The 57121-nt window shown below is 37.3% G+C and overlaps 2 protein-coding genes across 2 annotated transcripts; both read left to right on the plus strand.

Annotated features, from left to right (window-relative positions):
- The first annotated feature begins 2104 nt into the window (after window positions 1-2104).
- On the plus strand, window positions 2105-3217 carry LOC115422479 (olfactory receptor 6C4). Its single transcript, XM_030138830.1, has one exon. It carries the CDS (start codon window positions 2105-2107, stop codon window positions 3215-3217), a length of 1113 nt encoding a protein of 370 aa, XP_029994690.1.
- Window positions 3218-15934: 12717 nt separating this feature from the next.
- LOC115423244 (phosphatidylinositol 4,5-bisphosphate 3-kinase catalytic subunit gamma isoform) lies at window positions 15935-46265 on the plus strand. The gene is made up of 12 exons (XM_030140021.1): window positions 15935-16379; window positions 20818-22055; window positions 23167-23797; window positions 32023-32088; window positions 32313-32538; window positions 32899-32993; window positions 37431-37574; window positions 37657-37747; window positions 39866-39996; window positions 43674-43785; window positions 44905-45062; window positions 45147-46265. Exons 1-12 carry the CDS (start codon window positions 16134-16136, stop codon window positions 45402-45404), a joined length of 3396 nt encoding a protein of 1131 aa, XP_029995881.1. The 5' UTR covers window positions 15935-16133; the 3' UTR covers window positions 45405-46265.
- Window positions 46266-57121: the final 10856 nt, after the last annotated feature.

The following is a 57121-nucleotide window of genomic DNA, read 5'->3' on the forward strand; positions in this document are numbered from 1 at the left end:
ATTTATTTATTTATTTATTTTTGGGGTGGTGGTGGTGGTGGTGGTGTGTGTGTGTGTGTGTGGGGGGGGGGGGGGTCAGTCATAGCACTGGGCTGATCACGTAAACGGCAACCGCTGTTCCTGGGCCCCACCCCCTTTACCAGCAAACAGACGCAGACGCACCGTCATCAGTCCTTGCATACGGTTAGTAGCTCTATACTGTAGCTGTGGAGCATATACGATCTGTGCTCTGTAGGCTGTGGATGGTCAGCTGTGTTTGCTGTTTGAAACATGGATAATAGAAAGAGCAAGGGTGGTGTGGAGAAGCAAGAATTAAAAAGAGGAAAGCTCTTGAAGCAAACGCAGCCAAATGTACCAAAATCTGCAACTTTTTCACAAAAACGACCTCCCGGTTGGAAACAAATAATGAGGACGATGAACCACCTTTCAAGTTAGTTAATTATCGAGTCAATGAATTGTGTGGCATTGTGGCGTGGAACATAACATTATGCAATTTAAATAATAGTATGATGCGACGCCACATAACTGGGAAACTTTGTCTTGTAGCTCCTCAGAGTCAGAACATCCAGCAGCAGACACCAGCCATGAGCCCACAAGTCCAGAGTGTGCAGGTAGGACTGCTCATAGAGGGAAGAGGATTAGAATAAATAGGCTACAATGAAGAGTATGGTGTAGGCCTGTTCAGTATGAAAGGTGCTCTGAGATACTAGATGATTCAGCACTACATGAATGAAACTGACACGAAGGCTTTGCAAAATAGAAGATTTGTGCTGACAATTATGACCATTTTTAAACTGTGCTTTAGTGTCAGAAGCAGAGCCAGGAGCCAGTAGTGATGAGGGGATTGTTCCTGTCAGGATGGAAGGAAAAGGTGAGTTGTTGGAACAGACTGTGTGAACAAGCATTAGTTCCACTAAAACCACTTTCTATACCCAAACGATAGTACTGGCCTCTTTTATTTTTTATTATTAAAAGTGAGACAGTAAATATACAAAGCCCACAACTGAAAGGCAATAGCATAAAGTAATATTAAATAAGCCTGCATATTTTGCCAATGTAAATATCTTAATTGGTTAAGTAAGTCCAAATGTCTGTAGATATTATTTTTTTTATTGTGATACAGGTGCAGGCGAGTGTAGGGAAACTGGAGGAAGTGTGAAAGGGAGAGCAGAGTCTACTGATGACAGAGGAGCAGCTCAGCAGCACAACCCTGAACCATTAGGCACAAATGAGACAGATGAAGAGGAGTCTGTTGTCAGCTTTGATTGCTTTGCTCGCCCTCAGTCACAGGATATACAGACAGTTTTTTCTTATCATCCTCGTCAAACCCCTAATATCACTATACTAAAAGTTTTCAATAGCAAAGATGGAACAAACCGCAAGTAAGTTGTGATGGAAATCTTTTGTTGCAGAGGATACAAAAATAATAGAGTTATTAGAAACTGCAGCAAGCTTTATTATTTTTTTAAATTATTTTTTTATTTAATATTTTTTATATGTTCTTTTATTTCATTTCAAACATTTTAAAGGTTTGAAAAATGTTAACACTTATAAGAACAAAAATATAGATTCTGTTATTGTTGTGTTGTGAGGAATAATAATGTTGGAGATGTCGATGTGCACTCACTGTTGAAATAAAACCATATTGTAAAGCAACCTTTACTTGCGCTGAATTGGAAATATTTTAGAAAATACACTGAATTACAAGGCTTTGTAGAACAGTGTGTAGACCTAACATGTAAGGTTATAATTCCATGATTTTAATAAAAACTGGTCGTGCGCTAAAGTGGGCCGATCTGAGGTATGAAACTCCAGGGCTGAAAATGAGTCTTAGTCCGGCCCTGTTCTGGGTGACATCACAAGTGGATGGTATTAATAAGAACTCTGATCTCCGCTTCAGATGCCTTTCACAGTTATCCTACTCAGTGAAAAACTTCGCAGTGAACTTATAGCGTGAAGTGTGCGCGGGTCCAAGCAGAAGGTGGGATTGGAGTGGGACAGTGCCAGGTCACAAGTGGACGCACATGCTGATGGACACAACACACAGCATCTGTCTCTGAGAAAGAAGACAACCGCACGAACCTCATCCACAGATTCAGTGATGATGGACACGGAAAGACGCAACTTCACGGGTCAGTGTGACCGGTTTACTGACGAACACAAACGCATCACAGAGCAGTCGGAGTTTGCCGCTTGCCTCTTTCTGTCTATACTGCCATGTGAAAACACAGTCCAGGTGCTAATATTCGTCTTTGTGTTCCTTACTATTTTTTCTTTTCTGATCAATGGGCTTGTTTTATTTGGAGTGAGCCGGTCCGATGATTTATCCGAGGAGCCGCAAACGATGCTCCTTAAAAACCTGATTCTGAGCGACATGTTGCAGACCTTCAGCTTCGGTCCAGCGGTGATCCACTCCCTTCGCCGACGCCGGACCATGATATACGGTTTCTGGTGTAACACCCAGTACTTTGTCGGGACTCTCAGCGTTTTCTCCAGCCTCGTCATCATCACCTTTATGGCACTGGAGCGCTACCTGTTCGTGTGCCAAGGTATCCGCTACTTGGTCATCCTCACTCACCGGCGCCAGCGTCTCATCCAACGTCTGATCTGGGTTTGCACGTTCTCCATCGCCACCATCCACTTGTTTGCGCTGAAGATCGGCAGCGTGAATCGACAGGTCACCAGTGGGTTACTGTGTGAACCGGACATAATGGAGCAGATCTTTGGTTTCCCCCATGCCGCTGTTGGTTTTAGGAAAATCCTCAGCACCCTGAGTCTGTTTGTGTGCCTCCTGGTTTACGCGTTTTCCTATGTAAACATGTACATAGTCGCGCGTAATGCGGCGATTCCGTTCAACGCGGTGAACACCGCTGCGCGCAAAACCGTGCTGTTCTACTGCGGGATGCTGTTCCTGCAGCTGCTGCCGCTGCTGCTCAAAGTGGTTTCGGACGCACTGTGGGAAATAAAGGGGACCGTGGCTATGACGGTCCCGGATGCCTCTCAGAGCGGGAACCTGACCCCTTCAGTGACTGCCACCGTCCTCCACCTATCCCTGCTGGTGACGCTCATGGTGCCGCCGTGCGTAAACCCGATGGTGTACGGACTGAAGAGCGACAAGATCAGGCTGGCGCTCCGTAATTCAATCCGCCGGTTTTGGGATAGAATAGTCGCTGACAGAAACGAGAACTTAGAGCTTCAAACCCGACGCACAGGATAGACCAAAGTGACGTTTTCTTCTGTAAAAGACAGAAGTGTCACACTCATTTTAGTTCAGTGGCCACATTCTGCAAATTATCCTTAAACAAAAAAATATATATATATGAATAACCTGAACAGCCATAAATAACTAGAAACTTCTTAAGAAAAACAAGTGAATGTTTACAATGTATTTATTTATTTATTTTATGTATTTATTATGTATTTATGTATTTATATATTGTGTATTTATTTATTTTTTCATGTTATGCCTCCTCTTGCCATTTCCAGATGTACGTTACAACTTACAGATCACAGTAGATCTACAAAGGCACAACACATTTAGTGACAGGCATCTGGAAATGAAAGATATAACATTTAGATTTATCAGTAGTAGCGTTTCCATTGGACATCAAACTTTACTGATATTTACTAAATGTGGAAAAAAACAAAAGTGCATAATGTTGGTTTTTCCCATTAAATCACAAATGTGATTTGTTTATTTATTATCGCAAGATGACACGAGAAGTCATTCCATAAACATAAACATCACGCTAATTTACAGAAATATTCATTATTATTAAATATTACCCCTCTATCTCGTACTAAATTAAAAAATGATTGGGTTTCCTGGTGTGTCCACGCATACTGCGACATGTTTGTTTCAAAACTCTTCTTCTTTGCTTGTTGTAACTTCTGTCATGATATACCAGTTTCACTACAGCCGAAAAAATACCTCTTGCCAGCGCAAAAACTTGAATCAAAAAACAAGAGTTTTGGCAAAATTGTCGTTGTTCCACGAGGCAAATTTTATGCGCACGTTATATTCGCCCGATTTGAGGGTCAATGGAAAAGCGACTAATGAAACAACTCAATGACGAACTGCGTCTGGTCCAGGGTGCACCTCACCTTCATCCATAGGTATTTGGGATAGGCTCCAGCACCCCCCGCGACCCTAGTGAGGATAAAGTGGGTTCAGAAGATGAGTGACTGAATGAACTCAATGACACCACTGACTATTAATTTCCTCCTGGGCGCCAGATTGGACCCTGTGGAGGGCCGGCTTTGGCCCGTGGGCTGTATGTTTGACACCCCTGGAACAATCTGAAGAAAAGCAAACCAGTTTGTTTGTTTTTGGGCCACTGGAGCCCCGCTGTGTTTGTTGTTTTTCGTAGAGTATTGTTGCTTTGTAAAATTGTTGCATATTGCTCTGCTTTTAAACTATATCGGGACATTCTAAAAAACTTAAAAAAAACAAAACAAAACAAAACAAAACTTAATGTAACTTAAAAGTCCAAGAACAGCGATCAGTCATCACCAAAGTTCTTAAATGCCCACTTTCACTCCTCTAAAAATCTAAATGCAAACCTCAGTATTATGGATACTGTCCACATTAGGTATTTTCCATATAGGCGCCCACAATAGTGAAAAAGCTTAATCAATCCTGATGATTGGTTGCTGTTTTCGGACATTCAGCTACATTAAACTTTTTTACAACAAGCTTTTTAGAATGTCCGTTTATATCGCAAAACAAAGCTGAATGTAAAAAGCTGTACACGTCCTAAGTGCTGGCAGAGAATCAGGTGATTTTTGTGATTCCCACAGTTCGTGAAGTAACCACATGCGGATGGTGCTGCTGCACATTGAAGATGCGCTAGATAATTTTATGTAGCTCCAGCCTGTTGTTGACGTTGTTTTCAAAGTTGTCAGTTGTATTACAGACGTGCACTGGTGGCACTCAAAATGAAAAGTTTATTCACTGTTGATGCTTTAAGACACACACCGAGGAATGTACAGGACAGCTTTATCCAACAATCATATTACAACATTCACTATTGAACTTTCATCTTCAACATCTGCCTCAGATAAAAAAAATTAAACTCCCCTTCTCCTGAAAAGATGTCTGTCAACCTGTGCCCTTCACGTGACAATTCAGGACACATTTCAAACTCATTACTGTTCTATCAGACAGTTCAACAAACATCCTTGGAGTCAAGAAGAAAAATCCATTCTGTATTATTCATTTATAAAGTTACCTTAAATCTTTTCTCTCACTCCCAATCTCATAACATCTATTAACCCAGTCATTTTAACATTCCTTATGTTCAGTCATAACTCATAAGTAATTTCCCCATTGTGGGATCAATAAAGGAATATCTTATCTTATCTTATTTATGTGCAATACAGCCTCTGGACCAAACATTCCACTCAGATATCAAAGATTAATCTGTTAATCTACGATGTTTGTATGATTGTCACAACTGTTTTTATTTATTTATTTATGTAATGTTATGATTATTTTAAATTCCTAGTTTATGGTGTTTGTCTTGTATTGATTATGTTAATGTGAATTTCTTTCTTACTCAGGTCTTATTAATTGAATAACGATTTAATAATTGAATCATATTTTATTTCTGTACAGTTTTATTTTGGGTGCTGATGATCTTTCAGGTGACACCACATCAAAAACATTCATTCATCTATAGCTGACAGAAACACATGGACTCAGGATTACTGTGACAAAACTTTGCCTAGCTCCATATGGAGTTTTTGTTACCTCAATCTGGAAGCGTCAGTGACATATCTGAGCTCAGAGGCATCTGAGACAAACCATTATTCAGCGGAAATGTGCTCAGACTCAGCGTTCCAAGTCTGTATGGACAAAATGGATGCTGTGTGTTGTGCAGATCAAAGACAAAAAAGGATCATCCATGTCCTTTCATTCTCATCACAGATGTAATGTAACAAAGAAAAATTCAGGTACATTAAGCTTTATTACCTCGATTTAAATTTCAGTGATTTAATTGCCTCTTCTGCTAACAGTGAGAGGTCAATAACACTTCAGCAGTTTTTGCCCGCTGTCAGCCTTAAGAACAAATTAACAAATGAAAGTGAAATAATAAACAGTTGTGCTGCATTAGTTCACTTCTACTACAGAGGCCTTGGGGATATGACAGGGAAGTCATGACAAAAACACCAACTATGAAAGCAGAGGAGAGATGGATACTAGCTGAATGTTAAAACCCTGTGGTTGTAATGCCACTTATTATGCCATGATTCTATGTATTTATTTACCTAATGTGTGTCAAGTGTGGGTAGGAGTTGATAGAAATTAGGTTTCTGTTAGACCGGATCATTATGACATCTTCAGTACTTTATTGATGACACAATATTGATATGTAATTAATAACTAGATTTGAGCGACAAGTGTGACTAGACAATTTCCACACGCGGAAATCGTAAGAGGGGGTCGGGGGTCGGGGGTGGTGGGGCATGCCAGTTTGAATCCATGTTCAGGCTGAAGCAGCATGTAGCTGGACAATGACACTGAGAAATGTTTGAGAAACACAGCAGACATGACAGGAGACTGTGTTCATTAGTTTGAGTCATGTGTGACCTGATTAGTTGATGCTGATCACCTGACACCTGAGCTTCAACTGTCTGTGTTCTATACTCTGTCTGCAACTGAGAACTGAAGAGCTGTGTGTGTGTGTGTGTGTGTGTGTGTGTGTGTGTGTGTGTGTGTGTGTGTGTGTGTGTGTGTGTGTGAGAGAGAGAGAGAGAGAGAGAGAGAGAGAGAGAGAGAGAGAGAGAGAGAGAGAGAGAGAATCAGTTTGAATCAGTTTATTCTATCAGTAATAGGAGGAGAAGGAGAAGTAGTAATAGAAGTAGTAGTTGTATTTTTAGTAGTACTAGTAGTAGTAGTATTTTTAGTAGTAGTAGTAGTGGTAGTTTTAGTAGTAGTAGTAATAGTAGTATTTGTGGTAGTAGTAGTAGTAGCAGCATTTTTAGTAGTTGTAGAAGTATTTTTAGTAGTAGCAGTAGTAGTAATATTGGTAGTATTTTTAGTAGTGGTAGTAGTGGTAGTTTCTATCATTAATAATATGTTGTCAAAGAAAGTGTTTGCCTTGAATCCCCGCTCGCTTCAATATGCAGTCCTGTGCAAAAGTAGGAGTTATTTTTAGTAGTAGTGGTAGTAGTATTTGTAGTAGTAGTAGTATTTTTAGTAGTAGTAGTAATAGTAATAGAAGTAGTAGTAGTATTTTAGTAGTAGTAGTATTTTTAGTAGTTGTAGTATTTTTAGTAGTAGTAGTAATATTTTTAGTAGTAGTGGTAGTAGTATTTTTAGTAGTAGTAGTAGTATCTTTAGTAGTAGCAGTAGTAGTAATATTGGTAGTATTTTTAGTAGTGGTAGTAGTGGTAGTTTCTATCATTAATAATATGTTGTCAAAGAAAGTGTTTGCCTTGAATCCCCGCTCGCTTCAATATGCAGTCCTGTGCAAAAGTCTGTAGTCACCTGTTAGTTTAGAACTTCTGAGCAACCTGGACGCACCAATAACCTCCTTCCACAGCCTGAGTCTGAGCCTGTACCTGTAGCAGCTTGTAAATGGTATACAGCTGAGAAGCCTGGCTCTAAGTGGTGTACAGCACAAGCCATCAGCTTGGAGGAAGGTGCCAACATCGGTGCTGAATATACAGACTTCACTGAGCATTAAATGTGTATTAAATGTGCTTAATGAATCACTTTCTACAGCTAATATGTAGCCTTTGTATATCTAGTCATAAATATGTATGAAAATGTATCAATTTGTGACCAAGTGCTTGAATAAACTATTGAAACTGTGTACCTGTCTTTTCTTTCCCTAAATAACCGAAATTCCTAATTCCCCACATAACCATCCCATTCTTCAAAACTCTTGCCATAAGACATAGTTATATTTAAAAAATAAAAAAAATGCATCCATAGTTTATCAAAATAGACACCTTAAAGAACATCTCAGCAAATTTTAATAGTTAGGAGACACTTGCAACCGCATTTTTAAAACGTTTATTTATTTATTTATTTAATTTCGAACATGCAAATAAAATAAAAACAAAACAAAGCAAATTAAGACATAAACAAAATAACATTTAAATGGACAGAATCTATCTTCAAGCACATACAAGTCTGAATTTTGCATGGTCGAAAAGGAGTAGGAAGAAGTATAAACTTATTTAATCCTACCCCTCAGTGCTTTTACACCTTTATTGTTAACTTTATACAGCGTGTCCCATAAGTCTCCATACATAGGCGACATAATACATTCCATACATATATGGTTCTAACATGTATTTCTTTATATTTCTTCTTTATAGTTCTTCAGCAGTGGAGGACACGCATTGAAATGTGTTCCCGACAAAATGGCAGTCATATAGAGCACATTATATAAATAAAAATGGTTTATGTCAAGAAACGTTTATTTTTCCTATGTATGGAGACTTATGGGACACCCTGTACAGCCATCAGCCTATACTATTTCCCTAATTTTAGCATCGTACCACAACAATCCATAATACAGTAACTGAATTATCCACAACAGTATGTTCATGTCAGTATTTTCATACAAACAGACTCAACAAATCAAACATTTTCTTCAATAATTACAGCAGATTTATCGGTACAATATCATACATAAACAAAAACAAACAGGCCTCATTGTCATTATTAAATACTGTACCTCTCAAGAATCAATTCTTTATATCTTTTTTTAAACTGAATTATATTTGATATTTGTTTTATCTCCACACACAATTTGTTCCACAGTTTTACTCCACAAATGGAGATACAGAAACTTTTTAATGTAGTGAGTACTTTATGAATCTTTAAATTTAATTTTCCCTGTAAATCATAGCCTCCCTCTCTTTCACAAAACATTTCTTGAATATTGCCCAGTAGTAAATTGTTTTTTGCTTTATATACTATATGAATAGTTTTGAATTCCACAAGGTCAATGAGTTTTAAAATTTTAGATTGTAAAAATAGTAATTTGTATGCTCCCGAAAACCAACACTGTGAACAATTCTTATTGCAATATAAAAATCCTATGTAATGAACTTGTATATGTGTTTCCCCATACCTCCAAACAGTAACTTAAATTAAGTAAGATCAATGAATTATACAGAATCTGAAGTGATTTCTGATCTAATCTCCCCTTTGCTCTGGCCAGGACTGAGATGCTTCTGGACAGTTTGTTTTGTAGATATTTTATGTGAGGTTTCCAGTAAATTTTATCATCAATTATCACTCCAAGAAACTTGTTTTGATTCACCCTTTCTATATCTACACCATCTATTTGTACCTTTATCCCATTACTTGTTTTACATTTGCCAAAAATCATGAATTTTGTTTTACACAGGTTTATCAACAACCTATTTTTGTCAAACCATAATTTAGTTTTATTTAGCTCAGAAGTGATTATGTCCAAAAGTTGCTGTAAATCCTCACCGGTTCCTAGAATATTTGTGTCATCTGCATATAGTATAAATTTAATTTTTTTAGACACTTTACATATATCATTAATATACATTAGATACAATTTAGGTCCCAACACTGACCCCTGGGGGACACCACACACAATACCCAAACACTCAGAACGACAGTCTCCCATCATCACAAACTGTTTCCTGTTCTCCAAATAACTTCTATGCCCAATTCAGCACCACTCCTATGGAAGCAAATCTGTGTCATCAGATTTGTAGCTGAAGAAAAGTTTTGAACACATGTAAAAAAAAAAAAAGAGGTTGTAAAAATAATTTGTGCAAGTGTAGACCATATTTGTATCACTGGGAATGTTTTGTTCACATGTGTAACTAAATCTGATGAAGGCACAACTCTGCCATCCTCAGGTGCAACGCTGAAATTTCGAGTTTCAAAACTTAAGTTACGAGTTTCGAAACTGAAATTACAAGTTACGAATCCGAAGTTACGGATCACCAAATACAAGTTACGAATTATGAGTTTTGGCCTTGTTCTGATGTCTGAGTGAATAACCAATCAGAGCGTTATTCACTGACCTGCCAATCAACATTACCCCACCTATATGCAAATTTCCACCCAATCAAATAGTAGCAGCAAATTTCCCGCACACACTTGAATATCAAATATTAATTCGGCAGCACGAAGGCACCGAGAAAAAGGGGGCGTTCCCGAGTATCACATTTTTTTTATTTTTTTTTTTAAAAAAGGGCTCGAACTCGTCCATTCGATCCCCTCAGTTCAACAAGCACGACACCAAGTGTTGTCCCAGTCTTGTCCCGCCTCCCTGTACACGAAACAGGTACAGAGGATGGCTTCATCAGTTCTTAACAATGACTCCCATCCTTTGCGAGGAGAATTTTAGCTCCTTTCTTCTGGACGGAGGTTCTTAGTCCCAAGGTGCAGGACAGAGCGTTATAAAAATAGCTTTATTCCTGTCGCCGTCACTGAGCTCAATAAGAAATAGTGACAGTGCACTTTACTAACTTATTTAGTTATTTATTCAATTTCTTTGCTCTATTTATTATTATTGTGACTTAACATTTTTAAATTTTTAAATTTTATGTTCTTAAGCTGGTTTTTTTCCCAGATTGTTTTTATTTTTATCTTTTCTGGTTTTTATTGTGTTTTTATTGCATCTTGTTTTTATTTATTTGATCTTATTTATTTTATTCTTTTACTTATCCATGCTGCAGATGAATGGTGGGACACTGAGCACTTTTTGTCCTGTCTTTTTGTCCTGTCTGTAAGCGTGATCAAGTGCCTGTCTTGCATGTTCAATGTATGTGTTGTTGTAATGCCAAGGCAATCACCTAGACTGCAAAACAAATCTACCTACGAGTATAAATAAAGTAACCTTGACCTTGACCAACACTATAACCATTAGCCTAGGACAACATTTAGAGCCTAATAATAAGATCATCTAGGCCTACTATTGATCAATCACAGCCTCGTTGGTTAGATTATTTCCTTTATATTTCTCATCACAATCTTACGGAGCCCGGGAAGGGAAATGCAAAAAAAAAAAAAAATTATTGCGTTATAACGCAATACTTTTGCGTTACAACACAGTCATATCTGCTCTCTCTTGCTTGAGGTCCGTGCATAATACGTTGTAGTACAGTTCGGGTCCGACCGTGCCAGGTCTGATATGCCCCCCTGTCCTGTGTAGTATGACCGTAACTCTTTCATTATTTGTCCGATCGGAAAAATTCCAACGGTTTCTGATTGAAATTCCTATTTGCCCAGCTTCACGTGTGTGTGCAGCTTCATGGATACAGGTGGATGTGCGCCGAGTGTGAATGGTCTGCGCATGAGAAAGGAGGATGTGCGCGTAATAAAATCCTTTATACTCCTGAGCCTAAAATGGTCCACCTGGACTTGTTTTCTTATTTTGAACATAAAAAGGTCAGAAAATATGCTTTGAGTCCTTTTGTCCATTTTTGCAAAACACTTCGAACGTTCAATATAGCAGTCACTGTTTGTTTTACTACTGTAATAACAGTTTAAAATGACGAAAAACACAAAAACGTAATTAGTTTTTTTTGTTTGTTTGTTTTAGCAGAAAAACACTGAAATTACACATGGATACAAGATTTGAAAGTTAAATATGAACTTTGAAAGTATAAAAAGTATTTACAACAAACCGTGTGAATATTTGCCTTTTATTTTGCAAAAACAGGGTAAAAATCCAAACTCTACAGGTGTTTTACACCCCCTACACAGGGCATTTGTCCGTTCTATGTCTGCAGAGTGCCTTCATGTTCGTGGTTCTGTCAGAAACAGTTGTGTCAGTTCACAGCTCTGATACAGGCAGTGCTCCTATGGCACAGGTTGCACATGGAAAATAGTCTGTTCACACCAAAAGTCAGTCCTCCTGTGGATGTGTTGAATGTCTGTGGGATTTGGACTGATCATCATCAGATCTGCCTCCGTCCTGCATCTGTGTGTGGACAGTCTTCAGTCTCTGCTCTCATCACCAGAGCCTTGCGCATCACCGTGGCGTCTCCCTCTTCATCCTTGAATGTAACTACCGGTGGACACATGGAAAAATAACACACACAGAACAATGTATCAGACAAACAAAACAAGGTCAAATTGCACTGTTGAAGAAAAAAAAGTCACCGAACATCAGCTCTTATATTTTGTAGAGCGTCATGCGCACTTTTAGGCACAGAAAGTCCAACATACTACAAACTAACACATATTCTATATGGTTCGTACTTTATTCTATAAAACCACCATGCAGTATAAGCGTCAATTTACACAAACAATAAAGTAAAACAAGTAAAAACTACATAGAAAAAAACAGACAGTGCTTCAGTCATGTAGACAGTCCACTAAATGGAACTGGGTGAACTTTACCTTTCTTCTTCACATGTTGCTCCATCAGTCGCTCCTTCGGTCACAAATCCATCCGTAAACCTCCAGGGTGGTCTTGGAACTGTGGATGTCCGTCTTGCCTACATTTTCCAACACTAGATCTAATCCATTATCCACTCCGTTATGCGCTCCGGTTCTCTGCTCCGTGAATCCGCTCTGCTGTGTGCGTCCCCAGTCAGAGTGACTTATTTTGTGACTTCTAGGACGGGTGCCCATGAAATTTTCGCATTGACCCAAGAATGTCCATAAAGCACAATGTCTCAGGTTTCAGAAACTGTTGGAATTTTTCCGATCGGACAGATAATGAAAGAGTTACGGCCATCTGAACTACACATGCATAGGGCACAGGACTGCAGGGTGGTGTGTCAGACCTGACCCACCTGTCCGATCCAGAATGCAGATCCCAATGCAAAAACTATTGCGTTATAATGCAATACATTTTTTTTTGTTCATGTCCCTTCCCGGGCTCCGTAAGATTGTGATGAGAAATATAAAGGAAATAATCTAACCAACGAGGCTGTGATTGATCAATAGTAGGCCTAGATGATCTTATTATTAGGCTCTAAATATTGTCCTAGGCTAATGGTTATAGTGTTGGTGTCGTGCTTGTTGAACTGAGGGGATCGAATGTATGAGTTCGAGCCCATTTTTTAAAATATGCGATACTCGGGAACGCCCCCTTTTTCTCGGTACCTTAGTGCCACCGAGTTTATATTTGATATTCAAGTGTGTGCGGGAAATTTGCTGCTACTATTTGACTGGGTGGAAATTTGTATATAGGTGGGGTAATGTTGATTGACAGGTCAGTGAATAATGCTCGGATTGGTTATTTGCACGGACATCAGAACAAGGCCAAAACTCGTAATTCGTAACTTGTATTTGGTGATGCGTAACTTCAGATTCGTAACTCGTAACTTCAGTTTCGAAACTCGTAACTTCAGATTCGTAACTCGTAACTTCAGATTCGTAACTCGTAACTTCAGATTCGTAACTCGTAACTTCAGGTTTGAAACTCGTAACTTCAGCGTTGTACCTGAGGGTGGCAGAGTTGTGCCTCTATCAGATTTAGTTATACATGTGAACAAAACATTCCCAATGATACAAATATGGTCTACACTTGCACAAATTATTTTTACAACCTCTTTTTTTTTTTATTTACGTGTGTTCAAAACTTTTCTTCAGCTACAAATCTGATGACACGGATTTGCTTCCATACACTCCCCTGATTCCGCACTGTTCTAGTTTATTGATTAAAATGTCATGATTTACGGTATCAAATGCTTTTTTTAAATCAATGAAAACTCCAACTGTGAATTTTTTATTGTCAATGGAGTTTGTGATTTCTTCAATGAGTTCAGTTAATGCTAGTGATGTTGATCGGTTGGTTCTGAATCCATATTGACTGTCTGAAAGTAATTTGTATTTTTCTATGAATGTATCTAGCCTATCATTGAAGAGTTTTTCCAGGATTTCCCGGATTTAGAAAAAAAGGAAAATTTAGATGTTAATTTTTGTTTCCTACATAACCATGCAGTTTTTCAAATTTTTATGGCAAAAGATGGCACTATATCTTTTGTTTCTTTTTATGAGCTTCAAGTACTAGTTAAGACCTTTAAAATGATGTATTATTCATGTCTCTATCTTAAATACTTTTTGAATTACAGTATAAAATGTAGTCGGGCACTCCCTACATAATCATGTGACTTGACCTAGTTGTAATTTGAAGGGTTGGAATGAGCATACATATTTTTTTTCTCATTCTCCTTTCTTCAAATGCAATAAGTAAATACAGAAAATATGTGCACAGCCTTAAAAGACAAACAAAAATCTCAACTAGATGGGTTTTAAAGGCCCCTGACCCCATGACATTGAAGCAGCACAAACAGGTAGAAACATCTGATATGTGTTGATTTAAACCTGGTATAAAACATCAGAAAATTAATGCAATAAATCTTATATTGTTTGAATGAAAGGGTCCGAGACATGTGAAGTGCAAAGGGAGGTCACATTAACCCTTTATCAGGCAAGTGACCCTTTTTGGTAATTTCTGCACACATTACAAGACAGTGACAGCAACAGTTCCAGTGAGGACAGTGAGTCAACAATCTCAGATTCAGTGTGGTCTACAGGGTCTGTAAGGTCCACCTCTGCATGAACAGTGAGTGGACCTGCTTTGTTCGGTACCATGAAATAATGGTACTAATATAAGGAATGATGTTCAAAGGGATAATGTGGATGTGGACAGGGGTCTGGATCAGCACTTATGCTGGTCTAATGTTCTAAAATACAAGTTCCTTTCACCTTACGTGTGTTTTTCATGTATTTTTTTATATTTACTTCTTCGATTTTTTTTTTTTTTGCCACTTACAAATAAGGAACCAAATATAGTGACTTCAATGACCTTGCTTTTCTACATATGAATAAAAATTTTTGAAAATTTTCATAAAAGGAATACATTCTTATGCCCTTCAATAACACAAAAAGGTTGAAATTTAGAATTTCAGAGTATTTCTACGAGTTCCCTATGAAGGGTTAAATAGGACCACGTTGGTTTATCAAAGCTTCCCTGAAACATTTGTTTTTCCTGATGTACATAGTTCACATATATACAGATTATATCACTGAATAGAAACTGAAAAATGTCATTATAACTTTACTAAACCAACAAACCTATGTTGGCCTATGATTGTTGCACAGTACTGTATCTGTGCCAGACTTTAAAGGAATCTAAAGAAGAACTACAGTACTTCCTTCTGTGGTTGACGTGTATTATTTACATGCACTTCCCCTATGCTTGTGAGGGCTTTAATAAAGTTCAGTGTTGTCATTCATCTGGTGCTTTTCTTTACAAGTTTATTCAAATAAAGAAGTGGTTACTGAGCTTTTCATGAGCAAAAGTTTTTGTATTTTTGTGCAGTCATTCTTATTTAGAATCTTTAAAGGAAAGTGAAGTAGCCACGTAAGCTCATTCTCTCTAAAAGTACATTTTAATTCTGTTAAATTCTCAAATATACCCACTTTTGTTCTTTCTGTGTTTTCACATTCTCCCTTTTGCTATCAGTGGGATAAGGTACATGTACATGCTTGCTAAAAAAACACATCATAAGTGAAAGTAAAAGAACCTTAACACTGTCTCCAATGAAGTTTATTCAAGGACAACATTTTGATGCAGAGACTGAGAACGTCCCACAATGTTTCTACATTCCACTTAATGTCAGATAACAACCCAGACCGGTTTGCCACATTTCTGTAAGGAAGTCATACCATCCTGTAACCTGCTCATTAAAATCCAAAAGTCAATATATCCCTGCTTTTATGATGATATTGTTTAGTATAAAATAAACATAGCAAACCTAGACCTTTCTGAGGTGTTTAAGTAATATGATTTATCCAGGCCAGTTGTGTTGACAATAAAAGTGTCAGATAAAGTTTCTGTCACTTCTAATATGAAAAAAGGAAGAAGGAAGTCATCATTGCCGGTAAAAGCTTTGTTTGTATTAGTCCCCACATTGTTATTTTCGAACAGTAGTGTGAATGAATGAGGAAGTGCCTGAGCAAACACTAAAGGCAATGTAGAATCACACAAACAGGTACAGACGAACACACCTTAGGATCTGTAACAAGCTGGACCTGTCGGATGATCTGTTCCAATTTTTCATCCTTTTTTGTTTTGATGTCACTCTAGGAGGCCTGTTAATAGAAGAAGGCGACACTATATTCTGAGTTAGAGCGTTTTTCTTGCAAGCATTCTCTTGGGTCCATGGATTGTAAACCGCTTCTACGTTCGTCCATTATTCCAGAGCCTACAGACCTTCTTCATTCAGAAGTATGGACTCAAAGTAGCTCGGAGAACAACCTCAACTTTATTTGTGAATTCAAGCCTGAGCCTGGTCCACCACAGACATCAGATGAAGAAGACTGCAGTAACGTGGACTGCAAGTCAGTTTCAGTCCTTATCCCTGCGCAGTGCAGCATCTACCAGCTGAGACTACGCATCTGCATACAGGTACGATTTGACAGTCATAGCTAAAAAAAAAAAAAAAAAAAAAAAAAAAAATGTTTTTCTTGTGTTTGAAAGGGTTTATGCAGTTACACAAAACAGAAACTCAGGGTAATTTCTTTGAAATCTGAGCACATTTACAGGGGAATGTTACGGGGTTTTATTTTAAACATTCAGTGTCTACTGGAAAAATTGAAAATTGTAACCAAGCTTCTATAAGATTGAAAACTCGAGCTGAGGTAAAAGTGTCACATCTGTTGTAATTAGAATGTCCGCTGGTGCCTGGCTTTCCCCCACAGGAGTCAATCACCTGAACAAAGCCAAAACAAATAGTTTTTATGTGGACAGATAATTTTCTCCTCCATGACAACAATACAGTCAGTGAATTTTGATATAACTTGCTCATTTTGAATATCCAAACCGAAAAGTTTAGCATAATGGCCACTGTGATTGACAGGTGACTGTTTCCTCTGTTTTTACTAGTATTACCTCAGGCGACAAGACAGACTTGTCAAACTTATTTTTTCTTCCTGACAGTCAGCTCTGCTATAGTGGTCTTTACAGAGTTTCACTAACAAGAACAACAGAGGATTCTGTCATGATTTTTCTGGTGTTTCATTACAATAACTGGAGTGAATTAGCTGCATCAGCTGATGTTAGCATTAATCGTATAGAACTAACGTTATATAGTCAGCGATAGTTCTATATGGTTAGTATTTTCAGTAAGTTGCATTTCCATCCCTCGATTTTCTCCAACTCCAACCACCATAAAATGAACATGTCAACAGCCATGTCTTACATACTGAAGTTTCAAAATTGCAGTCCACTAACCTATAGTTAGTGCCAGTGAGGGTTCAGTTAATACTTACAGCTCTGGAAAAAAGAGACCCCTGCAGTTTCCTCTGACATCAGCATGTCTGCGTGTATGACAGCCATTCCCTTCCTGTGTCTGTTGAATTCCAACATAAGCACACCTTATTCTACTAAAAAAAAACACCTGATCCATGTCTTATTTCAGAAGGAGAAGTATAAACACCTCTATTGTGGCCATCACTATTAGTACCGCAAAAGTAACTGGAATCTAAAAATAACTATTGAAAACTACTGGACTTCTGTTCTGACAATGTTCCCAAACTCTGAGGACTGGTTTTTCGATCAGGACAATGCCTCCTAGCTTCAGCTAGGTCAATAAAGGTGTGGATGGCGGACCACCAGATGGAGACCCTGTCATGGCCAGCCCAATCTCCAGACCTGAACCCACTTTGACAACTTCTGGAGGAAGATGGATGGTCACAACCTATCAAACATTGCTGAGCTTCTTGAATTTCTTTGCCAGGAGCTGCATAAAGTCATCCAACAACAATGGTGGAGAGACAAGACATGTGAAAGTTGTCATTGAAAATCAGGGTTGTTCCACCAAATACTGATGTCTGAACTTTCCCAAGTTAAAACATTAGTATTGTGTTGTTTAGAAATGAATATAAACTGGTTTTCTTTACATTATTTGAGGTCGGAAAACACTGCATCTTTTTGTTATTTTGATCATGTGTCGTGTTCTGCAAACACATGCTCTAAATAACAATATTTTTATTTGGAATTTGGGAGAAATGTTGTCTGCAGTTTAGAGAATAAAACAAAAATGTTCATTTTACTCACATAGCAATAAATGGTAAAATCAGAGAAAGTGATAATTTTTGCAGTGGTCTCTTTTTTTTCCAGAGCTGTACCGTGTTTTCCGGACTGTAGAGCTCACCTGAATATAAGCCGCACCTGAATATAAGCCGCACCCACCAAATTTTAAAAGAAAAAAAAATAGTTGAACATATATAGTCCACACCTGACTATAAGCCGCAGGTGTCCACATTGTAACATGAGATATTTACACAGAGAGATGGTAAACAGAAAGATTATTTAAATATTTTTTCCCATACCTTAACTGCTTTTTTCCAAACAGTGCCTGTAACATGGCAGTAAAATGGCAGTAACGTGGCTGGTTAGAAAAAACCCAGAAAAGTTGTTGATCACTATCTTCATCTTCCTTCTACGCATTGAAACCACTGCAGTCATCTTCTTCAGTGTCAGAGTTGAACAGCCTCAGAAAGGCTCTGTCACACTCCTTCTCAGTCTCTTCTCCGTTGACGCTCTCAATGGCACTTGCGTGCAGCAGCTCTATTTCCCTCTTGGACAGACAAATCGATTGCTTTTAACTTTTTAAGTTATTTTATGGATCCTTTGAAAGCGAGCTTTTAAACATTGTTAATTGCTCTCTTCAGACGGGCACCTTTCCCACTGCCTTTAAAACGGCAGTGGTGAGGCCCCTTCTGAAGAAGAGCAACCTAGACCCTGACAATTTTAATAACTACAGACCCATATCCAACTTATCTTTTTTAAGCAAAATTATAGAGAAAGTTGTTTTCAATCAATTGAACGACTTTTTAAATAAAAATACCATTTTAGAAAAATATCAGTCTGGTTTTAGGATTAATCACAGTACAGAGACAGCTCTTTTAAAGATAGTCAATGATCTCAGGTGCAACTTGGACTCACACAAGATCTCAGTCCTGGTGCTACTGGATCTGAGCGCTGCTTTTGACACAGTAGATCAGGGGTCACCAACCTTTTCTCTTCTGTGGGCTACTTTTACCTGATGAAGTTGCCGGAGGGCTACTCTAATTTAGCAACATTTATTTACATAGCTATTTTTCATACATACACATATTTTGTATCATACGTTTGTAACATTGTGCTCTTCATTTATTTTATTTATTTATATATCTTTGTTTTAACATTTACAATACTTAAAAAGTGTTAATATGAAACTAGTATTTTACTTTAATTAAGAAAATCAAAAGTAGAAAAAAACAAATACAAGCATTTGCTGCTGTATTCCTAAATATTTTAATACTATGTCAAAAATTATGAAATGGAACAATCCTGCATATTTTTATAGAACTACTAAAAACAAATAATACACACCTGTAAGTCCATTTTTAATACTTTGAAATTGTGAAAAGGAACATTGTCACTCACACAATAAAACTTCACCAGCATGTACTGCTGTATATCTGAAGGATTTGACCTTTTCTAAATTCACATATGCTGTCAAAACATATTAATTAAAACCAGAACTTTGTGCACATAAATCCACCATCCCCGTCACTTCTACAGAGTCATCACACTGGAGTCAAATGCAGAGGCACCTGTTCAGGTCCGACTCCAGCTGTCTGAGCGCATGCGCAGATAGTGTACATATGTTTGCGCTTGTCCAGGATGTGACCCACTTTACTGATGCCTCTGTTGAAGCGCTGGCCTTGGTCAGTTTAGTGAACATGGACTGTTGTTTTTGGACTTTAGTTTTCAGCTCTTTTACCTTCTCTTCACGGAGGCTGATTCCCACTGGAGAATCTCCAGAAAAGTTGTTGTGAACTTTGGTGAAATTCCACTCCACGTTGCATCTTTTACCGACTTCCAGAACGCGCCACAGATCACACACACACACACGCACGCACGCACACACACACACACACACACACACACACACACACACACACACACACACACACACACACACACACACACGCACACACACACACACTTGTCTTTCACATTTGTCAAACAGAAGTCCGTGCCTCATCGTTGGTGAAAATAACTCCCTGACTATATTCAGCCCACATCGTTGCGGGGCTGAACCCACTTCCTGCCTGGCATCTGGCTCATCCTGGGCCCCGCCCCTCTCCAATGACAGGCAGCAAACCAGCGCTAAAGTTTGATTGACAGCTAGTTGACCGTTTCATCTCGGGAGGGGAACACTTGTAATTTTAATTGGGTGGAAATTTTGACCTGTTCTACCAAATGACGAATCAACTTTGTGTTCTTATATTAGTGACCATTGGTGAAGCACCGGTAGATCGCGAGCAACGTGTTGGAGAACCCTGAACTAGTTCTATTTTTAGTACAGGCCTGCGGGCGACTCGCGTGGCACCGTGTTGGTGAGCCCTGGTATATACAGTCTATGATTGCAACCAACTGAATACCCCCACTCACCCTCCCGTATTTGGGCTAAAGAAGTGTGAAATGTCCTTTTGGGAACCTATTTTTTATTTATTCATGTGGGATTTTTAGTTCATTTGTTGTTCACATAGTAGGTGATGGTAACGCACCTTAACACTCGCTGCTACCCACCATAAAATGGTAAAAAATAAATAACACATAAAGATTGCAAACTTTGGAATAGGATACACCCCCTCTTTAAATATTCAACAGCAATGGAAATATCATTCTTATTTTCAGGTGAAAATACTTATTAAATTTTGAATATTATATTTAACGATCATTAAACGATCATCTTACAAACTGGGTCATTAAATTTGCAATTTTCGTTTGACTGACAGTAATAACCAGTGGAATAACAGTAGATTTTCATTTATTCCTTTTATGCTTTCAGGCTCAGGAACAAAACTGCCATCCAGACCCACTGTCAATACTGGATCCACAGAAATACACTCTGCTTTATGCCAGGGGAAAAGACTGGTATGAGGCCTACGATGACTGTCAAGTTATCAGGACGCTGGACATCCCATGGTCATGTGACGACACTGGCCGTCTGTCAGCTCACATAGTTGTCACACCACCGGTGGCAGTCAATTCAAAGAAGAAGCAGAAACAGCAGGAGCTTCTGAGTTACCTGATTGGTTATGATCTCGAGAAAGCAGTCTCAGACAGACTTGATGAGCTCACATTCACTCGCAGAAAACTGGCAGCTCCCAGAAGACAAGAGCTGAGGAATCGGGATGATGAGTTTTACGCGACAGAACCTTGGATCACATGCGCCCCCATCCCAAATGAGCTCCAAGATCAGCTTAAAAGGAAGTTCCCTGTTACCTTCCATTACTTGAGCCAGATCAGCTACAGCATACAAGCTGATTTTAGTGCAACACCAAATGTTCTTCTTCAGGTATTTAGAAGGGTAATGAATGACCGGGGGACTGAATATGACAGTTCTGTTCCCCTAGTGTTGAAAGTTTCAGGACGAGAGGAGTTTTTAACTGGAGACAATGTCCTCAGTGATTTCCTCTGGGTTCGAGAGTGTCTGAAAGCAAATCAAGACCTCCATCTGTCTGTGGTGCCTGTGTCACAGTTTGTGAATGAGATGGTCACGTTCGTAGACTGGCCGCTTGTTGATGGTTTTAGTGGCCAGTTCAGCTCACACGAAGATCTCCGCCTTGACAAGAAAGATCTGGATGACATCTTCATGATATCTTTGTGGGATTGCAACAGAAAATTGCGTGTCAAACTGCTTGGTTTTGACATGCCAGAAGTTCCAATCAAATATCCCCAGTCTGTTTATGTAGAAGTCTCCATACTTTATGGCAACAAAGTCCTTGCATCAGTGGCCTCCCTTCCCAAGGCCTTTGCAGATGAGGTGCTCTGGAATGAGTGGCTGGAGTTTGATGTTCTTCTTAGTGATCTGCCACGTGGAGCAAAGCTGGGTTTTACGATTAACGCCAGCGCTAGTGACAGTGTCTCAGTGGCTAAAGAGCAAAAGCCTTCATCAATGAAAGACACAAAGTCCTCAACAAACAAAGAATCAAAGTCTCCAAAAACTAAAGATGCAAAACCAGACCTGCAGAAAGGGAGAGGGAGGGTGCTCTACTTTGTCAATCTTCTCCTAATAGATCACAGGTAAGATTTCCTTATAGCAGCATCACATACAGGTCTCTATATTAAAACCATAACACTGTTAGTCTGCCATCACACCAACCCCAAATACATCAAAACAACACATAAGCCAGCGCTGGATGAAGAGACAACACTTAAAAACAAAACAGAAACAGTAACTTTCTTTCAAAAAGGATATATAGATTCAGGATGTAACATTAATATATGCTCAGTTGTATTTAGTTTGTTTAGTGTCAGGGACTGGATTACTAGCTTTAGCTAACTGTATTTCTTGACTGTCTTGGTTCACTACATCCAAAACAGCATGTGCACTAATTTACACAATGAAGACTTAGGACATTTTTCTACCAAAAATCCTGTACTGGCTCCTAAATTCTTCTGTGCTTCTGCTCGTCTACAGAAGCAAAACTGTACATATAAAAACTGTACTGTATAGCCAAACTAGCTAGAAATGGAGCTTAGAAGCAAATGTTGACTACACAAATGTTGACTAAATATCAGCATTGGCAGACCCCATGGAAATAATGTGCACTTAACCTCCTAAGACCCAGGAAATGTCAGCAAAGTACAAACTTTTTTTTTTTTTTTTTTTTTATTAAATAAGTACCTATATTGGAAACATCATGATGCAAAAGTTTTTTCAGATGCAGTTTCTAAATTTTTCATGGAATGTCCTTTGTGGTGGACAGTTTTCTTTTTTTTTGTATAAAGTTGTGAAACTCTTGTCCACAAATGTGGACAGAAAACCCATAGCTGGGTCTGAGGAGGTTAAATGTAATTTTGCACCTTCATTATACTGAACATTACAGTTTACTTTGCATCTTACAGTTTATTTTTGCACATTACAGTCAATTTATCCTATTCTTTTTTACCCAGATCTTATGTATAGTGTATTTGTCGTATTTTTTTTACTCCTGTTTGCGCTTGAATTTTTTACTGTCATGCGGTTGCTACACTATAATTTCCCAGTTTTGAATCAGTGAAGTCCATCCATCCATCTTCTGAAGTAATGAACACATATTAGAGTAAAATCTGACCTTGCTGTTTCAAGAGGTGCTCTTAAACAATGTGTGAATGTTATCCCAAAAATACCACTTTGCACTTGTTACTGCAGGTCTGTCCTCAGTCAGGGCCCCCACACCCTCCACATGTGGCCCTACCCTGAGCAGGAGGAAGAGGCCATCACTTACCAGGCAGACAAATTGTCTTCTGCTACTAACCCAGACATAGAAAAGTCCATGGCTATCACCTTTCTCCTCGACCGCTACAGCTTCCCTGTTGTTCTCCCAAACATGTTCAGTCTCTCTGAGGGTTCCAGCAGTCCTACTTCCAGTCTTTCTCCAACAAACCCTACAGCTTCAGCCACACCCTCACCGAGTTCAACTTTCCCCAACACAGATTGCTCCTCTCCGAATGTGAATTCTCCTCCACTGACTGAGGGTGTAAACCTCAGATCCACATCTTCAGCGCACACCGGCAACCTCAGAAGATTCAGGGAGGAGAGTGTCCGCTATGCATCCAACCTTCCCCAGTTCTTGCGCAGTGTTGATTGGATGAACCGTAGAGTGGTTGAGGATGTCCACTGGCTTCTGGGAAATTTGGATGCTGCTGATCTGGACTTAACAGTAGCCCTGGAGCTATTGAGCATGGACTTTGCTGATGAAAGAGTGAGGAGACTAGCCATTGAGAGATTAGAAACTTTGTCCAACGATGACGTACTGAAGTATTTGCTGCAGCTGGTGCAGGTATGTGTTTATAACTGTGTAGAATGGCGTCAAACCAGAAGGTGAAAGGTTAAAATGTATGCCTAAACCATACTTGTGATATTTTTAAGTACTTGGCTTTGTCAGCACTGGCGGCTCGTCAATAGAGGGCGCTGCACCACCTGTCTCACTCGAAGAAGAAGATGATAGGAATCACATAAAATAATTTTACAAAACCATTATTATTTAAATAAATGGGCTATACATGATACAGCCTGTGAGTACTGCGTATAATCAGCATTCAAGTGTAGTTTAAAAATGTTTTCAGTTGTTTGCTTAGTGAGTAGTCGGTAGGAGCAGGAGGTTCTCCCATTACTATAAAAGACTTGTTATAAATGGTGCGTATGCTGTAGACCCCCCCCAATATAAGGGATAGGAGAGCACCACCCACAGGAGTAAACATCACATCCCAAAAAGAATCAAGATGTTTCTCAGAAATGCAACGTCATAACATCATCTAAACCGGGGTGAACACACTTTTTCAGCCTGTGAGCTACTTTTAAAATACCCAAGGCAAAATGATGTACGTCCACCATATATTAACATATACTAGCAGGTAGCTCAGTAGGTTATACTGCTACCATGTACACCTGTGGCTGAATAGCTCATTAGGTAACAGAACTGACCTCAATGTAGGCGACTGGGATTTGAATCCTCGTAGGTGTATTAACAACACAGACATTTAACCCATAGGCTTACTTCTACTTTTAAAAATGTAAATTAACCCATGAAGACCCAAATAGTCACCATCGACCAAAACCATCGACTGATCTAAAATGTTTGATTCCTGTTGATCCATTAATCCTATCAATACATGTAAATAATTGGTGTAAAATGCAGTTTGTCATCTTTTCATCGTCATCAGATGACCCATTTGGACGTTCAGAGGCTCCATAGAGAACGTGGAAACACTGTCATCTTCTACAACTTTGATTCACCGGTAAAACCCCTGGAGTTTGATAAATGGCAGTAAATGGAGAGACTTGGTTTATGTTCAGTTAATGATAGATTTGCTGAAAAAGTCACTTTTTCCTCAGTTTTCTTTGTTTTTGCTACAATAACCCTCAACATTTCACCAAACTTTTATAAACATCTACATGATCAGTAAATTAAATGTAGGAAAATACCTAATTTTCACCAAAACAAACCCACAAAATACAGAAGATAATATTACAATAAATGGTAATAAATCACTTCAGGAAGCTTAAATATAGAAAAAATAAATCATTTGGGAACTGACAAAAAACACTGGGTCCTTATGGGTTAATATTTTGAAATAGTGGTGCGTGCACATTGGCGTATCCTAGTAGTAATATCCCACTGAGCAAAGACACGTTCAAACAACATCTTTTCAAAGTCATTTCTGCACGTCTAATTTTGGTCCCCTGAAGGTGCAGACTGTTACTCCAGATGACATCTTTTTTCCAGCGTCCAGTGAACGTCCATTAATGAGGTCCACAGTGCCTCCGTATAGGAGCTAATTGTAGTCCAAATGTGGTCTTTGTGGACGTCTTTTCTACGTCAAATTTAAACTCATTTTAGACATTGTATTTATACTTCGTCTAGTTTCTGTACATGTAGTCCCATTTCAGAAGGTGGCATACTGTTCCAGTTCATTTTCCTATAACTTTATTTTTCTCAGCAGAAGATGGTAACTGGAAATGCATTCAAAGGCGTTATACATTTCCACTTCAAACCTGCTGCTGAGCCAAATAAAGCTAGAGGGAAATTAACTGGTACAGGAAACAGGTCCCCCACCTTCTGGACACATGGGATTACAGTCAGGTTTACAATAAATCACAATCCAATCCCGACTGTTTTTTTCCCATCTTTATTGAAAACATGTCAGTCTTAAGAACACAGAAAAAGTAAAGGGCTGACAAAAAAAAAAAATCAAAAAAATCAGTACTGTGGCTGCAGGATCTGTGGTAATGTCTCGAGTCATCACTGCGCTGAGACCCATCACGCCTGGACCTGGCGATGTGTCTTGAGGCATCACTGTGCTGGGACTTGGACCTGAACCTGTATTGGGAGACATTGTTGCGTTGGTACCTGATGCTGGATCCACCGCTGAATGTAGTTCCATTTAAATTTTAATCACTTGGCAATTTTATAACTGACATAACATATCATGTCATGCCTTATCTTGTTGCTTTACCTAGAGCGATAGCCATCCATGGCACGACCTCTCCCTGTATGTCGAGAGCCTGAAAAACACAAAGAATGTTCTTACATTTCACAAGGCCTGATAAAATAGCAAAGTGCTGAGTGAATACTTACTGGGTGTCAACAGGTCAGAGCGTAAAAAAGACAAAGAATGTTCAGAGATGGAAAATTATCGAAATGTAAACAAAAAGGTGAGCATTACTTCTGATAAATACTTACTGGGTGTTGATGTTTCCCTTCCCCCAGATTCACTGGAACGCTCCACCAGACCAGACAAATCTGAAACATATGACTGAGCCTGTAACTACTGTCTTGTGTGTAAAGAATATGTGTATAGTGAATATTGCAAAGGGAGAAGTAAATACTAACGAGGAGCGGACATTTCACTGTCCTGAGAACTGTCCGCAGGCTGGGCTTGTACAGGCATGCCTTCATCTCCAGAGGCTGAAACACATCCAAATCAGCCTGTAACTATCATGTTTGTACAACACATTACCATGCTTCATAAGATGTCATCAGTACTCACAAGCATTGTCTAAGATAGCTGTGCCCTGAATGGGCTGTAACTTCTTCGGTGGAGCAGGGTAGTTGGGCAGCTTGACACCTAGAGGTCAGTAAAGGAAAAAATAAGCATATCCATCCGCAACATCTTTATCAAATTTAAGAATTTGATTACTTTTGCAACTGGAATTTCAAATTCATTGTAGAAAACCATTACCCCTCACACTCTGCCCCTCCTCATCTGAATCTGTTAATACTGCAAAAAATGGTTAGAAACATTGATGTGTGAAATTAGAGGCCCAATTTCTGTAAACAGATTTTATATTGCAAATGTGTTAATTACTTGAGAATGAGAAAACATACCATTTCTTAAGAAAAAATCTGGAAATGCTTCTTTAGTGCGGTTCCTCGACCTCATCACCACCTCCTCCTCCTCTGCCTGACTGGTCATGTTGTAGTTCTCACATTCTCTACGGACAGCTAGAAGTAAGACAATTAAACTTTAAAAAAACATTTCAACCTTCAAGTATATTTTGACTTGGATATATAAGTAATTTTCTATTCATCAAAACACTACTTGCCTGATGTCATTTTTATCTTTCCTAGAGGAAATGTACGGAAGCGTATTGCATTCACAAAAAAAAAATAATTTCGGCTCTGTTTTTCTGAATTAATGAGATAATTATCTCATAATTACGAGAAAAAATAAGTTAAAAAAAAAAAATCGGCGCTGTTTTTCTGGCTCCTGGCCGCGCAACGTCGCCCCCGCTGGTTCGGTCATGTCCTCCGCCTCCCTCCTGACCATCCAACAAGAGCCATCCTTCAGTTTGACCCAAAGGCCGCAGGCTGGAAACGACCACAAGGCAAGTCCCGCACCCGATGGCTCGACGTCATTGCAGGCGACCTCCAACAACATGGAGTTACCATGGAGGACGCAGAGCAGCTGGCACAGGACCACCAGCCATGGAAAACACTGGTTCACCTGGTCGGCCCAATGCACTGGGACAGGACACCCGCCCCATGGCAGGAGTCCTAGTAGTAGTGGTAGTCATTAATGCCAACTCCCATCACCGCGTCCTGTCCTGTCAGGAAGCTGGGCTACAGGCTCCGAGCGCCGGGGTTCTGTCGAGTTGAGCTGCTCCGTCCACCCGCTCCAGTCCTGCTTACACACCGGGGAGCGGATAGCTGTCCACCTGGACCTGATGGAAAGTTATTGGAGGGGGGACGAACCGGTACACCAAGCCGCTCCTCCATGGATCTAGTTCTGACTAATGCTTTCCATCAGGTCCGACAAATAAATGAATCCACATTTGCACTCTTCTGCTGTGTATATTTTCTTTAATGCTGGTGAATGTCATTTTATTTGACTTCATTAATGCCAACTCCCATCACCGCGGTCGTGCCCTGTCAGGAAGCCGGGCTACAGGCTCCGAGCGCCGGTGTGCTTGAAGGGCTTGATCCGTGCACGAAGCGGGGCTTGGTTCTGATTTCTGTAAACGAAACTAGTTCCATGATCCGTAATCGGAACCGGTTACGAGAACGGAAACAACTTCACGCTCCCCCGCGAGGCTTTCAGCAGCACAGATAGAAGGAGCTCCTGCCTGGACCAGGGACCACTGTCCCACTGACAGAGAAACACAGCCACATTTTTTTTTTTTTCAGAAAACAGTATCTTGTAAACTCATAAAAACAGAGCTTTTTTTTTTTTTCCGGAAAACAGTATCTCGTAAACTCATAAAAACAGAGCTTTTTTTTTTTTTTTTTTCCGGAAAACAGTATCTCGTAAACTCATAAAAACAGAGCTTTTTTTTTTTTTTTTCGGAAAACAGTATCTCGTAAACTCATAAAAACAGAGCTTTTTTTTTCTTTTTCGGAAAACAGTATCTCGTAAACTCATAAAAACAGAGCTTTTTTTTTTTTCCGGAAAACAGTATCTCGTAAACTCATAAAAACAGAGCTTTTTTTTTTTTTTTTTTTCGGAAAACAGTATCTCGTAAACTCATAAAAACAGAGCTTTTTTTTTTTTTTCAGGAAACAGTATCTCATAAACTCAGAAAAACAGAGCTTTTTTTTTTTTTTTCAGGAAACAGTATCTCAAACTCAGAAAAACAGCGCCGATTTTTTTTTTTAACTTATTTTTTCTCGTAATTATGAGATAATTATCTCATTAATTCAGAAAAACAGAGCCAAAATAATTTTTTTTTTGTGAATGCAATACGCTTCCGTAGAAATGTCATCATCCTGGGGGTTAATTTTTTCCTTTATAGCCCTTTCTGTTTTGGTGGTGCTCATTCGCGGCCATCTAACAATTCTTTTGGTCCTGTTGATCCAATTCTCTGGAACTACACCCTCCTCTTCAATTTCACCCTCCTTCCAAACTGCCCTCGCATACATGATCTGGAAAGGACAGCATATGCATGTTACTTTAAGTTATACATTTTTATTTCGCCTAAGCATTGAGTAGACCAGTGGTTCTCAAACTTCAATTTTTTTTAAAATATTTGATAATAATAATAATAATAATAATAATAATAACTATAGATAGATAGATAGATAGATAGATAGATAGATAGTTTTTTTTTTTTCAATAAACCTTAATAAAGCTAGTGTACAACTGAACCCCATGAGGCCAGAGCAGTTTTATGGATGCACTAAATTGTTATGCATGTGGCTGTGAACCCCCACCTGAAAATATTCAGCAAACCACACTAAACATTTGTGAAATGTTCAAAAATTATCCCAAAACATTTTTTGTGTGTTTTTAATAGCAGCTATGTATGATATTTTTTAATTGAAGCAGAGTGTTAAAACCATGGACCCATAACTATGACAATGTACAAATGAACCAAATGGACCCTTGTGAGTCCATTTGGTTCCATTTGTACATAGACTCACAAACATGCAATGGTGTGCTCCTAACTAGGTCTGGGTGGTATGATCACATTTCCATATCACGATTTTTCAGAATCATATCGGTTTCATGGTATTTGACGTTTTTTTCCATGCAAGAGTGGGCTTATCCACATTTTATTCTAATGAGAAAAGAGATACGGCAGTAGATGGACTTCAAATAGCTCATTCTACTGTCACAAACATGTCCACACAGGTAAATGCAGCATGAACAGCACGAGTGATTTCCATTAGAAATTAACTAGGATAATAGCGGCCCGCCACGGTCCCGTTTGGGCCCGCCCGAACAATGTTGTTTGCAGTGATCACGTTAAAGCTTCCGTAAAGGTTTAGGCACTGTGGTCGTGTTCAAAAGCTAACGTTAGATGATAGGATGAGATGCAGTGCTAATTGTAGCGACAACAGGTTTAAAGTAGATTAATACAACAAAGCTAAAAATGCAAACATTATAACTGCGTAAATGAACATACAATTAACTAGGCAGTCTATGGGCTGACTGAACTTACCTGCAATTTTGTGGACGATGATTTAGGACGGATGGGGGTTGTTGTAGAAGTCGTACAACCTACGGTGTACTGAGCCGAGCAGCTATTTTTTTCCACAGTAGAGAAACACCTGGGCCAATCGGAGTGTACGTTGTGATGACGCAATGCCTCAGCCAAACAATGGCGTTGACTGGTTGTTTTTTTTTTTTTTTCCCCCAATACACCTCAATTTGTTGTATTAAACAGAATTACACATCGCCATTTTAGAAAGGAAAAACAGGAAAATGTAAACAAAGTCTTACTTTTATTCAAAAACAGTGTTTAATCACAAATAATCATGTTATAAATAATAATAATAATAATAATAATAATAATAATAATAATAATAATAATAAAATAAGTAGATAGATAGATAGATAGATAGATAGATAGATAGATAGATAGATAGATAGATAGATAGATAGATAGATATTTTTTGGTGTTGTTGTAAGGCTCTTGTACTCATGTCTTGTAAGCCCATGAGGGCTGGGCACCTTTGGTGTATGACACTGTGATAATAAAAAAAAAACCTCACTCACTCACTCACTCCTGCTTAGACGTCCACTTGACGTCCAAAAAAGTTACCTAGCCGACATTCAAATGTTGAACGGCATACTGACGTCCAAGTGGGGTCATGATTAGACGTCCAAATAGCAGACCTAATTTGCACGTTGTGCAGATGTCCAGAATTGGTCTTGGACCGACATACGCGATATAGACATAGTCTGCACGTCCATCAGACGTCTAATGTTTAGTGGGATGTGGTTAGAGTGCCTCCAGACACTGTCTTGCAAACTGTGCCCCACCAAAAAATAATTTCATCAGATACCAGCAAGTGTTGAGCAAATAGAGCAAAATGCAAATGATCAAGTTTTGACCTTGTATTTAATACTGTCAGATAGAGTCCCACGGTATATTATGTAAGTAGGTTGTGCCTCTTCTGATTATGCTTCATAGAATGTAACTAAAATAATAAAAAAGTTTTTATCCTGTTTGAATTGTGCTATAAATAGCATATATGATCTTTGTGTATTTCAAATATAATGCATCGTATGTATAAAGACATAAAATATATTTGTAAAAATAAAGTAACAGCTACTTTTAAACCACAATCACAGGAGCTGGTACATAGACTCTATTTACAGATTGAACTGTTTCTTGGTGAAAAAGGCTTTTGGAAGATGTCACTTTGAATTACAGGGAATTAGAATGGCTTTTTTTTTGTTTTGTTTTATTTAACCCTTTCATGCCTGAATTATGAGAACCTTATCAAGATTTTTTTCTTGATTGTTTTTATTCCTCCTTATTCATGAGGAAAAAACAATGAGATTGAATTATAATAATAATAATAATAATAATAATAATAATAATAATAATAATAATAATAATTATTATTATTATTATTATTATTTTTTTTTTTTTTTTAAATTAACCTATTTTTCATGGAGTTACAAAAATGTCCACTCATTTGGACACCATGTGTTTAATTTTTGAAGCAAAGAAACATGTATTTAAACGTAATATCAGAAAGTGAAACTGTGTGAAAACTATGCAACGAGCATTTTTAATGCAGCTAACCTGATGTTATCTCACCTTTTATCATATTCTAATACTAGTTCTTACTCACTTCATGGACATAATATTAAAAAAAAAAACTTTTTGTTTAGGAAAACTGTTAATTTCAGTCTAATAACAACTAGCAATTGATTTACACTCAATCATGTCACCGCAGATCAGGTTTATCAAGAACACGAAGTTACAGTAATAGTATGAATGTCAGTGTATTATGGGATGGTGCACAAGCGTCCACTGTGTCGGCTGATATGGAACTAAAACAAAAAAAAACATGAATATACAAGAGAACAGCTGGAGAATAACTGTCCACTGGAGTGACCAGTATGTGTGAAAGGGTTAACATAATTTCTAGTGTTTGTTTTGCACAGTTTCACATTGGGATGGTGTTTCTACAACCTGAACCATTCTTAAAAAGTCCCTCTCATCCTGTGTCCTTCTACTTGTGAATATTCATCATAATTTAGGATGATTTTGACTTTGAGTGCAAATGCTTTTGTTATGGTGATTCTATTTTTACTTCCTGTTCTATAGACGCTCAAAGTTGAACCTTACCACGACAGTTTCCTTGCTCGGTACCTCATCCAACGAGCTTTGCGGGTAGGTCATTTAATTCTGAACCATCAAATTAGAACTTTTTCCACACTGACTTGATTTTAATATTCATATTTAATATTGACGGGGCTGCAAGCAGGCAGCCATGTATTGTCTGTGTGTTTACATCCTTGTTGTAACAGAAAATAAGACATTTATTGGTTTAATAGCAAGTCAAAAATATTATGTCTGTAACTTCACTGACTTTGTGACTTTGTGTTTAACTGCAGAGCAAGAGAATTGGCCACTTTTTCTTCTGGTACGTTCGCAGTGAAGTGGCAGGATGTCCTTATTTTCGCCAGCGCATGGCTGTGATTTTGGAGGCCTACCTGTTGGGCTGTGGACAGGCTTTAATTGACAGCTTCACCCTGCAGGTCCAGGCTGTGGAGGCCATGCAGAAAGCTGCAATAGAGATTAAGACTCAGTACCCCGACAAGACTGACCTCCCCCCTACTGGTGAGATACAACTAAGATTGTCATTTTTAAATAGAAAACAAGTCAAACTGAAGCCAAACTGACCAAATAACTGTTCAATTCTAAATTTATTTCACATTAACAGCTTATAATTGTGGACAATTTTAAATAATAACTGTGTTTTGAAACATACAGTCTGTTGAGGGAATATTTACATCACAAGTTGAGGAGAAGAAAATATACATAAAACATGTAGTTAATGAGTGCTCAATATTTGATGCCAAAAGTTTGAGTGAACTGGAAATATCACAATACAACATGTTCTGTCGCTCCATCGGTGAATTCATTCTCTTAAATGTGTCTCTGTGTGTTTTATGTTGTGTGTTGTTGCTACTATTTTAGCTCCTCTTAAGCTACAAGAGCTCCTGAGAGAAAGTAGTCTACCAGATGAGTTTGTGTTGCCTTTTGATCCTCGGGTCAAAGCAGGAAGGATCCTGGTAAGTCTCATTAATGTTACAACAATGTATTGAATCATAAACTTGATTTTTTTCATTCTACATGATGTGCGGACATGTTCAAGATGTGGACATCTGCGGTCTTGAGATGCACTCTTTGATCCTTGTCTATCTATTGTGGTATAGATTTTTTTGCAGACATCCTCACATGACAGCGAGTGTTTTCATCAGTTAGTTCTACCTCACCTGTTTCAGCATACAAATAAACCTGTTGTTCATCATGGTGTGTGCTGCTGATCTCTTGGCCAGGTCGCCCTTGTAAAAGACATATTGATCTCAGTAAGACTTTATCTGGTTAAATAAGGTTAAATAAAAAATGAAAAAAAGTTTTATTTCTTTTCAAAGCCAAAGTATTTAGTCCCTTATAGATATTTCCCCCTCTATTGTTAGCTCACCAGCCCATAGGCCATGAGCTACGGTGAAGGTGCTTTGTCCAGCATCATCTTCATCGTCTTTATCATCATCTTTGTTATTGCCTTCGTTAGCAATTTCTTTGAACATTGTGTTCTACAAAACTACTGGTCATTGTGATTCATTTCATATTTTACATGTAGCTTCCTTGGAACAATATCCATAAATTTGTTTCCCAGTTTTGAAAGATTTTGAGTTTTGTATTTTTTTTATGAATTTTTGAAATATTTAAAATTTGCCTTTACTTATAATGGGCCATATTTTGATGGCATATGAGATTGAAATGGTCAGAGATATCAATATAGTTACTACTGAGCACTGATAGGAAGTCATATATGAACTTCCATTAAATTTGCTGGGTTCTCCTCCAGTGAAAGTACCACCCACTTCTGTTGGGAGATTGATTTCCTGCATCAAGACCACAGGCTTTCAGAAATTACATGTATTCACACTATGAGCCGTATGTCCAGAGAGATATATTCTACCATTATTTCTACTGTTTTTCTGTAGCATGAATTTTGTATATGTAGTACATAGTGTGGGATTTTGGATGCACTGTGAGAGCTGTTACCATCCTGCTGTTAGCCACAGCTAATACTGAACAACAAACGGTGGATGTTATATAAGGAAACCACAGTGGGTAACACACTATCTGGGAATAAAATACCTGCCTGTCTAATTCTTACAGATTTAGCCAATGGTGTTAGCATTATTAGACAGCAAACAACAGTATTGCTATTTCCACACATAATGATTCCGTTCTTTAAAATTGTTATCAGTATCTTGTATATCTTTGTATTGATACACATTTCTCTAACATAGCAGAAGAACCTGACAACCTCGCAAATTCAACTTGTTATTGATTCTCGATAGAACATGTCAGTGTGATACAGGGCCATTGGTCCTTCTTTTTTTTGTTTTTATAAATGGGGTTAATGGGGTAAATTTTTTCTCAAAAATAAAAAAAAACAAAACTGTGGAATAATACCAATTAATAAAGAATATATAATGTAATATAACTCTTCTTAACTACTGGTTAATCAGTATTCCACGTCCAGAGTAAGTCCAGTAATGTCCAAGTCACTGAATGTCCTGTGGAGTTCAGTTAAATAAATCAGTGAGAAATGGAATCAGTATAGGATATGTCCAGATGTGACTAGAGCAGATGTGACTTCACAGAATGAGTGACAATGAAGAGGGAGACTGGAGAGGGAGGACACCTGGACCCCATGACTCCTCTGAGGTAGTTGATAGGTTTAACACAGTGCTTTCCAACCTTTTTTGGCTTGTGACCCCATTTTAACATCACAAATTTCTGGTGGCCCCAGTCTTTTTTTTTTTTTTGCTAAAATTAATTTGTTTTTGATCATGTAATAGTTGGCTATACTATGTTGCAAATAAAGTTTAATTTTAGATTACATTTATTCTATATAATGTATATTATTATGGACAGAGGCAGAAAAGCCAGGTGTAGATTACTACAAAAATGAGAATTTGATTTTCCTTGGTCAGGATATGTACAGTCAGTCCAGCTTGGATTTACAAGGCTGACAGTTAATACTGAACAGACAATAACAAACCATGAATTATGAAAGAGCTGCAGCATCTGAAACCGACCACAATGAACATTTGACAGATAAACAGTACCACAGTGCTTCAGTTTCAGCTTCACAGTTTGTCCTGTCTTTTATGGATTTTGATTGTCTCTCTCAACTCACCATAGATTTTTTTTATTAGTAAGTAGTTTTTTTTTATATTGTTATCAATTAGTTGAAATTTCAGGTGACCCCATTTGAATTCTAGGCGACCCCATGTGGGGTCCCGACCCCAACACTGGTTTAACAGCTGAAAAGGGAGAGATTCTACAAACTACAACTATGATAAGTTGTTCACCAGTCAAAGCTTCATGGCAGAATGCAAAGAGGAAGACATTTCTGAAGAAATCTCAGCTTGAGGTCACCCAGAAGTGTGACTCATGCTCAAGAGAACTATGGGAAAACAATTTTTTCATGCAAGACAATGACCTGAAGTGTACAGCTACAGCTACACAGGAACGGTTTAAGGTGACAAGGTCATTGTTCAAAGCCCAGACCTCAATCCATTACAGTCCAAGTCCATTGTCACTGACTTGGATAAAGCTGCTCACCCTTGACCAATCCTCTGCTTTGAAATAAACTTTGAATTTACTCTGACATTTTATGAACACACACATGATCAGTGAATTAAATATAAAAAAAAAAGCAAATGGTTTTCACTGGAAAATATAAAATGCAGAAGAAAAAAATCTTTTGGAAGCCTATACAAAATTAGTTATAGGTTTTTAATGGTCCTTAAAAACATTAAATTAAAAGAAAACAGATCAGAAAGATGGCATTTTCAACACAAGTCTACCTAATGAAATCCTCCTAAAAAGTCCAAAACCAAATTTGGGAAAAATTTAATGGACGTGTGCTTAAAGTTCAACCGAAGTGAGATTTCTGATCAGTTTTGGAGACAGCCACCAGGGGGACATCCACACATTTTGGCTTCACATTTAACAGTTCAACCCTTCAGACATTATTCCAGGTAAATGTGCTGCTGTGAATTTGTGTTGCACTGTAAATAAAAAACCCATAAAAAAAAAAACAGTATTATTCCAGCAGCAGGGGTGCCAAAAAAAATACTGGAAAATAACAGAAAATAACCATCTCATAAAAATACGGTAATTTATTAAAATACAGTTTTTTGGCCCTAACTTTGCATGAGATTTTGCTTCTTTTTTTTTTTTTTTTTTACTTTTTTTTTTTTTTTTTTACTTTTTAATGTTTAATAAAGAATATTTTCATGTATTAAAACAATCAAATTACCTATAAATAAATATATATACAAAAACTGTATTTTGACAGTTTATCAGTGCTTATACATGTTATACATTTACAAAAATGAATTTATTCAACATTTTTGTTGTGAAACCTCCCATCATTACACAAGATATTTGTCAATTAACAACTAAGTCTTGTTAAACTTACAGAACAAATACTATTTTTACGGTTAATTGTCAGTAATTTTATCTCATTTTATTTATTTTTTTTTTACAGTATTAAAATTTAAATTAACAGTTTAATCTCATAAATAGAAAATAAATATTTGTGAAATTACAATACATTTGCAAATGTATTTTAAGTGTATTTTTCTGTGAAGAAAGAAAAAATTTCTTTTAAAAAATTTAAATTTTATGGTTATTCACAGTTACGGTTTTTTCATGTTATTTTATATTTGACATGTAAAATCACAGTCTATTTTTGTCATTTCATTGATATTTTCCTGTATCTTAAAAATACAGGAAAAATCTGTAAAATAAACTGTGAAAATTCTGTTAAATTACAGATTTTTTTTTTTAACAGTGTGTTTCAGTGTCATAAAAGCTGCTGTGAGTATGTGTTTGTTTTCTTCAGTGGTTTTGTTTTACTGTGTGTTTTAGGGTCAAAACAGGATGGAATTACAGAAAAAGACACAGAGGAATTGAAATTTTACAGGGTTTTTACTAAATACGGCATTCAGAATGTTCATCAATAAGAGATCTTTTTTTTTTAAATCAGTCCAGATTTTTGGCACCTCGTTGAACTTCAAAAAGCAATCACATGGTCAAAACTCAGTAAAAACACATTAAAAACAAAACAAAAAAAAAGGAAAATTATGACACACAACAAACAACAGTAAAAACAAAAAAAAAAGGAAAATGGTGTAAAAACAAAAAGACCAAACTGTCTATTTCTGTAGGGAGTCAGTCTCACTCAATGCTCTCTGTTTTGCTCCCCATTACACAGATGATGTCGGGGGGGGGGGGGGGGGGGGGGGATTTGTGAATGAAGATTTAAAATAAATCATAAATTCAGAACACTCACCAGAGACATGTCAGGGGCTAAAGGGTTAAAATGTTCTCACGATGCCCATCTTTCATGCAGTCTGTGGTTAAATTTTAGTCACACAAACAGATAAATCTGCTTTCTTTGCATCTATCTCATCCAGCTGGACAAATGCAAAGTGATGGCCTCAAAGAAGAAACCTCTGTGGCTGGAGTTTGCTCCCATGCCTTCACCTACTTCTGCCACACCTGTAGGAATCATCTTCAAACAGGGGGACGACCTCAGACAGGACATGCTGGTCATCCAGGTCAGAGAGGGACACTGCATAGATTTTTGTTTTATTTGTATTGGTGAATGATTGCGGATGACATCACTCTGTGTTTTCCCAGACGTTGGTGGTGATGGACTCGATCTGGCAGGAGAAATCCATGGACCTCAACCTCGTCCCTTACGGCTGCATCTCCACAGGACATAACATAGGTATTAACAACTCAAACAGTTGAAAACCGGGATCCATAAGTTATTTATATATTAGTCTTGTAACTCAAGGCTATTCAATATATTTTATTTTACATTTCACCACATCCAAGGCTTTGCATGTATTCACTTCCATTAAATACATTTCATTTGTCTATGAGAAGTGATGGATTTAACCTCAGTCCAACTTATTACAACATTTACATTATTTTATGTAGTTTAAGCCTTCAGTCAATAGCCTTTATTTAAATAATATTTTACCACTCATTTTGGAAAAATTGAACTGAAATTGTGAATTATTTCTGAAACTGGTAGCTGTTAGAATCATTTAGATGGTTTGAAACCATTTAAATATTCTAAATGCTAAGAGATATTCACACCCTTTGTTTTTGCTCAAATTCTACCTGGATACATTCTACTATTTTTAATGACGCATATAAACTATAAATTATCACCCAGTTCTGTGGTACACTGTTTTAGCCAACTTCATGCCAACATTTACCATATTTCATTGGAATATCTGATCTATATAGAATGGAATAAAATGGAATTTAATTTTAATAATTTTAGTTATTATGCACTTTTTGAATGAAGTAAGTATCAGCTTCACCTCCCTGGCCTATGGTCAAGAAGACATACTGTGTATCTCAGGAGTTTCTTATTAAAAAAACCTAAAACAACCACAACGTATCTTTATTTCACTTTGGTAAAAGAGGAGGCATCAAAATGGGACCCCCCTTCCAATTTGCAGCTGTACACATGTAGTGACACCCCAAATTCAGATTTTTCTTATAATCACAGTATTGGCTACTTCCTGATAAAAAGCGCCAGACTTTGATTATCATCCAAAAGATGATTCAACCACAGCCTTCCTTCAAATGAGCATCTAAAACATGATCCAGTTCCCCATTTCGACCTGATTTTTTTTTTAATCAACTTGCTAATGACATTTTTCTTAAAATGTTCTCTTCATATAACCTACCTACGTGAATTGAGGCTCCCTCCCCTCACTGATTCAGCCAAGCCACTGCTGAACAATGTCTCTGTGAGCTGAACTCACAAATAAATAATTTTAGTTGAAATCAAAAGTCCTCCTGGATGTTTACATCTAGTGACATGCAGGTGATTTGTCAAATGTTCTGCCTCTGTCTGAGTTGAGCAGCAGGCAATGTCATTATTCTTTTGAGTTCAGAGTAAAATTGCCATATGCCATATGTTGCCATATGTTCTTTTTACTGTTCGTTCCATATAGAGTGGTAAACGCTGTGGGTAGTGAGCTGTAATTTAGCTGGCTGTCACGGCTGAATGAGGAATGAAACCCAAACGCACGACTGCCATACAATATCTTAAAAATTAACAGTCTTTATTTTCAAGGACAACAAATAGGAATCTCTCAGTTGAGGCACAAAGGTAAAAAAAAAAGAAAGAAAACTGCAAAAACACTCAATCAAGGCAAAAGGTCAAAATATGTGAAATTACAAGATAACACAAAATCACTTACGGAGGAGAAACTGCAGTCCACTTAGTAAAAGTAATAAAAAAACATTCAAGCAAGCACATGGAACAAGAGATTTACAAAATCTGACAAGACAAGGTGACGCGACACTGGTTCTTCTGGCACAGAAGAAGATGAACTGGCACAGGATAAAGGGAGACCAGGACAATATACTGTATATACACACTAGATAATGGGGAACAGGTGGAAACAATCAGGGCATGGGGAGACGATCAGACCAACAGGAAAACAGAGGGACAAACCATGAACAAAATAAAAGTCACAGGACAAAACATAACTATAATCTCCTGGTTATGACACTGGCTAAAAAGATGGGTCATAAAATTGAGTGACAATCCTTTTTAAAAATAACCGTTGAGCGGTCGGTAGTAAACCAGTGCACAGGTCACCAGGTCACCAGTGACCCTTTAAAGGCTTACGGTTAGGTTCAGGGATAGGGTTACACTTGAGCCGTGTTTAAAGTGATTTAATCTGGATGGTATTTCAGCCACATGTTAAACATGGAAACTAGCAGCTACATATTGGTCTTACACCTCCTCAGTTGTAACCATGAGCCATGGACCTTGAAAAGAGTGGATGTAATTAATTATATCTTTGCTCCACAGGTGTGATTGAAATTGTGAGGAATGCAGCAACAATTGCTGCGGTTCAAAGGAGCCATGGAGGAACAACTGCAGCCTTCAGAAACGATGCTCTGTTTGAGTGGCTCAGATCAAAGGGCCCCCTCCAGGAAATTGTAAATATACATTTTCTAACAGTTTAGAAAAAAATATAATCTGTCCCTATATATGCAATTAAAGAAAAGAGGAGAAGTTGCAATACTATGAGAATAATAAATTATTTATAACATAAACTGAGCAAAAATATAAACACACCATGTGACACTTGAACTTTTAATGGCGTTAGGTGTTGCACAATATATTAAATGACACACAGATGATTCTGTTGATCAATGTGGTACAGATTAATGTCAGTTAGAACATGACTGTGGCATCTAGGATTTAGGGACATTCATGTGGACATGTGATTCTGAGATACCATCTAAGAATCAAAACAGAGTCAGTGGATTCTGGAATCAGAAGACTTTACTTGCGGCAAGGAGCCAAGTACATACAACAAGATGCAGCAGCTGACTGACTAACACCAGGAAGTCTAAGTTCTTATGAAAGAATATGGATATTACAATCATTGGTCCAAGTGTCCAAACATAATGATGTTGATCCAGTTCACCATTGGCTCAGGTATTCAAAACACGGTGATGCATGGGTTCAGAGAGCGTGTTTGTACTCTACTCCCACCTACACTATGGCCTGATCTCCCCAAGGGCAACAGGCTGCTCTGGCCCTGAACTGGCACCACGAGACAGAAAACATGTAGATAGACAAGAAATAGACATATCCTGGGTGCTTTCTCATAGGATATGTCATCACGACCCATCCATGCCTCGCGGTCCAGACACCTGGTGTTTACAGAGAATAGTCTAATATATTTCTCTAACAACACGGTGGAGGCCGGTTGAAAGAAATCACAACTCCATGTCTCATGTGTCCACCATTGGCTTCCCATAGAACACAGGTGTCAAACATGTGGCCCAGGGGCCAAATCCGGCCCGCCAAAGGGTCCAGTCCGGCCCTTGAGATGAATTTGTGAAATGCAAAATTACACTAAAATATTAACAATCCTTTTAGTTCAGGTTCCACATTCAGACCAATTCAATCTCAAGTGGGCAGGACCAGTCAAATACTATCATAATAACATATAAATAACGACAACTCCAAATTTTTCTCCTTGTAAATGTAAATATTTTATGTCTTTACACTAAAACAAAGTATAATTTCGCAAAAAATATGAATAACCTGAACAAATATGAACAACCTGAAATGTCTTTAGAGAAGTAAGTACAATTTTAACAATATTCTGCCTGCTATTAAATGTTTTGTGTATTTGTAGATCCACTGTGATCTGTAAGTTATAATGTACATGTGTAAAGGATAAACTGAAGCATAATATTGTTAAAATTACACTTATTTTTTTCAGTTTTTTCATGTTATTCCCATCTTTTGAAAAGATAGTTTGTAGATGTAAACCTTTTCATAATGTAAATTTACTTTTTTCACTCTAAAAGATAGAGAAAAGTTTGGAGTTGACATTTTATATATATATATATATATATATATATATATATATATATATATATATATATATATATATATATATATATATATATATGTGTGTGTGTGTGTGTGTGTGTGTATATATATATGTATATATGTATATGTATATATATATATATATATATATATATATATATATATATATATATATATATATATATATATATATATACATACACACACACACACACACATACATATATACATTTATTTATTTATTTATTATTATGTTATTATTTTACTGCCCACTGCAGATCTAATTTAGCTGAATGTGGCCCCTGAACTAAAATGAGTTTGACACCCCTGCCATAGAGCAACACATCATCTTCTCATCGAATTGACAATATTGTCAACTGTGGCTGTGGAATGTTATTCCACTCCTCTTTTAGAGTCACACAGAGCTATGGGATATTATCCAGAACCATTCCCTCATGATTTGCGACATCTGTAGCATGGTGACATCTGACGAAATGTGACATTTTGAAGTGTCCTTTTATTGTCCCCAGTATAAGGAGGGCCTGAATACTGTTAATGCTGTTTGAGCCGCGTTTGGACATGACACACCTGTGTTGTGGGTGGAATCACTAGACCACTGAGCAAGTGCTCACTTGCAAAGACAGACACAAAGTTTGTTTATAAGCCAAGAGAATTAATCATGTCTAACAATTATAAGACATCAGGAGCTCATTTTGGGTCATGAGTCTCAAGTTGCACAAATACTGTACATGGTGTGTTTTTATTTTTCAATCAGTCAATCAAATTTTATTTATATAGCGCCACATCATAACAAAAGTTATCTCATGACACTTTACATATCAAGTTGGTCAAAACCAGACTCTAAGCCAATTTGCAGAAACCCAACAGAATCCTCCAGGAGCAAACACTTGTGACTGGTGACAGTGGAAGGAAAAACTCCCCTTTAACAGCAGAAACCAGGAGCAGACCCAGACACCTGAAGGATGGACAGCTGCCAGGACCAGTTGGGGTTAAAGAGAGAGAGTAAAGGAGGAGAAAAGAGAGAGTGATAGAGATAGAGAGACTGGGGGAGAGGGGGAGAAGGGGGGGAGTACGGGGAGACACATGGATGCAGTTGATGCACAGATAACTGAACTAGAACTGTCAAAAGTAGATCAGCTGGTGTTAGTATAATTACCAAAAACCAGAACAAAGGTCCGTGACTGTTAACACTACTACTACAAATACAAGTTCTAACAGTGGATATACTACTATTACAACAGTTTGTACAAATAATAGAGCCTCTACCATCTATAGAACTATTTAATAAACACAATCATAACTATATGGATAAGTGAGTGATGACGATGAAGGCAGGAGAGAGGCAGGACTACAGCAGCAGGTCCAGAGATGATGCAGGGAAAACCTGTGATGATCCTGCGAGAACTTGTGATACAATAAAGCACAGAAACTCCGGGGAAGAAGTCAAGTCAGTGGCATGTATTCACTGGGGTGTAAATAGAAGAGAAAATTAATTTTTAAATTTAATTTGAAATTAACTTTTGGTCAGTATACATGCTCACCACATCCTCTAGGCAGGAACAGGCAATGATTCTTCAAAACATTTACATTAGACCGTTTATTGGATGTTGATCTTTTTCTCAACTCAACTGTTTAGTCTCCAAAATGTTATTTTGTCATTTTTATTTTATTTAATTCATTATGTTGTTAAAGTTGCAGGACTCGCAATCACAGGGAATAAATGCCAGACTTGAAAAATACACATCTTCACCCAGCAGCCTCTCAGTCCAAATTAAAAGGATTAAATCTAATTATAGATGAACCTGACAATTCATGCCTTTATGGAAAAACCAAGAATGAAGCTACTTTTCCGAGCTTCGGTGTGGAAAAACAGGTGACTCATTAGTGTCGTGTTTATATTGCATCTGCCAGAGTCTGATCAGTGAGCAGTAATTACACGTTTCAGTTACATATTTAACTCACCCCATCTGTCTGAAAATGTTTGTAAGTAACCAAAGTCAGGATGTTACAGAGTAGGCAAGACACAGAAGTTTCATTTCCTCTCACACTAATTGAATTACAATATGCAACAAAGGTTAATGATGGATCGTTTCCCCATTGATGCTAAAAAAATAAAAATAAGAATAAAAAAAAAACACAAAAAAGCAGTCAACTAATTTTAACCCTGCATTTAAATTTTCTGGAAAAATGTGTATTTGAGTTTCTAGACTACAGTAATGATATCTTTTTAATCCATCTGCAGCACTACCAGACTGTGGAGAAGTTTGTGAAGTCCTGCGCTGGTTATTGCGTGGCCACATATGTATTGGGTATAGGAGATCGACATAATGACAACATCATGATTACAGACCAAGGTATGTAACGTACATTCTCTTTTAGACAGGCAACTATTAATTATTCCTCTAAATGCTTAATGTACTGGTTGTTTTAATACTTGATTAATGATTACTTCTATAAAAGGAAAAAAATAATGAATATATGCTATACAACAGTAATCTCCTGGTGCTCAATATGTCTTCAGAGTCTATAATCATAATCACAAAAAATGGCAGATAATTGGGCAAATCCTCACATTTCAGAGGCAAGCATTTGTCATTATTGTTAATAATATTTTAAAAAAAAAAAAACTGACTGAAACAAATAAACAATTATCTTTTCACCAACATGAAAGGATCATTTGTACCTCTGCTTTGGGTTATACCAGTGTTTCTCAAACTAGGGGAGTCAGAACATATTGCAGGTGGAACTAACGTTTATGTAGCGTTGGAGTACCCTGGACTCATTTTAGGGACGTACAACAAACAAATCTACTGCCATGGTCATCCGTCACTAGACTAGACAAAGAGTTTAGGTTTGGAGAATGGACAAGGATTGGACTGGAAAAGAAAAACGTGGCATGTTTCTGTTTTTGTTTGTACAGTTTGCACTTTAATGTTCTGAGATGTGCAATGTAAATGGGCTCATTGCAGCCACTGATATTGTTCAAATGTTCATCATTGTTACGAAAATGTGTTTGATGTTCTAAAAAAAAGTAACTTTAGTTGTAAGATAATTGCACATTTCCTATTTTTATTTGGAAAAATATTGTCTCAGGGAGTAGTCTTGTTGAGTTTATTTGTATTATTCAAGCAAAAATCTAAATTATTTTTAATTTGTACAACAAATTATTCAAGAAAAAGCAAAAAGTATTTTTACAATATTGATGCTTCTTATAATAAACGTTATAATTGCACCACTGTTACATTGTTGTTGGGGTTGAGGGGGGCCTGGAGATTTTTTGTCCTCCAGAAGGGGGCCAACAGAAAAAGGCTGGGAACCACTGGGTTACACTGACCTGATTCTACGTTATTAGGGACAAAATTTTGTCTGCATCAGTCATGTGTGGCGTAAAAAACAAGGATTTTGTGTTAAAACAAGTTTGAACTAGAAATGTTTATGAATATAGTACAGTAAATTTGAATGTTTTCTTTCAGGAAACCTGTTTCACATTGATTTTGGCCACATCCTGGGGAACAGGAAGCACTTCCTTGGTGTGAGCAGGGAACGAGTCCCATTTGTCCTCACACCTGACTTCCTGTATGTCATGGGGAGGGTCAAAGGTCGAAACAGCCTGTATTTTCAGCGCTTCAGAGTGAGATAAGCTGTTAAATATGTCTGTAGACTTTGAACATTTGTAATGGTTTTAATGTCTTTCATTATGTCTTTTCTTCATCAGGACACCTGCATCCAGGCATACCTCTCCCTGCGCTCCCACTCCCGTTTGCTCGTCACCCTCTTCTCCCTCATGTTGCTGACGGGTATCCCAGAGCTGAGTGCTGCAGAGGACATGCGCTACCTGCGGGAGGCGCTCCAGGAAGAGAAGAATGAAGCAGAGGCCCAGAGGCACTTCCTTGAGCAGATCTCAGTCTGTGAGCAGCACGGCTGGACTGTTCAGGCCAACTGGTGGATCCACATGGTGGCAGGCATCAAGTAGTCTGTCAGAATAATGTATTTCTAACCACTGTTACCAATAATGCAACTGCAGATGTGGAAAAGATGAAAAATCTGTGTTAATGTGTTCATCTTTCATTAGCTTTTTAATTACCTCCACCAAGGAGGTTATGTTTTTGCCAGCGTTGGTTTGTTTGTTTGTTTGTCTGTCCGTGTTCGAAGTAACTTGAAAAGTTATCGATGAATTTGGATGAAATTTTCAGGAAATGTTGATACTGGCACAAGGAACAAATGATTAAATTTTGGTGGTGATCGAGGGGGGCGGTTTGATCTGCCTTGGTTGAGGTCTACGCTCTCTGAGTGCTTTTCTAGAGTTTAATAATGTATTGTTTTCTGTCACTGTGGTCACTAGAGTAGTAACTTGTGCAAAGAACATTAAGTAACAGAGTGAACATGTATGGCAAGCTAAAAGTGAGAACATTTTTTCATATTAGATGTGTTTCATGTGCACCAACCATTACACCATGAATGACAGCAGGAAATGTGAATTTTAGTGCACAGCGCATAAAATTATAGAATAACAGAAAAATCTCTTCTGAATCTGCCAAAGTTGTCAAGGTAACAAAGGTGAGCTGACAACTATGTGAGAACGTGTGTGTGGGAAAAGAAATATGATGTGGCCCATTTAGATAAATGTAGGGGAAGATTAACGTCTTTGTCTATCTGCTTATTGTAGTGGAGGGAGGAAGCATAAGAGGAGAAAATGTTGAGTGAAGGGTGCAGCATTGTGAGCAGTGACGTGCAGTGGGGTTCATGGCTGGGGAGGCACTGACTCTTTCAGAGCCAGATCTGCAAATATATGGTGGCCTGACAAACTGGAATAGAGAGAGTGAGCAAAAGGAACGGCCTGGGTATATGGGCTCTGCATCAAGTCAGCATAGGTAGACTGGCAGGAACTCAACAGGAAACCTTCAAAAAGAGTCATTTCAAACTAAAAATAAAAAAAAGTTTATGGTCTTACCTTTATTTGTACATGAAATCCATGCGCCAGTCCTGGTGAATTAAAGTGTATAAAAAAGAACGGAGAAGATTATCAGCGCATGAATCTGTGGACTCACTGGCGCCATCTATCATGAGGCAGGGGTACTGTTTGCCTCCCCTAGTGACTTTTTCACTGCGGTTTTATGATTAATCTGCGAGCCTAAACACATTACAGAAATACATTCCATACGTTATGCAGATTATGGAAGGATAGAGCATATAATCAGTGTTTGAAAGGATTTTAACTGCGATATACAGTGGGACAGCGACATAATATTTTCATCGGGTACCAGCAGAGTTCATGAGGGGAGTAGACAGTTCTCCTGGAGGCACAGCACAGCGCTGCCTCACAACGCATCTCCTCCCTATATTTGAACGGAGCATGCGGAAATTCTGCTATTCTAATTGACAAAAAAAATAATAATAACAATATTGGATTTGAACGGAAAATGAGTTTATAGGACATACCAGCTGACAACTATCAACATTTATTATATTTTATAGTCAAGTTTTGTTTCTTTTCAAGATTGACAAGGGAGGCTCTGCCTCCCCTGCCTCCTCTGACTGCACGTCACTGATTGTGAGTATGGGGATAATGAAGGGGCCAGTGATTAGGCCTTGGGGCACACCATTGAATGCAGAGTAAATTAAAATAACGTGAGCCAATTCACTCAGTGTTTTTTTTTTTTTTAGCCATTTGCTTTATTTTTGTAGAGTCTTCTCCTTCACCCCCTCTTACTGTCTGATTATTTAGCTGAAAAGATCATTACCTCTGCCAGGAATGGTGGAGTGTATGTTTTCATCGGCGTTTGTGTTTGTCTATTTGTTTGTCTGTTAGCAAGATAACTCAAAAAGTTATGAACGGATTTGGATGAAATTTTCAGGAAAAGTTGATACTGGCACAAGGAAAAAATGATTACATTTTGGTGGTGATCGGGGGGCGGGGTTGATCTGCTCTGAGGTCTGCTTTTGTAGTTCATAAATTCTTCGATTAAGGGTTAATGGTAATATCTATATCCTTATGAGTTTGCTTATTAAAGAGATTCTATGTAGAATAGATACTCTAAACCAGGGCTGTCAAACTCATTTTAGTTCAGGGGCCACATGCAGCCTAATATGATCTAAAGTGGGCCGGACCAGTAAAATAATATAAATAATAGGATAAGAATTTTTGAGTGAAAAAAGTAAATTCCGTAATGAAAATGTTTACATCTACGAATTGTACCTGAACATAACATGAACAAATACGAGCAACCTGAAAATTTTTTAGTAAAATAAGTGCAATGTTAACAATATTACACCTTAGTTTTTCATTTATACATGTGAATCACAACTTAGAGATCACAGTGGATCTACAAATACATAAAACATTAAATAACAGGACAAATATTATTAAAATTCCACATACTTCTCTTAAGACATTTCAGATATTCACATTTTTTGTTCAAGGCTAGACTGTAAATGTAAGCATTTTTGTGTAATTTTACTTTTTTTACACTGAAACAAAGAGACAAATTTACAGTTTTCATTATTTATAGGTTATTATGATAGTATTTTACTGGTCTGATCCACTTTAGACTGAAATGACCTAAAATGATTTTAACATCCTTGATTGTTAATATCTTAAGTGTAATTTTTGCATTTTACAAATTCATCCCAGGGGCCAGATTGGACCCTTTGGCGGGCCCAATTTGGCCCCCAGGCCGCATGTTTGACTCCTGTACTCTAAACGCTCAACAGCAGACAGAAGTCATGTACCAGAACATTCAGAACCACCAAAGAATCAATACTATGTATCCACAGACTATGTCACTCACTGAATAAAGTATAAAACTCATTGTTTACACACATCTGTATTATGGAATTATCAGGTTTTCTTCTTCAAAGTAAAACTCATAGCTGGTTACTTTGACAGTCACTGAAAATAACATTATGTCTAATAATTTTTGTGTGTCAGCTGATAGTTTACATCATAGCTTTGTTGGCTTAACTCAGCTTTTAGATGGAAAACAGCCACAGTAAAACCACAAATTCCCTTCATTTTCTTTACAGTTTGTGTTGTCAATAGCTGCACAAAATATCTGTTTGAAATCGTCCAAATAAGGTCAGAACTGTCACAGTTTTGTATGCACTGTGGATCAAAAACAGCCAACTTAGCAAAGATAATAACATCATATAATAATTTTATATTCTCATAAGCTTCACAATCAAACTCAGCCATGTAGAAGAAATGCTGTAATTGTAGCCCAAACTCCATTCTTGTAATTTAGAACTGTGTATAGTGGTAAAAACAACAGTGCTGCTTTTATCACTGTCACTTTTTTTGACTGTAAAAGTAGTTTTTTTAGTGGTTCACATCTCATCTCATCACATTTTGACACTATGGTCAAAGGTCCTGCTTGGTTCCCTCAGCATGTTGGAGTAACTTACTACTCCCTCTAGTGGTCACATAGGTCGCCCCCCCACCCCCACCCCCAGACCAGAATAATATTAATTTCCTGTATTTTTGCATACTCTACTCTTTATTCTCAACACTCTAATGATAATTTTTTTTGGGTCATTTTTGGATTTCAAAGTGTAAATACTACTACATATAACCTCTTTTAAAAATAGCCCATAAGGGGAAAAAAGCCTCAGGTAAAATATATAGTAGTAGCCTGTTCAAACCACAATATACATATAGAAACATGCATTTAATGAGCTGTGAGGGGATGGGTGGTTAGGCTTTTGAATGTATATTAAATAGTGCTTAACACCTGCTTCTGTAAGTACAACAGGTCTGAGGATGCTCTTTTGGAATAAATTAAGACAATATCTTTTAGTTTGAGGTGCCAACCCACAGTCCAACAGTTAAACTAAATTAAACTAAAACAAATTCATAAACAGGAAGCAGACCATCTCAAAACCTGTCAAATGGTCTCAAATTATACAAACACAATTACAAATCTTTTTAATATGTAGCTAGAGTGCTGCATGGCAGAACATTCACAAAATGAAGAATGGATTTTTTATTTTATTTTACCTATATGTAGGCTTTTTCTTGCTTTCCACAAAGAACCTGATTAATGCATCATTTTGATTTTGCATGTGCTGTTCATGCAGGCTACAAGAGCCACTGAGAAATAATAGTCTGCCTGCTGAAAGTGTATTGTGTTCTGACTATTACATCAAAGCAGAAATGAATCCTTTCTCTTGCTTCATATGTTGAAGTATCATATAACAGTGTGTTGAATAGTACATGTTGTGCATGACATGATTTCATTCAGCTTGAGTGTGGGTGTTCACATGCTGGACAGTTGGAGAATTTCTATGCAATATAATATATTAACATAATTCATTTGAATTAAAAACTAAATGATTATTACACTAAATTGTAGGTTCCGGGCAGACCAATGGAAAAAAAAAAAAAAAAAAAAAAAAAAATTCATAACAATAATTTGCTGGATGAGTCCACCCTAATAAACCTGGAAAAAACACAATTCATGTGTTACATCTCAGATACACAAAAGGAAGTTTTCTTCAAATTCTTCTTATTCAACTTGACAAATGATGGTGTCCAAAAAGACTTGTCTCCTCTTTGTGACTTCATGATTATGCATTGAAGCACTGTACTTTCTTTAGGGCTCCAACCAGCTATTTTTTCATTATGAACAGATTTGCTGGTTAAAAGTTAGGAGACTTTTAAGACTAATAGACAGACAGATCTACAGAATGACTTTAATCCTTTTTTTTTTCTCAGGTAAACCTGTGTACAGGTTTTACATTGGCTGCCAGAGTGATCCTTCATCACTAGAAAATCCAAGTTAATCCAAGTTGAATATAAGGAATGGGTTAACTTAATGACAGAGAATGCGTCATTTGAACTAATGATAGCTAAATTTACATAATTGCAAAGAATCATATTTAATGGCCTGGAGGGACTTTCTGGCCTTTATTCAGAGGCGATTTCTCATAGACTGCAAGGGAAGCTCACCTTCCCCTAAAATTATGAAAATCAAATGGTTAAATATGTACGGTTGTGTTGACATTTTATTGACTACAAATGTGTTAGAACACATACATCTCACAGACGAGTTTGTTCAGAATCAGCTTTATCACAGATCAACAGACTCAATGTTGTTCACTTCTCATACATTCCTGTTGCGCTGTTTTCTCATACGATCTCTGCTCAGTGCATTTGCCTGTAGAATCTCAGCGTCCATGCACTTCAATGGGACTGAGTGGAACAGTTTTTATCATTGCCTCAAAACTGGACGGTAATTGGATGAATGCCATGATGTTGTCCCGCCCCCAGATGCTCAGTGTCTCTGGGGGTGAATGGAGCTGTGGGTGGACCTTGGTCGGGCTGGATGCTGAGCCTCCACGTGCTGATTGGAGGATCAGTCGAAAGGCTGAATCCTATTTGACTGACAGCTATTTTGAGATCTACTCCTTCACTTGACAGAGTTCAGTTTAATACCGTCGCACATTCTGCTGTGAAATCAAGAGAGAAACCACTATGAAATTACTCGTTCATTTCTTGCACTGTAAATAAAACATACTCATTATACTTCCTTGTTTCAATTTAACATAATTTCAACATTTTCTTGTTTCAGCAACATAATTTAATCATTTCTTGTTCGAGTTTAATATTGTTTTGTAGATAGTTAAATCAATCATACTGTTGTCACTGGTGGCAACAATTGGAGCTACTTTGGCAGGTGTAGAAAGGAGCTTCTCTTGTTTAAAAAGGCTCACACCCGCAACACAATGGGCCAAGGCCGTCTAAGCAGCCTAGCTCTGTTGGACATTGAGAGGATACTGGTCAAGTCCCTGGAAAAGACGCCTACTTTACGATAAGGTCACTGACCATTTTCTTAAAAAGGAACAGAGGGCTGAATTTATGTTTAAATAACGTGACAATTTTTTGATGTAAGCCGACAATGAGCTTCCCCTGTCTGAAAGATGAGCAGCTGCCTCTGCCTTTATTAAGGCAATATGTTCAGTAAGTGTTAAGGTTTGCTTTGGCAGTATTGTGCTCTGGAGTTGTTTTTAGTTTATGTATGTTTCTTGCCTAGTTTCAACTATACATTGTTTGCTTTATGTGTGGACATAATTTGTATTAATGAATACCAATACTGTTGATATAATGCTGCCTTGTTTATTCTGTGTTGTAAATTTTTGTTGTTTGTTCATTTTTTAAATCAAAATTCAATAAAATATCTTTTCATAACAAAAAATGAAGCAAATGAAAACACTACAGGATATTTTCTTTATGTTCAGATTCTAAATTGCTGCACTGTTAAGAATGTTATCTCATTTTCACAAAGTCACATGCAAAGAATCATAATTAAATGTCTCATTTCATAATGGGAGACTTCTCACTCTAGTGTATTTTAAAATGTATGGGCAAAACTTTGAAACCAACTTGCATATGAAATAATAATGTAAATGGTAAAAATGGTAAATGTAAATTTAATCTCACATAATCTCATTAATAGGATTCCTCAGATGCTGCTGTTTTATCCTCTAATGAGGCTATAGGGGTTGTCATGGTAAAACATGGGATGATTACACTTCACACGTCCTTGAAAATGTTCATATCCGTAGCCTCATAGCATAATTGCTTAAGTCCTATTTTTGGCCAAATTACGATATCTACGTCATTAACACTGCTGATTGTTTTTTCATCAGTGGGTATGATCTGAAAAAAATGTTACTTAGGCAGTTATGTGTATAATGACACCCTGCTATATGAATAACAAAGGAAGAAACAGTAAATGTTTCAGTCAAAATATTTAGCCACACATTCAAAACACACTGTAAAAAAAATCAAGTTGTTTTTATGGAAAAAAACTGGCAGCTGTGATTTTCAGAACAATACTGTAAAAAACACATCCAACTGTAAACATATTTACGGAGTAACATGTAGATTTAACATTTTAAAAATGTAGATTTAACACTGGATTTAAATGGACTGCACTTATTTAGCACATTTTCTACACCTTCATGGTGTCCAAAACACTTTCCAAATCCACCAGGTCCATCTGGGAGCAGTTTAGGGTTCAGTGTCTTCCATAGACACTTTGACACATGGAAAGTCAGAGCCAGGATTCGAACCACCAACCCTTTGGTTATTGGACAAGCCACACTACCAACTCCACCAACCCATTAGTTTACAAGTTTAAAATGGTACATTGTTAAATGTTAACTTTTTTTAAATAACTTTTGTGTGTGTGTGTGTGTGTGTGTATATATATCTATATATATATCTATATATATATCTATCTATATATATATATATATATATATATATATATGTATATATATGTGTATATATATGTGTGTGTGTGTGTATATATATATATATATATATATATATATATATATATATATATATATATATATATATATATGTATATATATGTGTATATATATGTGTGTGTATATATATATACATATACATACATACATACATACATATATACATATATATATATATATATATATATATAAATATATGTATATGTGTGTGTGTATATATATATACACACACACACACACACACACACACATACATATATATATATAAAGCAAATATGCAGTTATTTCAACATTATGGTTTTGCAATTTAAACGGACCACATTGTTTTTCAATTTACAGTTTTATTTTCTAAAAACAATAGAAATACATCATTTCTACATGCAAATCTGGTTTTGTTCACATACTCTTCCTGTAAAAACTACAGCTATATTTAATTCAATCGTTAACACAAAAATCTTTTCAAATAAACAACTTTGCATTGTACTGTCACTTACAGTTTTTTTATGTTGCAATTTTACAGCTTTTTGGTGTTGATTCTACTGTCATTTTTTACAGTGCAGCAATGTGTATATGTGTGAATATGAAGGACAACTCATTACTCACAGGAACAATAACATTCAAAACTGTGCAGCAGTTCACCAAGATAATCATCATGAACAAGTTACAATAAGAACAGACAAAAAAAAAGGTCTTATTTTGCAAACTATGTGTTTACTGTGGATCATTCAAAGGATATTTTCTATAATAAACCAGTTCTGGGCTGAACAATATCTTTGTTTTTACATTTAGTGCTGCAGAGATAGGGAAAATGCTTTTGTAAAGATAATGTTGTGAATTTAAGGAAGATTTCAGAACATGCTGACCAGCCCGGTACTTACTTGCAACAAGAAATTTCTCCTCATCTTCTAAGGAAATGAAGGAGTCTTATTACCTCCACCAGGAGGTATTGTGATCACTTTGCTTTGTGTGTGTGCGTGTTTGTTTGTTTGTTTTTTAGCAAGATAACTCAAAAAGTTATGGATGGATTTTCATGAAATTTTCAGGAAATGTTGATACTGGCACAAGGAAGAAATGATTAAATTTTGGTGGTGATCGGGGGGGGAGGGGCAGACCTGTCTTGGCGGAGGTCTGCGCTCTCTGAGTGCTTTTCTTGTTTTAGGTTTGCAATCAATACCAGGCAGAGGTGGATCGATATGAAGAGCCCTCAGTGTATTTGTCACAGCCATGTTTTTGCTGTTTTATAGTACAACATACATTGAACCATGCAGTAACTTAAGCTTATTTTCAGCAATGAATTTTTTTTCTTTTTCACAGACTGTCCTTGCCTCTGAATTTCTGCTTATTCAATATATGTTCTGTAATTTAATATGTATGTGCCGCCATAGTGACGGAACTCCGAGCTGCGGTGACCCGTGTCTAACCAATCATGACACTGCACGCCATCATTCTCAGTCCATATGACCTGTTGAAAAAAGGCAACAATGGACTGGAGTCTGTGGGAGGGGGATGTGAAAGGGGGTCGCCTGTAGTGATTAACCCACACAAAATCAGCACCCTCCACCCTCCTACTAATGCTGCCTTCATGTCCTATCTGGAAGATGACCCTTTCAAAAGTTTTTGTTGTCATAGCGGAATAACGCACAATTTATCATGGCCTTCACTTGGGTAAAAGCGTTTAGTTAATTCATCTGCTGCAATATTTTTTTTCATTTATTTCATTTTCATCTTCTGGACTTTATCCTTGAGAGGGCCGTAGGGACATGTATACACTGACATATATAGAGACAAACAAGCAATCACTCTCACATTCACAATTATGGTCAATTTAGCTTAAACAATTAACTTACTAATGCATGTCTTTGGAAGCTGGAGTAATCCACACATATGGGGAGAACATGCAAACTCCTTTTTGTTTTTGGTGTAAAATTATTATTTGTAAATTTTGTATTCTAGAAATGTACAAAATCATCAGCTATCAGCAGCAGAATGTTAATTAAAGCAGTGTTTATCATTCACAATTAATCCCTCATTGCTGTCTGCCAAAGTTCAAAGGTTATTTTCACCTCTGCAACTCCTGTATCAATTTTTTTTCCCAGTTTCCCAGTGGAAAATACGACATGAGGTGTTCATGTGCAATTTTTGAGTTCGTAATTAGTATTTACCATAATCCCCACTGTATATAAAGGTAGCATAAATGCTCAACTTTAGCATTTTTAGCTCTTATTAACATGAGTGATTGATGATTCACTCCCATCAGTGTCATTCTTGGCACTAGTAGAAAGCTTTTTTTTCTCTTGGAATAGAGAGCTGATTAGTGTTTTAACCATTCACAGCAGATTTAATGATCTGATTTCAGCATCATGGACATTTATGTCAACTGAGCTGGAAAAATGGGCTCTTCAACTGCAGTCTGATAGTGGACATGTGACTATTTAGAATCTCCACAGACACACTTAGCTTTCCACCTATTTGGAGTTTGTCTTCAGTAGATCTATTCCTTCATGGAAATTGGGTGATAATTCAGTGACAGCTATTCAGCATTATTATATTTCTGGTGATATCTGATGCAATTAAACTTCTGCACCTCCTCTGTGCTCTTTTTTTTTTTTTTTTTAGGTTTTATAAACTCTACCCTTTGACTGTCAAAAAAAAAAAAAAAACTCTAGCAGTGAGGACCTGACTCCCATGCAAACTAAAGTAAATGTGCTGTCTTACTGCTGTTACACAAATCATTACTTAAGAAATGTGACTTTAGGGCCTTTTTATGATCTAATGCTCAGTGGCTCTTATTTTAAAACATGTTGTCGAAAATGATTAATTACACTGGTCAACAACAAATTAATTGTTTAAGTTTTTTGAGCTGATTTAGGATAATTTTGGTGTGCTGAATCCAAAAATCACATTAATTTTGCTCAATCAGGTCAACTTTCTCAACTATGCTACATATTGGCTTTTTAACATTGTTGCTTACATTTATGGGCATTTTCACATCATATGATACAAAATTCTTTCATATTTCTTGCAATAAACGAGTTCTGAAGATTTACTTTTGCCAATTTATGATTAATGTTTTTTTTTAATATTACAGGTGAATGAAATGGCTTCGGCTAGAAGATCTTGCAAAAATAAGCCTGACGTATTCTGCTACATCTGCGGTGAATACACCATTGTACCTAACAGGAATCCTGTTAGAAAATGATTTTTTTTCTCTTAAAACCTATTTTGGGTGAGAACTATATAAAAAATCAACTGATAAAGTCACAAAAATGTAATCAATTTTGTGAGAAGATCAAATTTTTCAAAATCAAATTAACAAAAAAAAAACCTGACCTGATTGAGAAAAACAGATGTCATTTTTGGATTTAGTGGTGCAAAATGGTCCTAATTCAGTTGAAAAAACCTAGACAACTTGCAAAAAACATTTGCTTGTAACCCAGTGTTATCAAACATATTCAGTTTAGTGTTTGTGAACTGAGAAACTGATGGCAGGTTTTGAGGGAAACTGGCCTGATTGTGTAACTATATTCGTTATTAGCTGGAGTTAAAACCCTGTCTCTTGAGTTGGATAGAGTGTTACCAGCCTCATGAATACTTCTCTGATACTTTGTTCAGTTCATGCAGATTTTATGAGCTGAGGCACAGCAATGTCACCCAATTCATGAAGGCATGTCCGATGCAAGTATGCATGAATAAATCCATTTCTTTCACTAGGGGGCAGGCTTTGATCATGCCAAGGGTATATTCTTTGAATAGGATTTTTCTCCACTTTGTTTTGGCTACTGGATTTCTGGAGCTTTGACCTTCAGGCCCCAATGGCCTTACTACTGTATATCCTCCTGAAACCCAGCAATGCATTTTATGTCCCTTGTAGTGGACTAGTGGACAAGAGTTTCACAGCTTTAGTTAAAAAAAAAAAAAGGTGCTGCAAAGGAAAGGACCTTCCATAAAATAAATGTACCTGAAAAAGCTGTTAAATTCTGCTGTTTCCCATCAAGGCAATTATTGAATATAAAAAGCCAAAACCTTTTTTTTCTCCTGGGTCTCAGGAGGATATAAATTTATAGCACAGTTTCAACATGCTGATCTAAATGAACTCTAAAATAAATCCTCCAGATGTAAGGGAACACAACTCCATTTGTCTTGCTTCTAATCTCTTGTGATTTTTTATTATTCCCAGTATTTACAAAATATAGATTTTACAGGCTCAAAAACAAAAAAGAAAATTTGAAAACAGCAAATCCTTTATCAAGAGAATAGCAATATGGTCCATTTCTGGTGCTCTCTTCTCCTCCTCTTAGACCTACTTAGACCTTGAAATAAGAAGAAATCTGTACACTTGAAAGTGAGGTAAAAGCATGTGTAGTATGAAAAGAAGAGGGCAGCACTAGCTTTCAGCTGTTTATTTTCGCTTTCAAA

Source organism: Sphaeramia orbicularis, chromosome 7, assembly GCF_902148855.1.
Source record: "Sphaeramia orbicularis chromosome 7, fSphaOr1.1, whole genome shotgun sequence".
NCBI lineage: Eukaryota > Metazoa > Chordata > Actinopteri > Kurtiformes > Apogonidae > Sphaeramia > Sphaeramia orbicularis.

Bases quoted from the DNA above. Each gene is read 5' to 3' on its own strand.
- LOC115423244 (XM_030140021.1), top strand. From the start codon at position 16,134: ATGGATTGTAAACCGCTTCTACGTTCGTCCATTATTCCAGAGCCTACA. The intron at 22,056-23,166 runs GTAAGATTTCCT...TTGTTACTGCAG, and splicing joins CTTCTCCTAATAGATCACAG to GTCTGTCCTCAGTCAGGGCC. The intron at 23,798-32,022 runs GTATGTGTTTAT...CCTGTTCTATAG, and splicing joins ATTTGCTGCAGCTGGTGCAG to ACGCTCAAAGTTGAACCTTA.
- LOC115422479 (XM_030138830.1), top strand. From the start codon at position 2,105: ATGGACACGGAAAGACGCAACTTCACGGGTCAGTGTGACCGGTTTACT.